This window comes from Triticum dicoccoides, chromosome 7B, assembly GCF_002162155.2.
Source record: "Triticum dicoccoides isolate Atlit2015 ecotype Zavitan chromosome 7B, WEW_v2.0, whole genome shotgun sequence".
Taxonomy (NCBI): Eukaryota; Viridiplantae; Streptophyta; class Magnoliopsida; order Poales; family Poaceae; genus Triticum; species Triticum dicoccoides.
The window spans coordinates 133462807-133534895 of record NC_041393.1 but is presented as its reverse complement, the minus strand read 5'-3'; positions in this window follow the sequence as shown (position 1 = coordinate 133534895).

Genomic DNA, 72089 nt, shown 5'->3' with positions numbered 1-72089 from the left:
CATCGGGCGGCTTTGCTGGTCTTGTTTTACCATTGTCAAAATGTCTTGTAAACCGGGATTCCGAGTCTGATCGGGCCTTCCTGGGAGAAGGTATATCCTTCGTTGATCGCGAGAGCTTATCATGGGCTAAGTTGGGACACCCCTGCAGGGTATAATCTCTCGAAAGCCGCGCCCGCGGTTATGGGTAGATGGGAATTTGTTAATGCCCGTTGTAGATAACTTGACACCAGATCCGAATTAAAACGCATCAACCGCGTGTGTAGCCGTGATGGTCTCTTTTCGGCGGAGTCTGGGAAGTGAACACGATTTTGGGTTATGTTTGACGTAAGTAGGAGTTCAGGATCACTTCTTGATCATTGCTAGCTTCACAACCGTTCCGCTTGCTCTCTTCTCGCTCTTATTTGCGTATGTTAGCCACCATATATGCTTACTCGCTGCTGCAACCTCACCACTTTACCCCTTCCTTACCCCTTTAAGCTTTGCTAGTCTTGATACCCATGGTAATGGGATTGCTGAGTCCTCGTGGCTCACAGATTACTACAACACCAGTTGTAGGTATAGGTTTACGCGATGATCATGACGCGAGAGTGATGTTTGCTTGTTTTGGAGTTCTTCTTCTGCTTCTTCTTCGATCAGGGGATAGGTTCCAGGTCGGCAGCCTGGGCTAGCAGGGTGGATGTCGTTTGAGCTTCTGTTTGTGTTTCATCCGTAGTCGGATGTTGATCTTATGTATGATGATGTTGTATTCGTGTGGCATTGTATGCCTCTTGTATGTATCCCCGTCTATTTTGTAATGTTGATGTAATGATATCCACCTTGCAAAAGCGTTTAATTATGCGGTTCTATCCTTGGTGGGACCTTCGAGTCTCTTTAGGATAGTATCGCATATTGGGCGTGACACTATCGGAAGAAATTTATGATGCAAGGCTCCTCAAATTTTCCCCAGCATGATATGTAAACAATTTCCGGTCCATGATACCCGGTCTTTCTCAACAAGACACCTCAGTAAAAGGCTTCTGACAGACGGAAATGAAATTTTCCCAACAAGCAAACCGAGGAGAAGCTTCTTAAGTACGGAACTCAGGCTTCTCCAGCACAATAATCAGAGCAAGCTTCGTGTGTAAGCTATAGAGCCTTCTTCTGCACGATACCCAAACAAAAGATTTGAGTAGAAGTTAACAAGTCTTCCTCAGCAAGCTACTCGGATGGCTTCTCTCGTACGCCGTTCAGTCTGTGTCAGTACCACAATATTGCACCATCCTCAGAGATTATATGATGAGTTGCAAATGTATGCAGTACCTCTCAAGGACCAGACTTGCAATAATTTTGTCAGAGGTAAAATTCAGTCAAAATATATGCCTACCGCAAGGATCGAGTGTTCGGTGGCATATCCTTCTTATATATGGTGAGCATGCATCCCCAGTCATATCATTCACTCATACGAGATACGACAAAGATCCAACAAATATACCTAAGAAAAGTAAGGATCCCACAACCTCGCGAGTCAGGCAAAGGAAAATAAAAATAAGCAGAGGTACACCTCATGAATTACAAGGAGCGATAATATTTGGAGATGACATCACAGAATCAACAGTCTTGACAATTGTCACCAAAGGCATTATTCCCGCACCAAACAAGGTGATATTATAAAACCTTGTCACCTTCTTGTATGATTGGCCTCAGCAATGAGCTCTATATAGCTACAAACCCCGAAAATATGTCATATGTGTGCGGACACCGGTCAAAAAAACAAGCACAAGGAATAATGTCAAAAATATTGCACTACTCACACCCATGGTCATACGAAGAATCAAGGGCATGTGTGGCCAAGTTATTTCAGTAAGGTATCCTAACAAAACAAATCATGACCGTAAAAAGGATAAGACTGACAGCAAAGGTATGATGATTTTTGCACGACCATCAGGGTCCCGATACCCAAGTCTGTTGGAGGCCATAACTCCATATGGATCCACAAAGGCATACTTTCAGCGACCTACTCTATTTACAAGGATTTTTCATATCCCGCTGACCCGCTTGACATGGTTAGTGTGAAATGTCCATGTCTGTTCTGTCAGATCCAAGATTTCTTTGCAACCTCAGCAGTCTAACCTCAGCGGCAGTGTTAAAGCATATCACCGCCTATTACCACGTATGGGTATAACAATAAAATGATAAAAATCAAAAGCTGAACAATAAGCTCAGACCTGGTATACTCACCGACGGAATCAAGTACACGGTCAGCCTGTCAGGAAAAGCATTTGTCCGTCAGCCCCCTGTCGGGCCAATCTCAGGATGTAAATATTTGAGAAGGCCTGCATTTATTTGAAGCAACCCCATGGCAGAAGTAAAAAAGTTTTTTCATGACCAAAGGAAAAATCTATGCTCAAGTCCATTGGATACCACCGCAGATATGAGAAAATTCACGACAGTAAAAGGATTTGGTATGTGAGCAAAAACCCGTCAGAATTTGGGAAAGGTGAAGCAAACCACCCCAGAGCAACATAAGTGGATGTTATGAAATTCTTGGGGGAACAATAAATAAAGGAAAAAAAGATACCCAAGTTGGAAATGGTGTCCTCAAGTCATACTTGTTCCCTGAACAATCGAATCTCGAGGACGAGATTTCTTTAAGGGGGTAAGAGTTGTAACAGCCTGGATTTTGCCCTTTTCTTTTTTCTTTTGATTTATTTGGTTTTTGCTCTGCTTTTTCTTTTTGGAGTGGTTCTGTGGCCTTGCCACCTGGGAAATCATCCTCATTTCCCCTCCCAAGTGGCTCATCATTCTCAAAACCTTGCCAAGATCATGTCACTTCACTCCTTGACCAAACCCTAACCTCTTTTTCTAGGGAATATTCCTTTTTCATTAAAGGAATAACCCTATCTGCCCTAGGTTGTGAAGCAGCCTATATTTCTGTCCATCCAAAAATCCCCAAATAATTCTGATAATTCCTTTGGGTCATATATAGCTCAAATATGCCAAACATTGCCTTGGCTAGTTCAAAAATATTCCTCAATATTCATTTTTCTATTCTGCCCTGAATGGCACTTTGTGAAGAAACTGTCATTTATATTTTTCCTAGTGGCTCTCAACCTTTTTGGGCATGCTTATATGTCCAAATAATTGCCTCATGAACAAGTTCAACTTTATTTGCCTAGCCAATCTTCCTCAGTGAATTTTCAAAGTTTCTGTCATACAGAAGGCTTTGTGAAGGAAGTACTAGCTAAGAGTATCCAAATGAGTTGAGATTTTGCACACTCCTTAATGTGCTCATATTAGCCCCCTCCACCCATTTGCATCCCCATCCAATCATCTATGTGAGCACAGGAGCAAATCTTTGATTCTGGCAATATTTTTAGGTTGTGAAGCAAGTGTATTTTATATTGCTTCAAAAATCCTGATAAATTACCAGATCATTCTTATACCTATAAAACATCTCTCCACCCAATTTGGCATCATTTATATGAGCCATTTGATCACCAAAATTATTCCAAGTTTCTAGATAGAAATGATGTTTGTGAAGCAAGTGCCCTTTTGGCTTGTCTATTTGGCATGAGCTTTTTACAGCATCATCATATGTCCAAATAATCGAGTGAAAGGATCGATATGGTTGACTAGAGGGGGGGTGAATAGGCAACTAAATTTTTTTAGACTTTTCTTTAACAAATTAAAACTTGCAATGAAATAGGTTGTCTAGATGTGCAACTACGTGGACAACCTATATGATGCAAAGACAATAAGCACACAAGCAAGCAATGGATATAACTCAAGTAAGCTTGCAAAAGTAAAGGGACAAGATAACCAAGAGTGGAGCCTGTGGAGACGAGGACGTGTTACCGAAGTTCCTTCCTTAGGGGAAGTACGTCTCCGTTAGAGCGGTGTGGAGGCACAATGCTCCCCAAGAAGCCACTAGGGCCACCGTAATCTCCTCACGCCCTCACACAATGCGAGATGCCGTGATTCCACTATTGGAGCCCTTGAAGGCGGCAACCGGACCTTTACAAACAAGATTGGGGCAATCTCCACAACACTTGGAGGCTCCCAACAACACCACGAAGCTTCACCACAATGGAGTATGGCTTCGAGGCGACCTCAACCGTCTAGGGTGCTCAACACCCAAGAGTAACAAGATCCGCTAGGGATAAGTGGGGGGAATCAAATTTCTCTTGGTGGAAGTGTAGATCTGGGCCTTCTCAACCAATCCCGAGCAAATCAACAAGTTTGATTGGCTAGGGAGAGAGATCGGGCGAAAATGGAGCTTGGAGCAACAATGGAGCTTTGAGGGAAAGAGGTGAGTCAACTTTGGGGAAGAAGACCCCTTTATATAGTGGGAAGAACAATCCAACCGTTATCCCACTCACCAGCCCCGCACAGAGCGGTACTACCGCTAGGGAAGGGCGATACTACCGCTTCGGGCGGTACTACCGCTCGACCCAGTGGTACTGCCGCGCTGCCTGGGGCCCTGACCCCAGGGCGGTACTACCGCCAGGGAAGAGCCGTACTACCGCTCCGGGCGGTACTACCGCTTCGACCCAGCGGTACTGCCGCGCTGCCCAGGGCCCTGACACCAGGGCGGTACTACCGCTAGGGAAGGGTGGTACTACCGCTTAGAGCGGTACTACTGCCCCTACTACCTCCCTTAGTGCCGCAAAACCCGACACGAAAAATTCGTTCGAGAATCGAGGCGGAAGTAGCCCAGACGCACAGCGGTACTACGGCCGAAAAACCCAAGCGGTACTACCGCTCTGAGAGCGGTACTACCGCTCGGAGCGGTACTACCGCTCTGAGAGCAGTACTACTGCTGTGGAGTTCCGGCGGTACTACCGCTGTGGGCGCGGTACTACCGCTAGGGCAGAGCAGAGCATAGTAAGGGGAAAACGGCAGCTCCAGAGATGCGGAAACACGACGGGTGTGATAAGGATGTGTACGTGTGATTCCACCCAAGTCTTACCAAAACGGATCCCCTCTTGATAGTACGGTGACTCCTACGAAACTAGTCCACCAACAACGAAATGAAGGAGCTACACCGTCTTGAATTACAACACCGAGGGGAGGAAATTGTCTTGTGCCAATGGATGAATCTCTGAAAGAACTAAACGCACACGATTAGTCCGCACAAGCATTGTCATCAATCACCAAAACATATTGGGAATAAATATGCCCTTACAATCTCCCCCTTTTTGGTGGATTGATGACAATACGGGATTTGCACAATATGATAGATATAGGATAAGCGCAAAAGCACAAACGTCCTAAAATGTAGAAGGGCTCCCCCTGGATGTGTGCTACCTAGAAAAGTGCTTTGGACTGCACGGAACAGATGCCAAGATCAATGTGTTCGGTTTCGTAGTAATTTCAAAAGATTTCCTACGCACACACAAGATCATGTGATGCATAGCAACGAGGGGAGAGTATTGTCTACGTACCCAACGCAGACCGACTGCGGAAGCGATGACACAACGTAGAGGAAGTAGTCGTACGTCTTCACGATCCAACCGATCAAGTACCGAAACTACGGTACCTCCGAGTTCGAGCACACGTTCAGCTCGATGACGATCCCCGGACTCCGATCCAGCAAAGTGTCGGGGAAGAGTTCCGTCAGCACGACGGCGTGGTGACGATCTTGATGAACTACAGCAGCAGGGCTTCGCCTAAACTCCGCTACAGTATTATCGAGGAATATGGTGGCAGGGGGCACCGCACACGGCTAAGGAATAGATCACGTGGATCAACTTGTGTCAACTTGTGTGTTTAGAGGTGCCCCTGCCTCCGTATATAAAGGAGGAGAGGAGGGGAGGCTGGCCGGCCAAGGGGGGGAGGCGCAGGAGAGTCCTACTCCCACTGGGAGTAGGATTCCCCCTCCAATCCTAGTCCAACTAGGATTCCTCGGAGGGGAAAAGAGGAGGAGGGGTCGGCCACCTCTCCTAGTCCTAATAGGACTAGGGGAAGGGGGGCGCGCAGCCCATCTAGGGCAGCCCCTTCTCTTTTCCACTAAGGCCCACTATGGCCCAAATAGCTCCCGGGGGGTTCCGGTAACCCTCCCGGTATTCCGGTAAAATCCCGATTTCACCCGGAACACTTCCGATATCCAAATATAGGCTTCCAATATATCAATCTTTACGTCTCGACCATTTCGAGACTCCTCGTCATGTCCGTGATCACATCCGGGACTCCGAAAAACCTTCGGTACATCAAAATGCATAAACTCATAATATAATTGTCATCGTAACCTTAAGTGTGCGGACCCTACGGGTTCGAGAACAATGTAGACATGACCGAGACACGTCTCTGGTCAATAACCAATAGCGGGACCTGGATGTCCATATTGGCTCCTACATATTCTACGAAGATCTTTATCGGTCAGACCGCATAACAACATACGTTGTTCCCTTTGTCATCGGTATGTTACTTGCCCGAGATTCGATCGTCGGTATCCAATACCTAGTTCAATCTCGTTACCGGCAAGTCTCTTTACTCGTTCCGTAATACATCATCTCACAACTAACATATTAGTTGTAATGCTTGCAAGGCTTATGTGATGTGTATTACCGAGAGGGCCCAGAGATACCTCTCCGACAATCGGAGTGACAAATCCTAATCTCGAAATACGCCAACCCAACATCGACCATTGGAGACACCTGTAGTACTCCTTTATAATCACCCAGTTACGTTGTGACGTTTGGTACTACCCAAAGTGTTCCTCCGGTAAACGGGAGTTGCATAATCTCATAGTCATAGGAACATGTATAAGTCATGAAGAAAGCAATAGCAACATACTAAACGATCGGGTGCTAAGCTAATGGAATGGGTCATGTCAATCAGATCATTCTACTAATGATGTGACCTCGTTAATCAAATAACAACTCATTGTTCATGGTTAGGAAACATAACCATCTTTGATTAACGAGCTAGTCAAGTAGAGGCATACTAGTGACACTTTGTTTGTCTATGTATTCACACATGTATTATGTTTCCGGTTAATACAATTCTAGCATGAATAATAAACATTTATCATGAAATAAGGAAATAAATAATAACTTTATTATTGTCTCTAGGGCATATTTCCTTCACCGGCCACCTCTCCTAGTCCTAATAGGACTAGGGGAAGGGGGGGCGCGCAGCCCATCTAGGGCAGCCCCTTCTCTTTTCCACTAAGGCCCACTATGGCCCAAATAGCTCCCGGGGGGTTCCGGTAACCCTCCCGGTATTCCGGTAAAATCCCGATTTCACCCGGAACACTTCCGATATCCAAATATAGGCTTCCAATATATCAATCTTTACGTCTCGACCATTTCGAGACTCCTCGTCATGTCCGTGATCACATCCGGGACTCCGAACAACCTTCGGTACATCAAAATGCATAAACTCATAATATAACTGTCATCGTAACCTTAAGCGTGCGGACCCTACGGGTTCGAGAACAATGTAGACATGACCGAGACACGTCTCTGGTCAATAACCAATAGCGGGACCTGGATGCCCATATTGGCTCCTACATATTCTACGAAGATCTTTATCGGTCAGACCGCATAACAACATACGTTGTTCCCTTTGTCATCGGTATGTTACTTGCCCGAGATTCGATCGTCGGTATCCAATACCTAGTTCAATCTCGTTACCAGCAAGTCTATTTACTCGTTCCGTAATACATCATCTCACAACTAACATATTAGTTGTAATGCTTGCAAGGCTTATGTGATGTGTATTACCGAGAGGGCCCAGAGATACCTCTCCGACAATCAGAGTGACAAATCCTAATCTCGAAATACGCCAACCCAACATCGACCATTGGAGACACCTGTAGTACTCCTTTATAATCACCCAGTTACGTTGTGACGTTTGGTAGTACCCAAAGTGTTCCTCCGGTAAACGGGAGTTGCATAATCTCATAGTCATAGGAACATGTATAAGTCATGAAGAAAGCAATAGCAACATACTAAACGATCGGGTGCTAAGCTAATGGAATGGGTCATGTCAATCAGATCATTCTGCTAATGATGTGACCTCGTTAATCAAATAACAACTCATTGTTCATGGTTAGGAAACATAACCATCTTTGATTAACGAGCTAGTCAAGTAGAGGCATACTAGTGACACTTTGTTTGTCTATGTATTCACACATGTATTATGTTTCCGGTAAATACAATTCTAGCATGAATAATAAACATTTATCATGATTATAAGGAAATAAATAATAACTTTACTATTGCCTCTAGGGCATATTTCCTTCAGTCTCCCACTTGCACTAGAGTCAATAATCTAGATTACACTGTAATGATTCTAACACCCATGGAGCCTTGGTGCTGATCATGTTTTGCTCGTGGAAGAGGCTTAGTCAATGGGTCTGCAACATTCAGATCCGTATGTATCTTGCAAATCTCTATGTCTCCCACCTGGACTAGATCTCGGATGGAGTTGAAGCGTCTCTTGATGTGTTTGGTCCTTTTGTGAAATCTGGATTCCTTTGCCAAGGCAATTGCACCAGTATTGTCACAAAAGATTTTCATTGGACCCGATGCACTAGGTATGACACCTAGATCGGATATGAACTCCTTCATCCAGACTCCTTCATTTGTTGCTTCCGAAGCAGCTATGTATTCCGCTTCACATGTAGATCCCGCTACAACGCTTTGTTTAGAACTGCACCAACTGATAGCTCCACCGTTTAATGTAAACACGTATCCGGTTTGCGATTTAGAATCGTCCGGATCAGTGTCAAAGCTTGCATCAACGTAACCTTTTACGGTGAGCTCTTTGTCACCTCCATATACGAGAAACATATCCTTAGTCCTTTTCAGGTATTTCAGGATGTTCTTGACCGCTGTCCAGTGATCCACTCCTGGATTACTTTGGTACCTCCCTGCTAAACTTATAGCAAGGCATACATCAGGTCTGGTACACAGCATTGCATACATGATAGATCCTATGGCTGATGCATAGGGAACATCTTTCATATTCTCTCTATCTTCTGCAGTGGTCGGGCATTGAGTCTTACTCAACTTCACACCTTGTAATACAGGCAAGTATCCTTTCTTTGCTTGATCCATTTTCAATTTCTTCAAAATCTTGTCAAGGTATGTGCTTTGTGAAAGTCCAATTAAGCGTCTTGATCTATCTCTATAGATCTTAATGCCTAATATGTAAGCAGCTTCACCGAGGTCTTTCATTGAAAAACTTTTATTCAAGTATCCCTTTATGCTATCCAGAAATTCTATATCATTTCCAATCAGTAATATGTCATCCACATATAATATCAGAAATGCTACAGAGCTCCCACTCACTTTCTTGTAAATACAGGCTTCTCCGAAAGTCTGTATAAAACCAAATGCTTTGATCACACTATCAAAACGTTTATTCCAACTCCGAGAGGCTTGCACCAGTCCATAAATGGATCGCTGGAGCTTGCACACTTTGTTAGCTCCCTTTGGATCGACAAAACCTTCTGGTTGCATCATATACAACTCTTCTTCCAGAAATCCATTCAGGAATGCAGTTTTGACATCCATCTGCCAAATTTCATAATCATAAAATGCGGCAATTGCTAACATGATTCGGACGGACTTAAGCATCGCTACGGGTGAGAAGGTCTCATCGTAGTCAATCCCTTGAACTTGCCGAAAACCTTTTGCGACAAGTCGAGCTTTGTAGACAGTAACATTACCATCAACGTCAGTCTTCTTCTTAAAGATCCATTTATTCTCAATTGCTTGCCGATCATCGGGCAAGTCAACCAAAGTCCATACTTTGTTCTCATACATGGATCCCATCTCAGATTTCATGGCTTCAAGCCACTTTGCGGAATCTGGGCTCACCATCGCTTCTTCATAGTTCGTAGGTTCATCATGATCTAGCAGCATGACCTCCAGAACAGGATTACCGTACCACTCTGGTGTGGATCTTACTCTGGTTGATCTACGAGGTTCAGTAGTATCTTGATCTGAAGTTTCATGATCATTATCATTGGCTTCCTCACTAACTGGTGTAGGTGTCACTGAAACAGTTTTCTGTGATGAACTACTTTCCAGTAAGGGAGCAGGTACAGTTACCTCGTCAAGTTCTACTTTCCTTCCACTCACTTCTTTCGAGAGAAACTCCTTCTCTAGAAATGATCCATTCTTAGCAACGAATGTCTTGCCTTCGGTTCTATGATAGAAGGTGTACCCAACAGTTTCCTTTGGGTATCCTATGAAGACACATTTCTCTGATTTGGGTTCGAGCTTATCAGGTTGAAGCTTTTTCACATAAGCATCGCAGCCCCAAACTTTAAGAAACGACAACTTTGGTTTCTTGCCAAACCACAGTTCATAAGGCGTCGTCTCAACGGATTTTGATGGTGCCCTATTTAACGTGAATGCGGCCGTTTCTAAAGCACAACCCCAAAATGATAGCGGTAAATCTGTAAGAGACATCATAGATCGCACCATATCTAGTAAAGTGCGATTACGACATTCGGACACACCATTGCGCTGTGGTGTTCCGGGTGGCGTGAGTTGTGAAACTATTCCACAGTTTTTCAAATGTACACCAAACTCGTAACTCAAATATTCTCCTCCACGATCAGATCGTAGAAACTTTATTTTCTTGTTAGGATGATTTTCAACTTCACTCTGAAATTCTTTGAACTTTTCAAATGTTTCAAACTTATGCTCCATTAAGTAGATATATCCATATCTGCTCAAATCATCTGTGAAGGTGAGAAAATAACGATATCCGCCTCGAGCCTCAATATTCATTGGACCACATACATCGGTATGTATGATTTCCAACAAATCTGTTGCTCTCTCCATAGTACCGGAGAACGGTGTTTTAGTCATCTTGCCCATTAGGCACGGTTCGCAAGTACCAAGTGATTCATAATCAAGTGGTTCCAAAAGTCCATCAGTATGGAGTTTCTTCATGCGCTTTATACCGATATGACCTAAACGACAGTGCCACAAATAAGTTGCACTTTCATTATCAACTCTGCATCTTTTGGCTTCAACATTATGAATATGTGTATTACTACTATCGAGATTCAATAAGAATAGACCATTCTTCAAGGGTGCATGACCATAAAAGATATTACTCATATAAATAGAACAACCATTATTCTCTGATTTAAATGAATAACCGTCTCGCATTAAACAAGATCCAGATATAATGTTCATGCTCAACGCTGGCACCAAATAACAATTATTTAGGTCTAATATTAATCCCGAAGGTAGATGTAGAGGTAGCGTGCCGACCGCGATCACATCGACTTTGGAACCGTTTCCTACGCGCATCGTCACCTCGTCCTTTGCCAGTGCCCGCTTATTCCGTAGTCCCTGTTTCGAGTTGCAAATATTAGCAACAGAACCAGTATCAAATACCCAGGTGCTACTGCGAGCTCTAGTAAGGTACACATCAATAACATGTATATCACATATACCTTTGTTCACCTTGCCATCCTTCTTATCCGCCAAATACTTGGGGCAGTTCCGCTTCCAGTGACCAGTCTGCTTGCAGTAGAAGCACTCAGTTTCAGGCTTAGGTCCAGACTTGGGTTTCTTCTCTTGAGCAGCAACTTGCTTGCCGTTCTTCTTGAAGTTCCCCTTTTTCTTCCCTTTGCCCTTTTTCTTGAAACTAGTGGTCTTGTTAACCATCAACACTTGATGCTCCTTCTTGATTTCTACCTCCGCAACTTTCAGCATTGCGAAGAGCTCGGGAATAGTCTTGTTCATCCCTTGCATATTATAGTTCATCACGAAGCTCTTGTAGCTTGGTGGCAGTGATTGGAGAATTCTGTCAATAACGCAATCATCCGGAAGATTAACTCCCAATTGAATCAAGTGATTATTATACCCAGACATTTTGAGTATATGCTCACTGACAGAACTGTTCTCCTCCATCTTGCAGCTATAGAACTTATTGGAGACTTCATATCTCTCAATTTGGGCATTTGCTTGAAATATTAACTTCAACTCCTGGAACATCTCATATGCTCCATGACGTTCAAAACGTCGTTGAAGTCCCGATTCTAAGCCGTAAAGCATGGCACACTGAACTATCGAGTAGTCATCAGCTTTGCTCTGCCAGACGTTCATAACATCTGGTGTTGCTCCAGCAGCAGGCCTGGCACCCAGCGGTGCTTCCAGGACGTAATTTTTCTGTGCAGCAATGAGGATAATCCTCAAGTTACGGACCCAGTCCGTGTAATTGCTACCATCATCTTTCAACTTTGCTTTCTCAAGGAACGCATTAAAATTCAACGGAACAACAGCACGAGCCATCTATCTACAATCAACATAAACAAGCAAGATACTATCAGGTACTAAGTTCATGATAAATTTAAGTTCAATTAATCATATTATTTAAGAACTCCCACTTAGATAGACATCCGTCTAATCCTCTAAGTGATTACGTGATCCAAATCAACTAAACCATGACCGATCATCACGTGAGATGGAGTAGTTTTCAATGGTGAACATCGTTATGTTGATCATATCTACTATATGATTCACGCTCGACCTTTCGGTCTCCGTGTTCCGAGGCCATATCTGCATATGCTAGGCTCGTCAAGTTTAACCTGAGTATTCTGCGTGTGCAAAACTGGCTTGCACCCGTTGTAGATGGACGTAGAGCTTATCACACCCGATCATCACGTGGTGTCTGGGCACGACGAACTTTGGCAACGGTGCATACTCAGGGAGAACACTTCTTGATAATTTAGTGAGAGATCATCTTATAATGCTACCGTCAATCAAAGCAAGATAAGATGCATAAAAAGATAAACATCACATGCAATCAATATAAGTGATATGATATGGTCATCATCATCTTGTGCTTGTGATCTCCATATCCGAAGCACCGTCATGATCACCATCGTCACCGGCGTGACACCTTGATCTCCATCGTGGCATCGTTGTCGTCTCGCCAATCTTATGCTTTCACGACTATCACTACCGTTTAGTAATAAAGTAAAGCATTACATCGCGATTGCATTGCATACAATAAAGCGACAACCATATGGCTCCTGCCAGTTGCCGATAACTTGGTTACAAAACATGATCATCTCATACAATAAAATTCAGCATCATGCCTTGACCATATCACATCACAACATGCCCTGCAAAAACAAGTTAGACGTCCTCTACTTTGTTGTTGCATGTTTTACGTGGCTGCTACGGGCTTAAGTAAGAACCAATCTCACCTACGCATCAAAACCACAACGATAGTTTGTCAAATAGACTCCGTTTTAACCTTCACAAGGACCGGGCGTAGCCATACTTGGTTCAACTAAAGTTGGAGAGACAGTCGCCCGCAAGCCATCTCTGTGCAAAGCACGTCGAGGGAACCGGTCTCGCGTAAGCGTACGCGTAAGGTTGGTCCGGGTCGTCTCGTCCAACAATACCGCCGAACCAAAGTATGACATGCTGGTAGGCAGTATGACTTGTATCGTCCACAACTCACTTGTGTTCTACTCGTGCATATAACATCAACATAAATAACCTAGGCTCGGATGCCACTGTTCGGTTTCGTAGTAATTTCAAAAAAATTCCTACGCACACGCAAGATCATGTGATGCATAGCAACGAGGGGAGAGTATTGTCTACGTACCCAACGCAGACCGACTGCGGAAGCGATGACACGACGTAGAGGAAGTAGTCGTACGTCTTCACGATCCAACCGATCAAGTACCGAAACTACGGTACCTCCGAGTTCGAGCACACGTTCAGCTCGATGACGATCCCCGGACTCCGATCCAGCAAAGTGTCGGGGAAGAGTTCCGTCAGCACGACAGCGTGGTGACGATCTTGATGAACTACAGCAGCAGGGCTTCGCCTAAACTCCGCTACAGTATTATCGAGGAATATGGTGGCGGGGGGCACCGCACACGGCTAAGGAATAGATCACGTGGATCAACTTGTGTCAACTTGTGTGTTTAGAGGTGCCCCTGCCTCCGTATATAAAGGAGGAGAGGAGGGGAGGCTGGCCGGCCAAGGGGGGGAGGCGCAGGAGAGTCCTACTCCCACTGGGAGTAGGATTCCCCCTCCAATCCTAGTCCAACTAGGATTCCTCAGAGGGGAAAAGAGGAGGAGGGGGGCGGCCACCTCTCCTAGTCCTAATAGGACTAGGGGAAGGGGGGGCGCGCAGCCCATCTAGGGCAGCCCCTTCTCTTTTCCACTAAGGCCCACTATGGCCCAAATAGCTCCCGGGGGGTTCCGGTAACCCTCCCGGTATTCCGGTAAAATCCCGATTTCACCCGGAACACTTCCGATATCCAAATATAGGCTTCCAATATATCAATCTTTACGTCTCGACCATTTCGAGACTCCTCGTCATGTCCGTGATCACATCCGGGACTCCGAACAACCTTCGGTACATCAAAATGCATAAACTCATAATATAACTGTCATCGTAACCTTAAGCGTGCGGACCCTACGGGTTCGAGAACAATGTAGACATGACCAAGACACGTCTCTGGTCAATAACCAATAGCGGGACCTGGATGTCCATATTGGCTCCTACATATTCTACGAAGATCTTTATCGGTCAGACCGCATAACAACATACGTTGTTCCCTTTGTCATCGGTATGTTACTTGCCCGAGATTCGATCGTCGGTATCCAATACCTAGTTCAATCTCGTTACCGGCAAGTCTCTTTACTCGTTCCGTAATACATCATCTCACAACTAACATATTAGTTGTAATGCTTGCAAGGCTTATGTGATGTGTATTACCGAGAGGGCCCAGAGATACCTCTCTGACAATCGGAGTGACAAATCCTAATCTCGAAATACGCCAACCCAACATCGACCATTGGAGACACCTGTAGTACTCCTTTATAATCACCCAGTTACGTTGTGACGTTTGGTAGTACCCAAAGTGTTCCTCCGGTAAACGGGAGTTGCATAATCTCATAGTCATAGGAACATGTATAAGTCATGAAGAAAGCAATAGCAACATACTAAACGATCGGGTGCTAAGCTAATGGAATGGGTCATGTCAATCAGATCATTCTGCTAATGATGTGACCTCATTAATCAAATAACAACTCATTGTTCATGGTTAGGAAACATAACCATCTTTGATTAACGAGCTAGTCAAGTAGAGGCATACTAGTGACACTTTGTTTGTCTATGTATTCACACATGTATTATGTTTCCGGTAAATACAATTCTAGCATGAATAATAAACATTTATCATGATTATAAGGAAATAAATAATAACTTTATTATTGCCTCTAGGGCATATTTCCTTCACAATGCTCCCCCTACATTTTAGAGACCAACTACCTAAGCAAGATATGAGAGCAACATATATATAACAGGATAAGCATGGAACTCATAAGCTAGATAGACATAGATAATGATACGAAGAGATAAGGTAGCATATGTCTCACACCATATGACTCGAGCTTAGGTCTTACTGACAGAACCAGAACTTAGGTCTTACTGACACAAACCAAATAACGCAACAAGCGAAAGCACAAACACAAAAGATGGAAGACACAAAACGCAAATCCCTAAACTCTCTCCCCCTTTGGCGTCGAGACACCAAAAAGGAGAGGGAGTGATGCTATGGCTCCAGCTGAAGGCAAACGATGGACACCCATCAGATCTCAGAGGGATCATCTACGGTGCCATCGTCAGCCGGGAAGTGCTCAGCATCAGAATCAGTCCAGGGGCAGTGCTGCTGAATCCACTCCTCCTCCTCGGTAAGCTGATCCTTAGAACCACTAATCACAATAGCACCCATCTGACGCATGAGCTCCTTGTGGCGACCTGGGGCCTTCTTCTCAGCCACATGAGTCATGTACTGACCGTGGGACTCCATGCAAAACATCTTCTTCACCTTGATTTTGAGCTTCTTGGCCCAAGAGGGCTCTGCCTCAGAAGGCACGTAGTCATCATCTTCATCCTCAGCCTCAGCCCCAAACTCCTCCTCAGTCTCCATGGCAGCAGCAGATGAAGGAACTCCAGTCCTAGGGGCCTGAGTGCCCCAGTTATCCTTCTTCCTCAGACGCTTGACATCGTGAGAAACCAACTCTCCAATCTCCATCACCACCTTGGTATAGACACGATCCCAGGCCTTCTCAATGAGCAGCATAATGAACGGACCATAAATCGGGCACTTGCGCTCGGAGATAGCAGAAACCAGCTCAGACCACATAACATGAGAGATATCCAAGGACTCTCCGGTGCTCTGCCCCTTCTCCCGCTGACAGAAGAGAAGCATGTCCACGAGATAAGAGTGAACCTGGTCCAGATTCCCGATGCAAGGGAAAAGAGTCTCTCTGAAGATACGGTGAAGAATGTCCAGATAGGCAGGCAACTCATAGGTCTCCTTCTTCGTCTCATGGTTGATCCTCAGAGTGCAGTAGGGCCACAGAGCTTGCTTGTGAGTGGCATTGGCGCGACGGTGGGGGCAAAAGCCGACAGAAGACTCAAGTCCAAGATCTTCCACCCCAATCAACTGCATGAAAGCTTTCCACTTGACTGACAGCAACTTGCCATTTGTCATCCAAGTCAGAGTCCTATCTTCATCGGTCCCAAGGTGAACCGTGGCATAGAATTGGGCCACAATATCAGCATCATAGTCCTTGTTGAATTACATGATCCCGAGAATGTTCAGCTGAGTGCACATTTGAAGAGCTTCACCAAAGTAGTCAGGATCATTCTCCATATGCTCGGTGTCGATGGAGTGCACGTTGACATAGAGATTCTTCTTGGCTTTGAGAACATCAAAATAGATGGCAAACTGGAACCTGTTCCAGAACGGACGGTTGACCAAAGTGGGATCTTGGTCAACCTCATACGGGTTGCGGCGGCGCCTTGCCCAGAACTCCTTGGGCGGCATTTCTGGCACGGTTTTGCTTGGCTTTGGCTTGACCCCAGGCTTCTCTGCAGTTGGAGAGGAGGTGGAGCACTAGAAGATCCTCCGGCAGGCTCAGTGGGCTCAGTGGTGCGGTAGCGCTTGGACGAGTCACGACCGGGGTTGACACGACGAGCTTGATGCTCAGGAACCTCATCACCTGGAACCACACACACAAACACGCAAACAACCAGAAAGAACGAGCGTAAGCCACAAACATGAACAAAAAGATCACTGAGAGGTAGGAGGATGATGGAACTGGGTAGAAGGCGGTAGTACCGTGACCCTTGAGCGGTAGTACCGCTCCAAGCGGTAGTGCCGCTCTGGAGAGAGCGGTAGTACCGCTCTCAGCGGTAGTACCGCTCTGGGAGAGCGGTAGTACCGCTCGAGGTGGGGAAACAGCAGTTTCCTACTACCATGGTCAGATCCGGTACTACCGTCCTACCAATTCAAAAATACTCCAACCAACCACTAATCCAAACAGTCTAGAAGCATTCTCCATCCTACTCAAGCCTAGATCTGGACAAAAATCTAGAGATGCAACTGCTATTGCCCCTAGAATTCTAGATTGGAAATCTAGACCAAAGGAAACAGGGAACAGGGGCAATACCGGCATCCATGGCAAGAGGACAAGGTGGGGATCGATTCCACCAAAGGAAACGGAGAGGAGCGTCCCGGAGAGGGAGATCCACCAGAGCCCTCCCGCGGCGCCGGTTGCTGAAGAGAGAGACGAACAGGGCGAAGGGGGTGAGAGAATGGGTATGGGGAGAAGAAACTCCCCTGCCCCCGATATAACCCCCAGCCCGCGTCTCACAGCGGTAGTACCGCTCTAGAGGGTGGTAGTACCGCTGGGAGCGGTAGTACCGCTCTGGAGGGCGGTAGTACCGCTAAGAACGGTACTACCGCTCGCCACCAGCGGTAGTACCGCTTCAGCAACCACACTGCATCTAGACCAACGGCTAACGCTCAAAAAGAAACGGAAAGCAAATCCAAAAGAACGAGAGGACCGACGCGGCAACACACACACACACAACAGACCAGAAACAACTCAAACACAAACAACCACATGAAACAGAGCAAGCTCTGGCCTCTCTCAGGAGAGGGCGGTGGCCGGAGCCACCTATGTTTGAGTCAATTGGTCTGGCACCGCGAAGAATTATCCTTGGGCCCATGACCAAAACTCGTCTTTGAAGCACAAGTACCATCAAAAATGGCTATTGTGAAAGAGTTGATCGTTTTATGCATAATGGGGGGAGGGAAAGTTCATTGAGAGAACAACACTCCCCCTATGTCCATGCCTACATCTAAGCTAGATACCAAGTTGAGTGGGGTGGGGTGTGCAAGGGTTCAAGTCACATTGCTCGAATCAATGATATTTAGCTCATGCCTTAACTCACGAAATCTTGCTTCATCCAAGGGCTTCGTGAAAATATCTGCAAGGTTATCATGAGTGTTGACATACTTGAGCTCGATCTCTCCTTGCCTAATGTGATCCCGGATGAAGTGATACCGAATCTCAATGTGCTTTGTCTTGAAGTGTTGCACCGGGTTGAGAGAAATCTTGATGGCACTTTTGTTGTCACACCAAAGAGGCACTTTGTCACAAATGACACCGTATTCCTTTAAAGTTTGCCTCATCCACAAGAGTTGTGCACAACAACTACCGGCCGCCACATATTCTGCTTCGGTGGACGAGAGAGACACACAACTTTGCTTTTTGGAAGACCAACTCACCAAAGAGCACCCAAGAAACTGGCACCCTCCGGAAGTGGACTTCCTATCCACTTTGTCTCCCGCCCAATCGGAATCCGTAAACCCTTCAAGCTTGAAGTTTGCCCCTCTTGGGTACCATAAGCCAAAGTTTGGGGTATGAGCCAAATATCGAAATATTCGCTTGACCGCCACATAGTGACTTTCCTTCGGTGCAGCTTGAAACCGTGCACACATCCCCACACTCAACATGATATCTGGTCTAGATGCACAAAGGTAAAGCAAGGAGCCAATCATGGAGTGATATACCTTTTGATCCACCGCTTTACCATTGGGATCAATGTCAAGTTGGCACTTGGTGGGCATTGGAGTAGAAGCCGGCTTGACATCACTTAACTTGAATCTCTTGAGCATGTCTTGAGTGTATTTGGCTTGGTTGATGAAGGTACCTTCTCTTCTTTGTTTGATATCAAAACCAAGGAAGAACTTCAACTCTCCCATCAAAGACATCTTGAACTTAGAGGTCATGAGAGCGGCAAATTCTTCATTGAAAGCTTTGTTAGGGGAACCAAAGATAATGTCATCAACATATAGTTGGCATACAAACAACTCCCCTTTGACCTTCTTAGTAAAAAGAGTGGGATCGATTAGCCCCACTTCAAATCCACAATCTTGTAACAACTCGGTAAGGTGGTCATACCACGCACGTGGGGCTTGTTTAAGGCCATAGAGCGCCTTATCGAGTTGATACACATGATCCGGGAAGAAGGGATCCTCGAACCCGGGGGGTTGCTTGACATAGACCAACTCATTAATAGGACCATTAAGAAAAGCACTTTTAACATCCATTTGTTGCAACTTAAAGTTGTGATGGGAAGCATAAGCAATCAACAAACAAATGGATTCAAGACGAGCAACGGGAGCAAAGGTTTCACCATAGTCGATACCCTCGACTTGGGAGTAGCCTTGTGCTACCAATCTTGTGTCACATCCCCAGTTCAGGCCTTGCTTGTTTTTGCTTTAGCATCCATGCATCATGTTTAAATTTTATGAAACTTGAAATGGGGGCTGATAAACCCTAGCAGCTAATGAATTCAACTAGGGTCAAAATAAAATCGTTTTCAATAAACTCAAAATGCCCTCTAAAAATGTTCAACATTTCTGGTTTGAGGTGTAAGCATCTACCAAAAATGGTTTATATTTTTGCAGGACATATTGGGCTCTGAATTAAATCATACTCTATTTGCATTTGGGCATTTAAATGCTATAAAATATTTTAAATGCTCAAATAATCATAAACTAAAATGTTTACTGTTGGATATATTCTAAATAGTAGCCATGATTAGTTTTATGATTTTTGGATCTGTTTAAGTATTTTATATAAAGCCCTAAAGACTACAAAATAATAGAAAACAGAAACAATTTAGAAAAGAGAGAGAGAGAGAGAGAACACCTACCTGGGCCACTTACCTGGCAGGCCTAGCACTGTGCTGGCCCATGCCAGCCAGCTGCTTCTTCCTCACCAGGCAGGCACAGAGGTGACGTCGGAGAGCACGAGCTCACCACGACGCCACCTGCTTGCCGCCCACGCCCCTGGACACCTGGATGATCTCCACGTCGCCGCCCCGACCCCGTGGACACCTCATTCGCCCCCCTGCCTCTCTCCCTCGCTCTCTCGTGCGACGCCCGAGGACCACCGTCGCTGTCGTTCACCTTTGCTGCGGCCACCAGCATCCCCATGCCAAGCCACCTAGCCCACGAGCTCCGCCTCATCTGCCTCTTCCTCCTCGACGATTCTCCCGGCCTCAGACGCGCTGCTTCCTCGTCACCATCGCCGTTTGCGTCGCCGGCCACCGAAGCTCATCGCCGCCGATTCGGGAGCTACCGGACGTCCCCGACCTCGCCCTCGCGCTCGTTGGACTCGCTGTGAGCACCTGCATCTAACCCCCCTAACCCCGCTACCTCTTGCTCGCCGTAGCCGTCGCCCCCTTGCTGCCCGCAGCACGCCGCCGGCCGAGCTCGCCGTCAGCGCAGCTCCGGTGACCATTTGGTCACCCCGGCGACTCCAACACGCCCGTAGCACCCCGTAGAGCAGCCCCAGTGCATCAGTTGGCTCGCTTGCGAGCTGCAGCACCGATCCCGCGACCACCCGAACTCCGGCCGCCGCCTTGGAGCTCACCGTCGTCGGCTCCGGCCACCATAGGTCCGGCCGCCACCACCACTCGACGCGCGCCAGCGAGAGCTCTCCAACGAGCCCAAGAACGGCCCCGTCCGTGCCCTGTGGGTGTTTTCCGAGCCGCGTCGCCGTCTCGGGTCTCGCCGGCGTCGAGTCGCCGGTGGGTTTGACCCCGTCGGCCTGGGTTTGACCCACTTTGACCCCGGTCGGGCCCCACCTGGGTCAATGACATGTGGGGCCGGCACTAGCTGGATTAGTTAGATGCTAGTTAGTGCTAACCACCACTGTTAGGTGCTAATTCCCTCGCTAAACTAAACCTGAGCTACTGACATGTGGGCCCAGCCCTGCTGACACTTTTAGTTAGGATTAAATTAGCATTAACAGTCTCTGTTAATTAGCACAGTCACTGACCAGTGGGTCCCAGCGTCAGGTTTGATCCGGGCCGACACTATTGACCTGATGACGTCTTCCTGACATCAGGCTGACGCAGTAATGCTTTTCTGGATTTTAAATAAATCTATTTGATTTATTTAATTTCAGAAAATATCCAAAACTTCTAAAAATCATAGAAATTCAACCGTAACTCCAAATGAAATAAGTTATATATGAAAAATGATCAAAAAATCCAATCTATCCATCTGTACTGCTTTCATGCATGCTGGAGCAACTTATGGCTGCTGTTTAGGCCAAATCATATAAATGACATTTAAACCTTCACATATGGAGTTTGAATTTGAATCTTGGATTCAAACCAACTTCATTTAACTTCCTGCTAGTTGCATTAGCTCAAACCACATCATATTGCCATGTCATGATCATGCATCATATTGTTGCATAGCATTGATTGTGTTCTTCCTTGTTTGCCGTTATTTGTCCCCTCTCAGTAGACGTTGTTCCGACGACGAGTTCGATGACACCGATGAAGAAACTATATTATCTTCAGAAGTGCCAGGCAAGCAAACCCCCCTTGTTCATTCCAATACAATCCCACTCTCTCGCTCCTGCTCTCTTTTACTGCATTAGGACAACAACGATTCAACTGTTACTGGCTGCGGTAGCTGAACCCCTTTATCCTCTACATGACATGTCATTGCCACAGTAAATAGATGAAACCCACTAGCATGAGTAGGAGTTGTTTGAGCCCTGATGTGCCTACTCATTCATGCTTGTTTCATGCCTGCTATTGCTTAGAGTTGTGTCAGGTCTGATTCATCGGGGATGAATTGGAGGTGTGTGAACATGTCCTACTGTTGAGAGCTAAGTGTGTGAACACGATTTGGTAAAGGTAGCGGTGAGAGGCCATGTAGGAGTACATGGTGGGTTGTCTCATTGAAACCGTCCTCAGGAACTGAATTATATGTTTGTGATCCATGACCAGCTACTACCACGCATTGGAATGCTTAAGTGCCCCTCTCGACTTATTAATCAACTTGATCTCTGTCCAGGAGTTGCAACTAGTTTCTGGTGTTTGTAGGTAGTGTTAGTAGTCTACCAAGTGGCACCCGGTACAGGTGGGCTTGGGACAGACTAGGCACAGTGGCACGGTGTACCAAGTGGCACCCGGATGGTGGGCTTGGGAACCCTGCTCACATCGTTTGGGGCCGTGAGCGACATCCAGGCCGGATCTCCTTGCGTATGGAACCCGAATAGGTGATAAACCTGGACGAGAGACTTGTGTGGTTAGTCAGGTCGTGGCCGACACCCTCGCTGGGCTTCCGCTTGAAGGTTGCCGAGTACATGTCGTGTAAACGGCGGTAAGTGGTGAGAGCGTGTGTGAAGAAGTACACCCATGCAGGGTTAATATGATCTATTTGAATAGCCGTGTCCGCGGTAAAGGACTTCTGGGTTGCCTGTACAGTTCATAGACAAGTGAAAGTGGATACTCTAAAATACGCACGATAAGCGTGAGTGCTATGGATGGCGTTCTCGTAGGGAGACGGGAGCGGATCCATAGTGGTGTATTGATATGGTGAATATGTGGACTCGTGTGCGCCACCTCAAAAGAGTTACTTGCAGTCGTAGTTCAGGATAGCCACTGAGTCAAAGTTGGCTTGCTGTAGTTAAACCCCACCATCCCCTTGTTGATAATGATGCATATGTAGTTAGATCTGATGTAAGTCTTGCTGGGTACATTTGTACTCATGTTGCTTAATTTATGTTTTTTCAGAGAGAAGTCAGTCTCGCTAGTAGTACCGTGTGGACTTCGATGTTTAGCTTGTTACCTCAGCTATGATCTTGTGCCCTCGGCAGGATCTGATAGACAGTCAGGCTTCTCAGCCTTTTTCATTTATAGATGTCTGTACCCAGACATGTTAAGCTTCCGCTTGTGCTTTGACTTGTATGCTCTAAATGTTGGGTCATGAGACCCATGTTTGTAATACCTCGCTCCTCGGAGCCTATTGAATAAAATACTTGAGTTGTAGGGTCATGTTGTGATGCCATGTTGTATTTGCACATATCGAGCATATTGTGTGTATGTTATTGAAATGCTTGGTATGTGTGGGATCTGACTATCTAGTTGTTTATCCTTAGTAGCCTCTCTTACCGGGAAATGTCTCCTAGTGCTTCCACTGAGCCTTGGTAGCTTGCTGCTGCTCCGGAACACTTAGGCTGGCCGGCATGTGTCCTTCTTCGTTCCCGTGTCTGTCCCTTCGAGGAAATGTCACTCGGTGTCTACCGGAGTCCTGTTAGCCTGCTACAGCCCGGTTTACCGGAGTCCTGCTAGCCCAGTTGGTACAGCCCGGATTCACTCGCTGATGAACGACACGTTCGTTGTTGGGTCATGTATGCCTGTCCCTGTAAGTTAGTGCCACTTGGGGTTCACGACTAGCCATGTCAGCCTGCGTTCTTTGTCATATGGATGCTAGCAGCACTATCATATACGTGAGCCAAAAGGCGCAAACGGTCCCGGGCCAGATAAGGTGGCACCCGTGGGAATACCGTGCGTGAGGCCGCAAAGTGATATGATGTTACATGCTAGATCGGTGTGACTTAGGATCGGGGTCCTGACAGTTTTGGTATCAGAGCTTGACTGCCTGTAGGATTACCAAGCCAAACCAGTCAAAGTTGAGTCTAGAAATTCTTTAGTTATATAAGGGAATTGATTGTGGGATGGAACGTAAGGCTCTTTTTACTCCTTTACCTCATGCCCTTCTTATCCGAGTCATCCTATCTTTCCTACGGGGTTAAGGAACTAGGCTTTCTTTTCTTTCTATCAGGATCACGTGTTACTAATCTGTAGACTTAAGGATTGATAGATTTAAGCCTCAGTTCGGTTCCGACTACCTCCATATGTTAACTGTTGATCTCGAAACCTTGATATTGTGCTTCTGAGTGACTCTGCCACCATCTTGTAGCATGTCTCCAATCTTTTTGAGCATTTACAGCCGTTATGCTGTCCGAGTCATCCCAGGTTTCTAAATAGTCTGATGCATTTGCAAATCCCTTCTCACCGTTTGGGTGTTCCTTTGGCCAGATTAACCACACCAACTAGTGTGTTGAGGTACTTCATTGCGTCGGTATATATGTTGGAGCTAGTATTATGACCCTAGGTGTCTTAGAGTACCACCTAGTAAGCTAGACATGATTTGTGTTCCAGTGTGATGATCCTAGCCATCATTCTCGAAAGCATCCCGTGATGCAATTTAGTTAGTAGGTATTCTACTCCTGGGTCTTGAACCCGAAACTCACCCTACTCACTTCATGTTGATAGTGTTTGCTCGTTCCTTTAGGTTATTAGTAACCTTTGTGATAGTCCTCTAGGCTCGTGGTATTTCCTTCTTCCAAATACTATGAACCACTTATGGCAGAAGTTCTTTGAACCAAGGGTCACCACCAGAGTGCTCCTGATGAGTTCTCGATTCTATGATCTGACTCTGCCAGATCTACCTTTCTGCATGGGTTATCCGGAAGAAACCTGTTGAACTTGGTTCGACGTGCTAATCCATGCATCCATAACTCAGAAAATCATATGTTCCTTTGAGTTGTCCCTCTTTAGTTGTATTCTGGCCTTCGTCTATCAGTTGATAGTCAAGAGTATGCGTGCATTCGTTCATCGATGCCTATTACTCTTGTGGTCCGTCAAGCCATTCTATTCCGGAATGACTAGGAGAAACAAACTCCAGTACCTCATCCATATCCAGGATTGGGTCAAAGCAATTGTATCCCGCAGATCAAATGCAATCCAGCCTCTGGTCTGTTCCACCTTGGAGTGTTACCCTCTTTACATCGGGATTGTCATGAGAATTGCACTATCTCTTGTGAATTCTTGACGTAGTGATACTTATCGCCATCATTGTTCATTCCTTGGTTCTCGTGTTGTTGCAACCGGAATGCCGACAAGTGAATTGTGATGTGTGAAATCAATACTCCTAGCAACCTTGTTGCTTGGTAGTTAAAGGACAATAACTTCATTCTTAGCGTGTTGGTTCTTGAATCATCACCATTCTAAGATTGGTCGTGCTATCTAGTCCTTATTTCCGGTGCACCTTTCGATCAATGAGTTGGGGCTATGCCAATCCCTTGCTTATTTGATCATCTCGTCTTGCCCTGAAAAGCAAGGTTGTTCTCGAGCTTAGTAACATATCGGTGGTTTGTGATTTTCCGAATATCTTCTCGGAAGTATTACCAGGTTGTCACCTGACCGCTATGTTGAGTTCGTGATCAAGATGGTTTCTTGTAAACCACCCCTTCCCCAATAATCTGTGTGGCATACCTCTGAGCTAGTTGGTCAAGCTAAACAACAACTTGGAGAGTTGGAAGGTGAAAGCTTGTCTGACTTAGCTCATTCCAAAGGGATATCTTTGTGTGTGTGTGTGTGTGTGTGTTGAAAAAAGATGATATCTTCACCGATTCGTCCTATGATCAGTTAATGGACCTATCATCTTATCCAATCTTTGATTTGAGTGTGGGCTATTTCAGATCAAAATTAGAACCAACGATATTCGTAATGTTGTCTTACTCGTGGTTTTTCCTCGAGCGTACACCATTATATTCTTTGGTCTGACCAATGCTATCACCGTGTTCATTTAACTATAGATTTCCTTTTATATGGAAACCTGGATGAATTGTTGTTGAGCCCATCGACAACATCCTTATCTCCTCCATGATTTTGTTGAACATTAAGCTAGTGTTGGAAACTTGTGTAAGCATTTTCTTCATGCCCCGTTCATGAAGTATGTGTTTGGATGAAAGAAGTGACTTCCTTTGATTCATGTGCAATTGGTGCAAGTTGCCGCCGTGAATTCGAGAAAGTTAGTTTTGCTTCCTCTGGAATCATCCCAAGTCAGTCATGCACGTGCAAAGAATTCTGTGGTCTGTTAGACTGATCATCTTCGTTCCATATGAATTTCGTAGCACACCTAGCCACTGACTGATTTGTTCAAGGAAAATGAGTTGCTGTGCAAATACTAGTTCATGCACAATACTTCGATATCCTCGATGATGATTCCCAACCTGAACTCAGTAGTGTTTTATTGTAAGACTACCATGTGATCATGTTTGTCCGTGACAATGTGTTCACATGTTGTAGCAGAACCAGCTCATGTTTTGGAGCTTCCTATTGTAGTTCATTCCCCGAGAATCTCGCAACGTCATCTCGTCGATTTGTGTTGCAAACTTTCATTTTTCTTCCTAGACTCGATGAGTCTGGATTATTCTGACACCAACCAGATCTGAATCTCAGGCAGATATGATGGTTGGACCTTTTCCCAAGAACTATAATATTGGCCTCTCCGTAACCGATAAGTGGACGTCGTGGCCAACACACCCAGCCGGAAGACCTACTATTGTAGTATCTTGATTGAGAAAGTTGGCCACCTCCCCATAAGGATTTCGTAGGACTTACTCCCTAGTCGTTCCTTATGGATTTTTGTGTTCCCGAAGTCCGACCTCTTACTTGATGTTCTAGATATCAAACCATATCTATGAATGGGTTACACTAGTACATCAAGGAGAACATTAGAAGCGGAGTGCTAAATGTCTCTCGATCGATCTTCCAGATTTTGTTCCCCTTGGCCTCGCTAAGGTGAAATCTGAGAAGGTGTTGTCTTCCTTTGCATCTGCATTGTCCATCACTATTCATCATGGTAGTACGTTGTGTTGCCAGGTTCCTTGACACGGATATTGGTAAAACCTTGATGAATATGGAAATGCTCAAGTTCTTGAGAGCACGCGCAAGCGCTAGGTGTTATCATCGGCACTAACTGAGATTGCTCTCAGTTTCCTCGATTATGCTATAAATTTTCAAATAGTGGACTCACTCTCTTCTATTGAGCTTCTCCCCAGTTACTAAAATCATCCTTTGTGTTGTTTTCAACAAGGTAACCAACATCATCCATTCTAATCCGGGTATGCCATTCTACCGAACCCTTCCAAATGATCGCTCGAGAATTGCCTTAGGTTGGTATAAAAGAGTTTCAATGATCTCTAAATCAAAGGTAATTCTTCTTTCCACTTAAGGTAATAATCTACGAATCACCCTCCTCCAGGATGTTCCGCTGTGGCATCATGGCAACTCAACTCCTCACTATGTTGACAACCCTTCACCACCCTCTTAAGTGTGGAATTGTTGTCTACCTAGTGAACCCATCATCTGTTTCACCCCATCCCTTTGGATGTGTGTTTCGTGTCCCAGCTTGAGAGATGTTGCTATGACTCACTCTGTGAGTTGATCCTAAGTTGATTGATCTTCGAGAAGATCGATTCTTCTGGAGTTGTCCCATTCCTCTTGTTGTCATGTTAGTTGGAGTTCTCACAGGAAGACATCGAGTCAAAGATGGTGACTGAATCAACGCCCCTATGGAAGTGCAACCTGGATCGTGAAGATTGTGTTAGTTTGTGTTCCCCCTTCATCTTACCCTACGCTTGAATCTCGGGACGAGATTTTTGCTTAGTGGGGGTGAGTTGTCACATCCCAAGTTCAGGCCTTGCTTGTTTTTGCTTTAGCATCCATGCATCATGTTTAAATTTTATGAAACTTGAAATGGGGGCTGATAGACCCTAGCAGCTAATGAATTCAACTAGGGTCAAAATAAAAAAAAAATCAATAAACTCAAAATGCCCTCTAAAAATGTTCAACATTTCTGGTTTGAGGTGTAAGCATCTACCAAAAATGGTTTATATTTTTGCAGGACATATTGGGCTCTGAATTAAATCATACTCTATTTGCATTTGGGCATTTAAATGCTATAAAATATTTTAAATGCTCAAATAATCATAAACTAAAATGTTTACTGTTGGATATATTCTAAACAGTAGCCATGATTAGTTTTATGATTTTTGGATCTGTTTAAGTATTTTATATAAAGCCCTAAAGACTACAGAATAATAGAAAACAGAAACAATTTAGAAAAGAGAGAGAGAGAACACCTACCTGGGCCACTTACCTGGCAGGCCCAGCACTGTGCTGGCCCATGCCAGCCAGCTGCTTCTTCCTCACTAGGCAGGCACAGAGGTGACGCCGGAGAGCATGAGCTCGCCACGACGCCACCTGCTTGCCGCCCACGCCCCTGGACACCTGGATGATCTCCACGTCGCCGCCCCGACCCCGTGGACACCTCATTTGCCCCCCTGCCTCTCTCCCTCGCTCTCTCGCGCGACGCCCGAGGACCACTGTCACCGTTGTTCACCTTTGTTGCGGCCACCAGCATCCCCATGCCAAGCCAGCTAGCCCACGAGCTCCGCCTCATCTGCCTCTTCCTCCTCGACGATTCTCCCGGCCTCGGACGCGCTGCTTCCTTGTCACCATCACTGTTTCCGTTGCCGGCTACCGAAGCTCATCGCTGCCGATTCGGGAGCTACCGGACGTCCCCGACCTCGCTCTCGCGCTCGTTGGACTCGCTGTGAGCACCTGCATCTAACCCCCCTAACCCCGCTGCCTCTTGCTCGCCGTAGCCGTCGCCCTCTTGCTGCCCGCAGCACGCCGCCGGCCGAGCTCGCCGTCAACGCAGCTCCGGTGACCATTTGGTCACCCCGGCGACTCCAGCACGCCCGTAGCACCCCGTAGAGCAGCCCCAGTACATCAGTTGGCTCGCTTTCAAGCTGCAGCACCGATCCTGCGACCACCCGAACTCCGGCCGCCGCCTTGGAGCTCGCCGTCGTCGGCTCCGGCCACCATAGGTCCGGCCGCCACCACCACCCGATGCGCGCCAGCGAGAGCTCTCCAACGAGCCCAAGAACGGCCTCGTCCGTGCCCTGTGGGCGTTTTCCGAGCCGCGCCGCCGTCTCGGGTCTCGCCGGCTTCGAGTCGCCGGTGGGTTTGACCCCGCCGGCCTGGGTTTGACCCACTTTGACCCCGGTCGGGCCCCACCTGGGTCAATGACATGTGGGGCCAGCACTAGCTGGATTAGTTAGATGCTAGTTAGTGCTAACCACCACTGTTAGGTGCTAATTCCCTCGCTAAACTAAACCTGAGCTACTGACATGTGGGCCCAGCCCTGCTGACACTTTTAGTTAGGATTAAATTAGCACTAACAGTCTCTGTTAATTAGCACAGTCACTGACCAGTGGGTCCTAGCGTCAGGTTTGACCTGGGCCGACACTGTTGACCTGATGACGTCTTCCTGACATCAGGCTGACGCAGTAATGCTTTTCTGGATTTTAAATAAATCTATTTGATTTATTTAATTTCAGAAAATATCCAAAACTTCTAAAAATCATAGAAATTCAACCGTAACTCCAAATGAAATAAGTTATATATGAAAAATGATCAGAAAAATCCAATCTATCCATTTGTACTGCTTTCATGCATGCTGGAGCAACTTATGGCTGCTGTTTAGGCCAAATCATATAAATGACATTTAAACCTTCACATATGGAGTTTGAATTTGAATCTTGGATTCAAACCAACTTCATTTAACTTCCTGCTAGTTGCATTAGCTCAAACCACATCATATTGCCATGTCATGATCATGCATCATATTGTTGCATAGCATTGATTGTGTTCTTCCTTGTTTGCCGGTATTTGTCCCCTCTCAGTAGACGTTGTTCCGACGACGAGTTCCATGACGCCGATGAAGAAACTATATTATCTTCAGAAGTGCCAGGCAAGCAAACCTCCCTTGTTCATTCCAATACAATCCCACTCTCTCGCTCCTGCTCTCTTTTACTGCATTAGGACAACAACGATTCAACTGTTACTGGCTGCGGTAGTTGAACCCCTTTATCCTCTGCATGACCTGTCATTGCCACAGTAAATAGATGAAACCCACTAGCATGAGTAGGAGTTGTTTGAGCCCTGATGTGCCTACTCATTCATGCTTGTTGTCATGCCTGCTATTGCTTAGAGTTGTGTTAGGTCTGATTCACCAGGGATGAATTGGAGGTGTGTGAACATGTCCTACTGTTGAGAGCTAAGTGTGTGAACACGATTTGGTAAGGGTAGCGGTGAGAGGCCATGTAGGAGTACATGGTGGGTTGTCTCATTGAAACCGTCATCAGGAACTGAGTTCTGTGTTTGTGATCCATGACCAGCTACAACCATGCATTGGAATTCTTAAGTGCCCCTCTCGACTTATTAATCAACTTGATCTCTGTCTAGGAGTTGCAACTAGTTTCTGGTGTTTGTAGGTAGTGTTAGTAGTCTACCAAGTGGCACCCGGTACAGGTGGGCTTGGGACAGACTAGGCACAGTGGCACGGTGTACCAAGTGGCACCCGGATGGTGGGCTTGGGAACCCTGCTCACATCGTTTGGGGCCGTGCGCGACATCCAGGCCGGATCTCCTTGCGGATGGAACCCGAATAGGCGATAAACCTGGACGAGAGACTTGTGTGGTTAGTCAGGTCGTGGCCGACACCCTCGCTGGGCTTCCGCTTGAAGGTTGCCGAGTACATGTCGTGTAAACGGCGGTAAGTGGTGAGAGAGTGTGTGAAGAAGTACACCCATGCAGGGTTAATATGATCTATTCGAATAGCCGTGTCCGCGGTAAAGGACTTCTGGGTTGCCTGTACAGTTCATAGACAAGTGAAAGTGGATACTCTAAAATACGCAAGATAAGCGTGAGTGCTATGGATGGCGTTCTCGTAGGGAGACGGGAGCGGATCCATAGTGGTGTATTGATATGGTGAATATGTGGACTCGTGTGCGCCACCTCAAAAGAGTTACTTGCAGTCGTAGTTCAGGATAGCCACTGAGTCAAAGTTGGCTTGCTGTAGTTAAACCCCACCATCCCCTTGTTGATAATGATGCATATGTAGTTAGATCTGATGTAAGTCTTGCTGGGTACATTTGTACTCATGTTGCTTAATTTATGTTTTTTCAGAGAGAAGTCAGTCTTGCTAGTAGTACCGCGTGGACTTCGATGTTTAGCTTGTTACCTCAGCTACGATCTTGTGCCCTCGGCAGGATCTGATAGACAGTCAGGCTTCTCAGCCTTTTTCATTTATAGATGTCTGTACCCAGACATGTTAAGCTTCTGCTTGTGCTTTGACTTGTATGCTCTAAATGTTGGGTCATGAGACCCATGTTTGTAATACCTCGCTCCTCGGAGCCTATTGAATAAAATACTTGAGTTGTAGGGTCATGTTGTGATGCCATGTTGTATTTGCACATATCGAGCATATTGTGTGTATGTTATTGAAATGCTTGGTATGTGTGGGATCTGACTATCTAGTTGTTTATCCTTAGTAGCCTCTCTTACCGGGAAATGTCTCCTAGTGCTTCCACTGAGCCTTGGTAGCTTGCTGCTGCTCCGGAACACTTAGGCTGGCCGGCATGTGTCCTTCTTTGTTCCCATGTCTGTCCCTTCGAGGAAATGTCACTCGGTGTCTACCGGAGTCCTGTTAGCCTGCTACAGCCCAGTTTACCGGAGTCCTGCTAGCCCAGTTGGTACAGCCCGGATTCACTCGCTGATGAACGACACGTTCGTTGTTGGGTCATGTATGCCTGTCCCTGTAAGTTAGTGCCACTTGGGGTTCATGACTAGCCATGTCAGCCTGGGTTCTTTGTCATATGGATGCTAGCGGCACTATCATATACGTGAGCCAAAAGGCGCAAATGGTCCCGGGCCAGATAAGGTGGCACCCGTGGGAATACCGTGCGTGAGGCCGCAAAGTGATATGATGTTACATGCTAGATCGGTGTGACTTAGGATCGGGGTCCTGACAGCTTTGGTATCAGAGCTTGACTGCCTGTAGGATTACCAAGCCAAACCGGTCAAAGTTGAGTCTAGAAATTCTTTAGTTATATAAGGGAATTGATTGTGGGATGGAACGTAAGGCTCTTTTTACTCCTTTACCTCATGCCCTTCTTATCCGAGTCATCCTATCTTTCCTACGGGGTTAAGGAACTAGGCTTTCTTTTCTTTCTATCAGGATCACGTGTTACTAATCTGTAGACTTAAGGATTGATAGATTTAAGCCTCAGTTCGGTTCCGACTACCTCCATATGTTAACTGTTGATCTCGAAACCTTGATATTGTGCTTCTGAGTGACTCTGCCACCATCTTGTAGCATGTCTCCAATCTTTTTGAGCATTTACAGCCGTTATGCTGTCCGAGTCATCCCAGGTTTCTAAATAGTCTGATGCATTTGCAAATCCCTTCTTACCGTTTGGGTGTTCCTTTGGCCAGATTAACCACACCAACTAGTGTGTTGAGGTACTTCATTGCGTCGGTATATATGTTCGAGCTAGTATTATGACCCTAGGTGTCTTAGAGTACCACCTAGTAAGCTAGACATGATTTGTGTTCCAGTGTGATGATCCTAGCCATCATTCTCGAAAGCATCCCGTGATGCAATTTAGTTAGTAGGTATTCTACTCCTGGGTCTTGAACCCGAAACTCACCCTACTCACTTCATGTTGATAGTGTTTGCTCGTTCCTTTAGGTTATTAGTAACCTTTGTGATAGTCCTCGAGGCTCGTGGTATTTCCTTCTTCCAAATACTATGAACCACTTATGGCAGAAGTTCTTTGAACCAAGGGTCACCACCAGAGTGCTCCTGATGAGTTCTCGATTCTATGATCTGACTCTGCCAGATCTACCTTTCTGCATGGGTTATCCGGAAGAAACCTGTTGAACTTGGTTCGACGTGCTAATCCATGCATCCATAACTCAGAAAATCATATGTTCCTTTGAGTTGTCCCTCTTTAGTTGTATTCTGGCCTTCGTCTATCAGTTGATAGTCAAGAGTATGCGTGCATTCGTTCATCGATGCCTATTACTCTTGTGGTCCGTCAAGCCATTCTATTCCGGAATGACTAGGAGAAACAAACTCCAGTACCTCATCCATATCCAGGATTGGGTCAAAGCAGTTGTATCCCGCAGATTAAATGCAATCCAGCCTCTGGTCTGTTCCACCTTGGAGTGTTACCCTCTTTACGTCGGGATTGTCATGAGAATTGCACTATCTCTTGTGAATTCTTGACGTAGTGATACTTCTCGACATCATTGTTCATTCCTCGGTTCCTCTGTTGTTGCAACCGGAATGCCGACAAGTGAATCGTGATGTGTGAAATCAATACTCCTAGCAACCTTGTTGCTTGGTAGTTAAAGGACAATAACTTCATTCTTAGCGTGTTGGTTCTTGAATCATCACCATTCTAAGATTGGTCGTGCTATCTAGTCCTTATTTCTGGTGCACCTTTCGATCAATGAGTTGGGGCTATGTCAATCCCTTGCTTATTTGATCATCTCATCTTGCCCTGAAAAGCAAGGTTGTTCTCGAGCTTAGTAACATATCGGTGGTTTGTGATTTTCCGAATATCTTCTCGGAAGTATTACCAGGTTGTCACCTGACCGCTATGTTGAGTTCGTGATCAAGATGGTTTCTTGTAAACCACCCCTTCCCCAATAATCTGTGTGGGATACCCCTGAGCTAGTTGGTCAAGCTAAACAACAACTTGGAGAGTTGGAAGGTGAAAGCTTGTCTGACTTAGCTCATTCCAAAGGGATATCTTTGTGTGTGTGTTGAAAAAAGATGATATCTTCACCGATTGGTCCTGTGATCAGTTAATGGACCTATCATCTTATCCAATCTTTGATTTGAGTGTGGGCTATTCTCAGATCAAAATTAGAACCAACGATATTCGTAATGTTGTCTTACTCGTGGTTTTTCCTCGAGCATACACCATTATATTCTTTGGTCTGACCAATGCTATCACCGTGTTCATTTAACTATAGATTTCCTTTTATATGGAAACCTGGATGAATTGTTATTGAGCCCATCGACAACATCCTTATCTCCTCCATGATTTTGTTGAACATTAAGCTAGTGTTGGAAACTTGTGTAAGCATTTTCTTCATGCCCCGTTCATGAAGTATATGTTTGGATGAAAGAAGTGACTTCCTTTGATTCATGTGCAATGGGTGCAAGTTGCCGCCGTGAATTCGAGAAAGTTAGTTTTGCTTCCTCTGGAATCATCCCAAGTCAGTCATGCACGTGCAAAGAATTCTGTGGTCTGTTACACTGATCATCTTTGTTCCATATGAATTTTGTAGCACACCTAGCCACTGACTAATTTGTTCAAGGAAAAGGAGTTGCTGTGCAAATACTAGTTCATGCACAATACTTCGATATCCTCGATGATGATTCCCAACCTGAACTCGGTAGTGTTTTATTGTAAGACTACCATGTGATCATGTTTGTCCGGGACAATGTGTTCACATGTTGTAGCAGAACCAGCTCATGTTTTGGAGCTTGCTATTGTAGTTCATTCCCCGAGAATCTCGCAACGTCATCTCGTCGATTTGTGTTGCAAACTTTCATTTTTCTTCCTAGACTCGATGAGTCTGGATTATTCTGACACCAACCAGATCTGAATCTCACGCAGATATGATGGTTGGACCTTTTCCCAAGAACTATAATATTGGCCTCTCCGTAACCGGTAAGTGGACGTCGTGGCCAACACACCCAGCTGGAAGACCTACTATTGTAGTATCTTGATTGAGAAAGTTGGCCACCTCCCCATAAGGATTTCGTAGGACTTACTCCCTAGTCGTTCCTTATGGATTTTTGTGTTCCCGAAGTCCGACCTCTTACTTGATGTTCGAGATATCAAACCATATCTATGAATGGGTTACACTAGTACATCAAGGAGAACATTAGAAGCGGAGTGCTAAATGTCTCTCGATCGATCTTCCAGATTTTGTTCGCCTTGGCCTCGCTAAGGTGAAATCTGAGAAGGTGTTGTCTTCCTTTGCATCTGCATTGTCCATCACTATTCATCATGGTAGTACGTTGTGTTGCCAGGTTCCTTGACACGGATATTGGTAAAACCTTGATGAATATGGAAATGCTCAAGTTCTTGAGAGCACGCGCAAGCGCTAGGTGTTATCATCGGCACTAACTAAGATTGCTCTCAGTTTCCTCGATTATGCTATAACTTTTCAAACAGTGGACTCACTCTCTTCTATTGAGCTTCTCCCCAGTTACTAAAATCATCCTTTGTGTTGTTTTCAACAAGGTAACCAACATCATCCATTCTAATCCGGGTATGCCATTCTATCGAACCCTTCCAAACGATCGCTCGAGAATTGCCTTAGGTTGGTATAAAAGAGTTTCAATGATCTCTGAATCAAAGGTAATTCTTTTTGCCACTTAAGGTAATAATCTACGAATCACCCTCCTCCAGGATGTTCTGCTGTGGCATCATGGCAACTCAACTCCTCGCTACGTTGACAACCCTTCACCACCCTCTTAAGTGTGGAATTGTTGTCTACCTAGTGAACCCTCATCATCTGTTTCACCCCATCCCTTTGGATGTGTGTTTCGTGTCCCAGCTCGAGAGATGTTGCTATGACTCACTCTGTGAGTTGATCCTAAGTTGATTGATCTTCGAGAAGATCGATTCTTCTGGAGTTGTCCCATTCCTCTCGTTGTCATGTTAGTTGGAGTTCTCACAGGAAGACATCGAGTCAAAGATGGTGACTGAATCAACGCCCCTATGGAAGTGCAACCTGGATCGTGAAGATTGTGTTAGTTTGCGTTCCCCCTTCATCTTACCCTACGCTTGAATCTCGGGACGAGATTTTTGCTTAGTGGGGGTGAGTTGTCACATCCCCAGTTCAGGCCTTGCTTGTTTTTGCTTTAGCATCCATGCATCATATTTAAATTTTATGAAACTTGAAATGGAGGCTGATAAACCCTAGCAGATAATGAATTCAACTAGGGTCAAAATAAAATCTTTTTCAATAAACTCAAAATGCCCTCTAAAAATGTTCAACATTTCTGGTTTGAGGTGTAAGCATCTACCAAAAATGGTTTACATTTTTGCAAGACATATTGGGCTCTGAATTAAATCATACTCTATTTGCATTCGGGCATTTAAATGCTATAAAATATTTTAAATGCTCAAATAATCATAAACTAAAATGTTTACTGTTGGATATATTCTAAACAGTAGCCATGATTAGTTTTATGATTTTTGGATCTGTTTAAGTATTTTATATAAAGCCCTAAAGACTACCGAATAATAGAAAACAGAAACAATTTCGAAAAGAGAGAGAGAGAACACCTACCTGGGCCACTTACCTGGCAGGCCCAACACTGTGCTGGCCCATGCCAACTAGCTGCTTCTTCCTCACCAGGCAGGCACAGTGGTGACGCCAGAGAGCACGAGCTCGCCACGACGCCACCTGCTTGCCGCCCACGCCCCTGGACACCTGGATATCTCCACGTCGCCGCCCCGACCCCGTGGACACCTCATTTGCCCCCCTGCCTCTCTCCCTCGCTCTCTCATGCGACGCCCGAGGACCACCGTCGTCGTCGTTCACCTTTTGCTGCGGCCACCAGCATCCCCATGCCAAGCCAGCTAGCCCACGAGCTCCGCCTCATCTGCCTCTTCCTCCTCGACGATTCTCCCGGCCTCGGACGTGCTGCTTCCTCGTCACCATCGCCGTTTCCGTCGCCGGCCACCGAAGCTCATCGCCGCCGATACGGGAGCTACCAGATGTCCCCGACCTCGCCCTCGCGCTCGTTGGACTCGCTGTGAGCACCTGCATCTAACCCCCCTAACCCCGCGGCCTCTTGCTCGTCGTAGCCGTCGCCCCCTTGCTGCCCGCAGCACGCCGCCGGCCGAGCTCGCTGTCAACGCAGCTCCGGTGACCATTTGGTCACCCCGGCGACTCCAACACGCCCGTAGCACCCCGTAGTGCAGCCCCAGTGCATCAGTTGGCTCGCTTGCGAGCTGCAGCACCAATCCCGCGACCACCCGAACTCCGGCCGCCGCCTTGGAGCTCGTCGTCGTCGGCTCCGGCCACCATAGGTCCGGCCGCCACCACCACTCGATGCGCGCCAGCGAGAACTCTCCAACGAGCCCAAGAACGGCCTTGTCCGTGCCCTGTGGGCATTTTCCGAGCCGCGCCGCCGTCTCGGGTCTCGCCGGCATGGAGTCGCCGGTGGGTTTGACCCCGCCGGCCTGGGTTTGACCCACTTTAACCCCGGTCGGGCCCCACCTGGGTCAATGACATGTGGGGCCGGCACTAGCTGGATTAGTTAGATGCTAGTTAGTGCTAACCACCACTGTTAGGTGCTAATTCCCTTGCTAAACTAAACCTGAGCTACTGACATGTGGGCCCAGCCCTGCTGACACTTTTAGTTAGGATTAAATTAGCACTAACAGTCTCTGTTAATTAGCACAGTCACTGACCAGTGGGTCCTAGCGTCAGGTTTGACCTGGGCCGACACTGTTGACCTGATGACGTCTTCCTGACATCAGGCTGACGCAGTAATGCTTTTCTGGATTTTAAATAAATCTATTTGATTTATTTAATTTCAGAAAATATCCAAAACTTCTAAAAATCATAGAAATTCAACCGTAACTCCAAATGAAATAAGTTATATATGAAAAATGATCAGAAAAATCCAATCTATCCATCTGTACTGTTTTCGTGCATGCTGGAGCAACTTATGGCTGCTGTTTAGGCCAAATCATATAAATGACATTTAAACCTTCACATATGGAGTTTGAATTTGAATCTTGGATTCAAACCAACTTCATTTAACTTCCTGCTAGTTGCATTAGCTCAAACCACATCATATTGCCATGTCATGATCATGCATCATATTGTTGCATAGCATTGATTCTGTTCTTCCTTATTTGCCGGTATTTGTCCCCTCTCAGTAGACGTTGTTCCGACGACGAGTTCGATGACACCGATGAAGAAACTATATGATCTTCAGAAGTGCCAGGCAAGCAAACCCCCCTTGTTCATTCCAATACAATCCCACTCTCTCGCTCCTGCTCTCTTTTACTGCATTAGGACAACAACGATTCAACTGTTACTGGCTGCGGTAGTTGAACCCCTTTATCCTCTGCATGACCTGTCATTGCCATAGTAAATAGATGAAACCCACTAGCATGAGTAGGAGTTGTTTGAGCCCTGATGTGCCTACTCATTCATGCTTGTTGTCATGCCTGCTATTGCTTAGAGTTGTGTCAGGTCTAATTCATCGGGGATGAATTGGAGGTGTGTGAACATGTCCTACTGTTGAGAGCTAAGTGTGTGAACACGATTTGTTAGGTAGCGGTGAGAGGCCATGTAGGAGTACATGGTGGGTTGTCTCATTGAAACCGGCCTCAGGAACTGAGTTCTGTGTTTGTGATCCATGACCAGCTACTACCATGCATTGGAATGCTTAAGTGCCCCTCTCGACTTATTAATCAACTTGATCTCTATCCAGGAGTTGCAACTAGTTTCTGGTGTTTGTAGGTAGTGTTAGTAGTCTACCAAGTGGCACCCAGTACAGGTGGGCTTGGGACAGACTAGGCACAGTGGCACGGTGTACCAAGTGGCACCCGGATGGTGGGCTTGGGAACCCTGCTCACATCGTTTGGGGCCGTGAGCGACACCCCGGCCGGATCTCCTTGCGGATGGAACCCGGATAGGCGATAAACCTGGACGAGAGACTTGTGTGGTTAGTCAGGTCGTGGCCGACACCCTCGCTGGGCTTCCGCTTGAAGGTTGCCGAGTACATGTCGTGTAAACGGCGGTAAGTGGTGAGAGCGTGTGTGAAGAAGTACACCCCTGCAGGGTTAATATGATCTATTCGAATAGCCGTGTCCGCGGTAAAGGACTTCTGGGTTGCCTGTACAGTTCATAGACAAGTGAAAGTGGATACTCTAAAATACGCAAGATAAGCGTGAGTGCTATGGATGGCGTTCTCGTAGGGAGACGGGAGCGGATCCATAGTGGTGTATTGATATGGTGAATATGTGGACTCGTGTGCGCCACCTCAAAAGAGTTACTTGCAGTCGTAGTTCAGGATAGCCACCGAGTCAAAGTTGGCTTGCTGCAGTTAAACCCCACCATCCCCTTGTTGATAATGATGCATATGTAGTTAGATCTGATGTAAGTCTTGCTGGGTACATTTGTACTCACGTTGCTTAATTTATGTTTTTGCAGAGAGACGTCAGTCTTGCTAGTAGTACCGCGTGGACTTCGACGTTTAGCTTGTTACCTCATCTACGATCTTGTGCCCTCGGCAGGATCTGATAGACAGTCAGGCTTCTCAGCCTTTTTCATTTATAGATGTCTGTACCCAGACATGTTAAGCTTCCGCTTGTGCTTTGACCTGTATGCTCTGAATGTTGGGTCATGAGACCCATGTTTGTAATATCTCGCTCCTCGGAGCCTATTGAATAAAATACTTGAGTTGTAGGGTCATGTTGTGATGCCATGTTGTAGTTGCACATATCGAGCATATTGTGTGTATGTTATTGAAATGCTTGGTATGTGTGGGATCTGACTATCTAGTTGTTTATCCTTAGTAGCCTCTCTTACTGGGAAATGTCTCCTAGTGCTTCCACTGAGCCTTGGTAGCTTGCTACTGCTCCGGAACACTTAGGCTGGCCGGCATGTGTCCTTCTTTGTTCCTGTGTCTGTCCCTTCGGGGAAATGTCACTCGGTGTCTACCGGAGTCCTGTTAGCCTGCTACAGCCCGGTTTACCGGAGTCCTGCTAGCCCAGTTGCTACAGCCCGGATTCACTCGCTGATGACCGAAACGTTCGTTGTTGGGTCATGTATGCCTGTCCCTGTAAGTTAGTGCCACTTGGGGTTCACGACTAGCCATGTCAGCCTGGGTTCTTTGTCATATGGATGCTAGCGGCACTATCATATACGTGAGCCAAAAGGCGCAAACGGTCCCGGGCCAGATAAGGTGGCACCCGTGGGAATACCGTGTGTGAGGCCGCAAAGTGGTATGATGTGTTACATGCTAGATCCGTGTGACTTAGGATCGGGGTCCTGACATCTTGCCTTGTTGCGAATGATGTTTCCATGAGCATCTTGCTTGTTCTTGAAGATCCACTTGGTTCCAATGATGTTATGGTTCCCGGAAGGCCTTGGCACCAATCTCCGCACCTTGTTGTACTCAAAGTTGTTGAGTTCTTCATGCATGGCATTGAGCCAATCCGAGTCTTCGAGCGCCTCATATACCTGATGGGGTTCAACACAAGAGACAAACGCATGATGTTCACAATAGTTTGCTAACTGTCTATGAGTGCTTACCCCCTTTCTTAGGCTTCCAACCACATTCTCCATGAGATGACCTTTGGTGGTGAGTTTGGAAGCAATCTTCGCGGCACGACGCTCCAATTCCTCCTCAGATGTCGAAGGAGGAGGGTTCACTTGATCATCTTGAGCGTCGTCATGAGCTTGTTCTTGATCTTGAGCTTGCTCATGATCTTGAACTTGCTCGAGGGGAAGAACTTGACCTTGGGAATCATGTGGAGGTTCATCACCATCTTGTGATTGATCTTGCCCTTGGTCTTGTTCCTTAGGTTGAGGGCCTTCACTTTGTTCTTCGGAAGCGTGTGGGTCTTGAGTAGGTGAAGGCTCCATTGAGGTGGAGCATTGTCCTTCTCCTTCGGCCACAAGGGGTTCCTCAATGGGTAGGATATGACCAATACCCATTCTTCTTATGGCTTGGGGAGGAATTTCATCACCTACATCACAAGTACCACTTTGCTCCACTTGGGAGCCGTTATTTTCATCAAACTCTATGTTACACGTCTCCTCAATGAGCCCGTTGGACTTGTTAAGAACACGGTAAGCATGAGAGTTTGTACCATAACCAACAAATATGCCCTCATGAGCTCTAGCCTCGAATTTAGACAAACGAACACCTTTCTTGAGAATGAAACACTTACACCCGAACACCCGGAAGTACTTGAGATTGGGCTTGTTCTCGGTGAGTATCTCATACGGAGTTTTGTTCAAGCCTTTGTGGAGATAGAGCCGATTGGATGCATGACAAGTTGTGTTAATGGCCTCGGCCCAAAAGTTGTATGGAGACTTGAACTCCGCCATCATGGTTCTTGCCACATCCATCAACATCCGGTTCTTCCTCTCTGCAACACCATTTTGTTGAGGGGTATATGGTGCAGAATATTGATGCTTAATCCCTTCATCACTAAGAAACTCATCCAAGGTGTAGTTCTTGAACTCGGTGCCGTTGTCACTTCTTATTGTCAAATCTTTGCATTGTGTTGATGTTGAGCTTCATTTGCAAAGTCGATGACGGTTTGTTGAGTCTCACTCTTCCTCTTGAAGAAGTATACCCAAGTGTATCTTGAATAATCATCCACTATCACCAAGCAATACTTTCTACCCCCAAGACTATCAAAGGATGGGGGCCCAAAGAGGTCCATGTGGAGGAGCTCCAAGGGTCTCTTCAAGTAGATGATAGTCGTGGGAGGGTGAGCCGTCTCATGAAGCTTTCCTTTGATACAAGCACTGCAAACACGATCTTTGGCAAAACTAACATTCGTTAGTCCATGAACATGGTCCCCCTTGAGAAGACTTTGCAAAGATCTCATATTGACGTGGGCTAAACGGCGATGCCAAAGCCATCCCACATCAACTTTAGCCATTAGGCATGTCGCGGTCTTAGTGGGTTGCTCCGAGAAGTTAACCACATAGAGACCGTTCTCGACATGCCCAACAAAGGCTACTTTAAGAGTCTTCCTCCACAAGAGGGCCACGGTATCAATATCAAAGAAGGTGGCAAAACCCATGAGTGCAAGTTGACGAACAGAAAGTAAATTGAACGCAAGGGACTCAACAAGCATGACTTTCTCGATCGTTAGATCATGAGAAATGACAACCTTGCCAAGACCCAATACCTTAGAATGTGAGGCATCACCCCATTCGACATTGGTGGGCATAGATGGGATCTTGTGCACGTCCACCACCAAGTCCTTGCTCCCGGTCATATGATTTGTTGCTCCACTATCGAGCAACCATGATCCCCCACCGGAAGCAAACACCTACAAGAGATCAATGCTTGGTTTTAGGTACCCATTGAGTAATGGGTCCTTTAATGTTAGTAACAAGGGTCTTAGGAACCCAAATAGACCATTCAATGTACTCATAAGGAGAACCAACAAATTTAGCATAAACATGCCCGTCACTAGCACGGCATAACACATAAGATGGGTTAAAGTCGCCGGCTTTGTTGGGAGAGATAGCTTTGCGCTCTTTGGCATCACCACTCTTCCCATTGTTCTTCTTCTCCTTAGGAGCGCCTTCTCCCACCCTCACAAAGGTTTGCATGAGCGAAGGAGGTCGATCGGTCTTGCTCTTCTTATCCTTGTTCTTCTTCTTGTTCTTGGATTTGGGTGAGAACCCAACTCCCTCCTTGCCCACAACTTCCTTTTGATTGCTCAAAAGGTCATTTAGGTTCTTCTCGCCTTGTATGCATGACACAAGACCTTTCTCGAGTTGTTCCTTCAACTTGGCATTCTCCTCCACAAGATGCACATGCTCACAACAAGGGTTAGTAGCATTTGCATTATCAATTAAGACCATGTGAGGAAATGTGGCCTTTTCCTTGGTTAGCTTAACTTGGAGTTGAGCATGAGACTCCTTGAGGGTAGCATGAGCACCTTTCAAGACCTTGTGGGCCTTGTCAAGTACATCAAACTCCTCCGTGAGTCTAACATGATCAACCCCAAGCTTAGCCTTCTCGGAAGCTAGAACACGAGACACAACAAGAGCATGATCAAGATCTTTCTTTAGTTTAGCATGACCATCGTTGTGTGACTCCTCAAGAGCCAAACGATGCTCACGCTCTTCCTCAAGAGCATTAGAGAGATCCGATATCTCATCGGCATAGTCACGACTATGACTTTCCATCTTAGAGATGGTTTCTTCTTGAGCCTCGATCATGTCATTGGCTTCACCAAGTTGTTCCAAGAGAGCAACGAAGTGCTTCTTGGATTTGCCCTTGAGCTTACTCATGAAGGACTCAAATTCATTGACCTCCTCATTAGACCCCTTAACATTATCAAAATCATCCGTTGAAGGAGGGTTAGGAATAATGGTGGTTTTGATGTTGGAGGTTACCTTGTTGGTGGCCTTAGACATGAGGTACTTGGCGGTGATGTTCTCGTTAGGTGCATCGAAGAGAGACACCCGGGGAGTTGTGACAATGGCAACAGATGCCATGGCCATTGTTTCACCATCTTCATCATCATCGTCATCCTCGCGGTTTCTTCTTGAACCACCAACCCGCGAGACGGAGTCTTCTTGGTGAAGTTGTTCTTGTTTGGGAAGGACTTGGCTTTGTCTTTTCGGATGAACTTGCCACCATTGTCTTCCCGCTTCTCGTAGGGACAATCCGCAACGAAATGGCTAACATTGCCACAGTTGAAACAGGTTCTAACTCGTTGCTTCCCTTTGAGGCCACTTGAGTTGTTCTTGTTGAAATTGGGTCTTGTATTCTTCTTACTCCAAAACTGTCTTGAGGCAAGAGCCATGTGCTCATGATAATCATACTTCGTGTCCTCGGGGTTGCTCTCCTCATCTTCCTCTTCTTCTTCTTCTTCCACACTAGCCTTGGCCTTCAAGGCAAGATTGGGCTTCTTTGCCCTTTGGGAACGGAGCACTGCATTGTCGGCGGTCTTGTCCAAGATGCTCATTGCAACAAACTCATCCAACACTTCACTAGAGGTCATGGAGTGGAAGTCCGGTCTTTGGCGAATGACGGAGGACATGGCCTTGTTGTAGGGCATCATGGCCTTGAGGAACTTGCACTTGATCTAGTTGTCATCCGTGTCCTTGCTTCCATGATCTCGGAGTGCGACCGCGAGTTTGGTCACTCTTCGAAAGAGCTCACGAGGTTCTTCATCCTCCTTCATTGCAAACTCATCGGCTTCATCTTGCACCACTTCATAGTTGGAGCGTTGAATGCTAGCACTTCCTCGATAGAGATGCTCGACACATTTCCATGCTTCTTTAGCCATGGCATGAGGTCGAAGATGAGGGAGATCTTCGGGGAGGATTGCATCTTGGATGATGAAGAGAGCACTTTCATTGAATTGATTGTCCACTTCTTCTCGAGGGGTGAAGTTGCTTGGATCATGAGGATAGAAACCTTCTTCAATAATTCTCCAAAGGTTAGTGTTCACATGTTTTAAGTGATGCTTGAAGTGATAGAGCCAAGCATCAAAATCTTCATTTTTCACATATTTAGGAGGAGGACCGGCATGATTCAAATGAGTAGAGGGGATCGGTCCTCTATACACCGGGGGTTCCACATGGGCAAAGATGCCGGTGCCATTTCTACCACTAGTAGATGGACTCTTTTCATTGTTAGCTTCCCCCTTATCGGAGTTAGCATCCGTCACCTTGTTAGTGGGATCATCCACTTTCATTGGTGAGGTAGATAATTTAAGTCCCTCTAGAAATTCAGTAAACATGCTTTTAACCTCGGCCGTCATGGAGGTTTTCAATGTGTCTAAAGCCACATTGAATTCCTCACGTGAGACCGAGGTTCCCCCTTCGGCCGAAGACGAGATGGGATTCACACCGGAGTGTTCCTCCGCACCGTCGTTGACGTCAACCATACTCTTCGGACGGCAAAGTCCTTAATAAAGAGACGAGGCTCTGATACCAATTGAAAGGATCGATATGGTTGACTAGAGGGGGGGGTGAATAGGCAACTAACAATTTTTAGACTTTTCTTTAACAAATTGAAACTTGCAATGAAATAGGTTGTCTAGATGTGCAACTACGTGGACAACCTATATGATGCAAAGACAATAAGCACACAAGCAAGCAATGGATATAACTCAAGTAAGCTTGCAAAAGTAAAGGGACAAGATAACCAAGAGTGGAGCCGGTGGAGACGAGGATGTGTTATCGAAGTTCCTTCCTTTTAAGGGGAAGTACGTCTCCGTTAGAGCGGTGTGGAGGCACAATGCTCCCCAAGAAGCCACTAGGGCCACCGTAATCTCCTCACGCCCTCACACAATGCGAGATGTCGTGATTCCACTATTGGAGCCCTTGAAGGCGGCAACCGGACCTTTACAAACAAGATTGGGACAATCTCCACAACACTTGGAGGCTCCCAACAACACCACGAAGCTTCACCACAATGGAGTATGGCTTCGAGGTGACCTCAACCGTCTAGGGTGCTCAATACCCAAGAGTAACAAGATCCGCTAGGGATAAGTGGGGGGAATCAAATTTCTCTTGGTGGAAGTGTAGATTTGGGCCTTCTCAACCAATCCCGAGCAAATCAACAAGTTTGATTGGCTAGGGAGAGAGATCGGCGAAAATGGAGCTTGGAGCAACAATGGAGCTTTGGGGGAAAGAGGTGAGTCAACTTTGGGGAAGAAGACCCCTTTATATAGTGGGAAGAACAATCCAACCGTTATCCCACTCACCAGCCCCGCACAGAGCGGTACTACCGCTAGGGAAGGGCGGTACTACCGCTCCGGGTGGTACTACCGCTCGACCCAGCGGTACTGCCGCGCTGCCTGGGTCCCTGACCCTAGGGCGGTACTACCGCCAGGGAAGAGCCGTACTACCGCTCCGGGCGGTACTACCGCTTCAACCCAGTGGTACTGCCGCGCTGCCCAGGGCCCTGACACCAGGGCGGTACTACCGCTAGGGAAGGGCGGTACTACCGCTTAGAGCGGTACTACCGCCCCTACTACCTCCCTTAGTGCCGCAAAACCCGACACGAAAAATTCGTTCGAGAATCGAGGCGGAAGTAGCCCAGACGCACAGCGGTACTACAGCCGAAAAACCCAAGCGGTACTACCGCTGTGGAGTTTCAGCGGTACTACTGCTGTGGACGCGGTACTACCTCTAGGGCAGAGCAGAGCATAGTAAGGGGAAAACGGCAGCTCCAGAGATGCGGAAGGAAAGATGACGGGTGTGATAAGGATGTGTACGTGTGATTCCACCCAAGTCTTACCAAAACGGATCCCCTCTTGATAGTACGGTGACTCCTACGAAACTAGTCCACCAACAACGAAACGAAGGACTACACCGTCTTGAATTACAACACCGAGGGAAGGAAATCGTCTCATGCCAATGGATGAATCTCTGAAAGAACTAAACGCACATGATTAGTCCGCACAAGCATTGTCATCAATCACCAAAACATATTGGGAATAAATATGCCCTTACATCAAGCTCTGCCCAATCTTAGCCCAAGTTGACACTCCAAGTGAGAGCATCATCATGATCTTCATTTCTGGACTAAATATGCAGTTGTGAAGCAACTATGATTAATCTTTATCCAAATCTTCTCAAAGTTACCAGGATGAAAGCCCTTCTTTACCTCAACCTTGTAGACAACTCCATTGCTCCCAAAACCTTTCCTGTTGATCACCAGTGCTCACCCAAGTTTACTGCAGTAAACTTTAGAGGGTGATAAACTTTTAGCCAGAGCATGTTTAACCAAGTTACCACCATAGTTGACCTCCTCTGTATGGACTACGCCCTAGACAACATTGGCCAGCCATTTGGCTCTTGTTGATGCCAGTCTGTGTGGTGGCCACCGCTTTGGCATGCAATGGCCGCGTCCAGAATGGTTTCTTGCTCGGGCCCCTCCTCCTCTCGTCGTCTTTGCGCTCGTGAGCGTGTCCACCAGCTGGCCCGTGTCATAGCCGTCCTCTTGGACTCATCTCCCTCTCCCGAAGCCTCCTCGTTGGCGCTCGTCGCCGCTCGCCCACGAGAGCTCTGTGGCCGACAACGCATTGATGGCGCCCGGCCTCTTCCTCTGCCCCTCCCTTGACCGTCTCTTCCCCGTGAGCTCTCCCCTGTGCCCTCCCCGTCGTTTACCCCTGAGCTCGAGCGCACGAGCACGCGTCCGTGGCACCGGACACGCGTCAACGGCGGTGCTAGCTCGGCCTCCTTGCCCCGCGCCTATATAAGGGCTCCCCCGAGCCCTCTGAGCTCTCCATCGACTTCCCCATCCTCCTCTGGTCCTGCCTAGCCATTTGCCAAGCCCCGGAGTGCCTCCTCACCGCTAACCATCGCCATGGCCGCCGCGAAGCTCGGCTTAAATTCGAGCTCTCCGGTCCCCTTCTCCACCCACTGACCTCACCCGAGTCCTCCACGTGCCCCGGCGAACCTTCCCAAGCCCTCCACTCATCGCCGGAGCAGCCCGCGTCGTCGGTCTTCACCTCTGCCCACCGCCCTCTGCCTCCTCCTGTCTTCGCCCCCCCTCCCCCCCACCGCCGTTGCTCCGGGCCTCCCCGAAGGCCGTTCTCCCTGAGGATGGAGGCGGCAGGACGAGCCGCGCCCGCCGGTGGCTTTGCCTCGACCGGGGAGCGCCTGAGCTGGTCGGGCCCTCGCCGGCAGCGCTCTGCCGCGCCTTGCCTCTGTTCTCGATCGGGAGGAAGAAGAAGACAGGCGGGAGGAGGGCGTTGACCAGGCGCGTGGACCCCACGGCCCCACCTGGCAGTGAAATAAGCCCCGGCCCCGCCTTGCCACGTCAGTTAGGTGGAAGCACATTTCCGAGAATACGCTTTCAGTTTTTCTGTCCAGGCCCCTGCTTGAAAATATTTTTCTTGCAGATAGGTCCCTGGCAGAAAACACCTCCTAACTTTTTATCCATAGCTCCAAATGAGGTGAATCCAAAGCCCACTTTTTTGTTTCGTCGTGCCCGTTCTGTTGGTTTCACTTTCACCATGTTTTGACATTGTGATAATGACCATTTTGCCCCTGCCCTTATTCAGCCCCCTTCGAGAGAGTATGATTTCCGGCGATTCTTTTTGCGAGTTTCCCGCACTTCTTCCCTGGTGATTTCATCCACCCCAGGCAAGCAGCACCCTTCATTTGCATCACTGTAATGCAGTGACATGGTTTAATCTATTTTAACTTGTTTAAAATATTGATTTAGCTACATGACTCTATGCATGGCATTTTCTCGGAGTTTTATTTTGATCTTGTGGATGCCATGCTATTGTTTGGATTACTAGGAGTTATGTTTGTAGCTGATGAGTATCATGTTGCCATTGAGGTATTAGTGGCTGGTATTATGATTATTTCCATGATGATATCTCTAATTATGTTTTGGAGTATTACTTTGGTTGTCGTGCTACCTTTGGATTATTAGTGGTTAGTATGATTATTTTCATGATGCTAGTTGATGTTCTGTTGCTTGGAGTAATATTTTCGGAGATGGTGTTTACATGTGGATCTTAGCTGGATAGCTTTATTCTTGTTATTGGAGTAGTAGTATTACTGTTGTCAGGTTCATCCTGATAGTAGTGTTGTGCTACCCTTGGAGTATTTTGAGATGATGATATTATGCTCAGATTATTTGTTGGATATTGCTGTGACTGAGATTATAGTTTGATAGTTGATATCGGAGTATCAGTTATCACAGTTATATTTTTGGGGATATATTCCGTCATTAAGTTGGTCAGGTGCCGCCGAACCGGGCTTTTCCAATGCAACCATATTTGCCGGTATGGGACGGCCCTAATACGGTCTATTGTCGTGCCTCTGGTCGGTGCCTCCAACTAGGGAAGGTTATGGGTGCGCACTACCCTGATCAGTAGGCGGACATAAGCCTTGTGTGCCCGTAGTTGTTATAGCCGGTGGGTCCCCGTGTGGGATCGTGGCCACGACGGTGGTCGCTGTGTCTTTGGTAGACATGGGGCCACCCATGACTTAGCCCAGAGGGGAGTGAGTCGGAGTGGCCGGGAGAGTGTCTGGCAGTAGATCGGTATTGTCGGAACGTTGTTGGTCCACCCGAATGGGAGTGCGAGGCCATGGGTTATGTGGTGCGGGTAAAGTGCGCTACCACTGCAGAGTGTGTTTTTTAAACTATCGATAGCCGCGTCCTCGGTCATGTGCATGGGTTCATACTAGGTCACACTGTTCGATCAACACTCACATGACGGAATGACTTATAGGTGATTTAGATGTGGATATTTTGAGCAGTACAGAGTGGTTGTGATCGCCGTAAGGATCACGGGCCAAGTATTGGTCATGGTTGTGATTGTCGTAAGGATCATGGGCCAAATATTGGTCGTGGTTGTGATCGCCGTAAGGATCACGGGCCAATTATTGGTCCTAGTTGTGATTGTCGTAAGGATCATGGGCCAAATATTGGTCGTGGTTGTGATTGTCATAAGGATCACGGGCCAATTATTGGTCGTGGTTGTGATCGCCATAAGGATCACGATTTGAGGCCAAGTGTTGGTCGTGGTTGTGATCGCCGTAAGTATCACGGTTTGAGATATGGTGATTTATCAGTATTGTAGTAGTTTCATTTCATGCTTAGTAGTTGCTGTTGTATCATGCTAGTTGTTAATTTAATTAACCTGCTTAATGTTATGTTGTTGGCTTGCCTTGATGTTTTTGGTTGTTGTGAGCTTGCAAGTACATTCAATGTACTGACCTGGCGTGTCATGCCAGATTGCAGGTGATGTCGTGATTGCTTGATTGCTTGTCGTGGTTTCCGTTCGTGCGCGCTAGATCGTGTCCCAGCCAAAGTCCCTGCAGAGTGGAGTTCACTACCTTCGTCGTTGTTCCGCTGCTAGAAAATTTTCGCTGCTTCGAGTTGTTCTGCTGCTAGCATAGAGCAAGTGTAGTATCGCAGGCGTGGTGTCGCCATGCTGATGTGAAACTTTGTAACATCGGACCTTTGTATTTATTCTTGTAATAAGAGTTGATTAGCAGTGCCATATTCCAGAGACTTCTCCTCGATCTCTGGGCTGGAATACGGGGCGTTCTGGTTTCTCTGAGCCGGGGTGCCACACGGCATGAGCCAGTCAGCTGTTCGAGAGGTTATAAATCTTTTGTGATTTTTATGCAGTATGTGATGAATCGGTTTTTATCGGATCAGGTGTTTATATCACCCCAAGTTCGGACTTACGAATACTAGGGGTTGCGCCTAAATTTCTATTGTCAAACTCCTATGGCTAAGTGAGGGTGATAAAGCCGTATAGTTCGATTGCCTGGTTCGTTGCACTAAACACCTCCTTCAAGGACCAAACCTTTGGATCAAGAGTGTTTAGATTCCATCCCGAACACCCCCGTACTAACTATGTGGGGGTTGAAGCCGACGACTCGCCAACTCTCAGATTCAATGAAAACGGCCGCACAGGAGGTAAAATTTTAAATAAAAAACAAGCATTATATTACATCATGACCTTTTTTCATAGTACAGGACAGGATAACATGAATGTATTCATTCAAAGATAATATCCTTAGCACATTGCTCCGCCACAATGCGGGGTCCCTCCAGGACATCGTCAAAATACCGCTCGGGCATGCGGTGCTCCTTGCCAGCGGACGGTCCTTCGGTCGCAAGCTTGACGGCATTCATCTTCGCCCACTGAACTTTGACATGGGCGAAGGCCATCCGCACACCTTCGATGCAGACCGGCCGCTTGAGGACGTCAAGCCGGGGGCAGGCATTGACCAGCCGCTTCACGAGCCCGAAGTAGCTGCTGGGTATGGCTTTGGCAGGCCGCAACCGGACTATCAAATCCTTCATGGCCAGTTTGGCCACCCTATGCAGTTCGACCAGCTATTTTAGCTGATCGCTAAAGGGCACCGGATGTTCTGGCGCAAGGTATTATGACCAAAGCAGCTTCTCCATCGAGCTCCCCTCTTCGGCTCGGAAGAACTCTGCAGCGTTGAAAACACTGTGCGGCGGATCCGCAAACGCCCCTGGAGAACTCCAAATCCGGGTTAGTAAAAAATACCTTTTCTTCACATATTTGCTTTGCATAATGAAGGCCTTACCCGCCGTAATTTTCTTGGCCTCTTGGATTTCCTGGAGGGCGCCCTGGGCTTCCACCCGGGCATCTTGCGTGCTCTGGCGAGCCTCGGCGAGTTCAGTCCCTCGATCCGCAATATCGCGCTCCAAGGACATACATTTCTTAACGGCGTCCTGGAGCTCTTGCTAGACCTCATTAACCCTGGCCTCGTGTTTTTCACGGGCGGCTTGCTCCTTTGCTGCTTTCTTTTTAGCCTCGGCCAGCTCCTTTTTGAGAGCCTCCACCTCGGTCGCTGCTCCTACAAATAAGATGGCACTACGGTCATTACAAATCATCTATCCTTTCTGATATACAGAAGGTCATTGCATACCTTGTTTATCCTCTAGCTGCTTTTTCACGCAGCCGAGCTCTTCCTCGGCCCGATCCAGACTCTGCTTCAGTCCGGAAACCTCAGCAGTATGAGAGGTTGCAGCCAGTAACGAAGCCTGCTTGTTCACATTGACTCATCTGGTTAGTCTCCTGCGAACTTATTCGATCCTTTGTCTGGCTTTTCTTTTCGAACACCGGACAGTGTCTCAGGGGCTACTGTCTACATTGTGACATTCTTTTTACATAATTGCGTTGCTTAACTCAAAGCCTGTTAGAAGGCTTGTGCAGGCTTCGGTCAGTTCGCTCTTCATGGACTGAATCCTCTCAACCACCGTACCCATAAGGGTACGCTGTTCCTCAACAATGGAAGCACTTCGCAGCGCTTCCATTAGAGTGTCCGGCGCCTCTGTCTGGACAGAGGTCACCAACGGAATTGGCGCACCTCCTCCTTTTGAAGGAGGCTGCTTGCTAGGTTCCGGAGCCGCATAGGTCTCTGGGACAGTATTCGGCTGGGGGCCGAACTGAATATGGCCCCCATCGCCAGTCTCCATGGGTATTTGCTCCCCCATGTGTCCGGCGGCTGAGGTTTCACCCTCCGGCGCCGCCCTAATGGCCTCTTGAGTCTCTCCCTGGCCTACGATCCTTCGGGACAACACCTCGGTGTCATCCATGGCCTTGGGAGAGGAGGCCGCCGGAAGGGACCCGCTGTCCATCCCCTTCGGGTCTAGCGAATCCCCCGAAGATGAGGATCGCTCGAGGTCGGACCGAGCCGGAATGCAAATGCATGATTCAACATGTTAATACTATGAAGTAGAGAGGCTGGATATATGAATGCGTCTGGGTTTTTGAGTACTCACGATTCGGCCAAGGGCTTGTCTTGAGGGTGCCGCTCTGGGCTGCTATCGATGTACCACGTGGAGTTATCCGCGAGGGAACCCTTCCCCCTCTTGGACGCCTCTGCATCCAGATTTATGGAGCCCATCCTCTTCTTCCTCCCCCCCTCAGGGGGAGATTTGCTTTCCTCCTCCTCTTCATCCCCGTCGGCGGAGGAGTGAGTCTTGGTGTCTTCGGACGTCATGTCCGAAGCACCCTTGCGACGGAGACCGCTTCTGGTCTCCTTGGCCTTCCCATTGGCCTTCTTCTCCGGCACCTGGTAGGGCACCGGAACCAGCATCTTCGTCAGAAGCGGGATGGCTGGTTCCTCGAGCAGCAGAGCAGGACACTTGATCCGCTCTACTTTCTTTATCCAGCCCTGCAAAAATAAATAGGAGGCTCAGGCATCTTCCATGAATAAGTAAGTAACGGATTCACCTTGAAATGCGAAAAACTTACCGGATTGGCGGGATGGGTCAGGTTGTACCCATGGTCTTCGGTTTCCTTCGGCCACGTCTCATTGGCCTTGAAGAGCACCTTCCAAACGCCTTCGTGCGTGACGCCGAAGAAATGTTGCAGGGTCTGGTGCTCGGTCGGATCGAACTCCCACAAATTACAGGTCCGGCTTTGGCATGGAAGGATCCGGCGAACTAGCATCACCTGGATAATGTTGACAAGCTTGATGTTCTTGTCCACCATGCTCTGGATGCGCATCTGCAGTGCTGTCAGCTCGTCCGACGCAGCCCAGTTCAGGCCCTTCTCCAGCCAGGAGGTGATCCCCATTGGGGCTCCGGACTTGAATTCAGGAGCCTCGGCCCAGGTGGGGTCGCAGGGTTCTGTGGAACCACGATTGTTGACACCCTTTGACGGTCTCCATGAAGGAGCCTTCGGGCCATGTGAAGTTGGGCATCTTGCTCACCATGGCGCCTCCGCACTCTGCGTGTTGGCCACCCACCACCTTCGGCTTCACATTGAAGATCGTTAACCACAATCTGAAGTGGGGTGGGATGCGGAGGAAAGCCTCGCACACGAGAATGAATGCCGAGATGTTGAGGAAAGAATTTGGGGCTAGACCATGGAAATCTAGCCCGTAGTAGAACATGAGTCCGCTGACGAATGGGTGGAGAGGAAATCCCAGCCCGCGGACGAAGTTGGGGATGAACACCACCCTCTCATGGGGCTCCGGAGTGGGGATGATCTTCCCCTCGGCCGGGAGCCAGTGGGCGATTTCTTTGGCCAAATACCCCACCTTCTGAAGCTATCCAATTGCCCTGCGCTCCGGATTCGGACATGGTTGGAGTGCTTTCTTGGGGCGGAAAACATGAGAACTTGGGTGCTGGAGCTCGAGAATGGGGGAGGCAGAGAGAGAGAAGGTGTGGGTGAAAGGGGTGAATCCTTATCTCCTTATAAAGGCAGTGAATATCAAGCGCCTCCGCACTCGCCCGAAAAACTCTCCTGTTCCCAAGGGCCGTGCGGACGATACGGTGGGATTACCCATGCCCGTATTGATGAGAATCCCGCTATAATGGGACACGATCTCTGCTTTGACAAGACGTGCCAATGAAACCGCATCTCGAAATATGGAGCGGCAGGCTAAAAACGGTTCGAAATAATGGTCGGGCAGCGAGGTGATGTCATGCTACAAAAAGTTGTGTGTGGAATTGGACTCGTGAAATATTATACTCTCTGCGGTTGTGTGTGGAATTTGTTTTGCAGAGCCGGACACGATTCTTGTGTTCAAAGACTATTTTGGAGTATTCGGAGAAGGAACCCGCCTTGCAATGCCGAAGACAATTCGCGCACCGGACACCTCGTTATTGTAGCCTGGTTCAGGGGCTACTGAGGGAGTCCTGGATTAAGGGGTCCTCGAGCATCCTGCCTATTGACATGGGCCGAGCTGATGGGCTTTGAAGATACAAGACCAAAGACTCTCACCTGTGTCCAGATGGGACTCTCCTTGGCGTGGAAGGCAAGCCTGGCGCCCGGATATAAAGATTCCTTTCTCTGTAACCGACTTTGTACAACCCTAGTCCCCTTCGGTGTCTATATAAACCGGAGGCTTAGTCCATAGAGGCAATCTTAATCATACAGGCTAGACTTATAGGGTTTTAGCCATTACGATCTCATGGTATATCTACTCTTGTAATACTCATATTCATCAAGATCAATCAAGCAGGAAGTAGGGTATTAGCTCCATAGAGAGGGCCCGAACCTGGGTAAACATCGTGGCCCCCGCCTCTTGTTACCATCAACCTTAGACGCACAGTTCGGGACCCCCTACACGAGATCCGCCGGTTTTGACACCGACAATCATATCTATGAATTCCATCCAAAGCGTTTGGCAATCCCTCCCCCCCCCCCCCCCCTGGCGGGAGAGATGGTGGTGACCCTCGATCATTTCGTTGGCGGGCACTACTTCGACCTTTCAATCTTCCTGGAGGAGCTACTCAACATATACCAGATAAAGTTGGTAAATCGGATGCCTCCTTCTATATCGTCATGTTTGGTTTCATCCACATGTATGAGGTGTTCCTCGACTGCCCGACATAGCTTGATGCTTTTTCGCCATTTCTTCGATATATGTCGAGCAGGGCGGAGCGGGTTCGAGCCCTGTTGATGCTTCTTTTATCCTCGTCCCAACGTCTCTGAATGGCTCCCATCGTGTCCTTTTTGCCAAACTTGTGACAAGGGCGACACGTGGTGGTTCTATGGGTCATCATATGTGCGGTCCCATCATTCCATCACAAAGTCACTACCGATACGAGGGACTGGAGGGTGCCTCCTACCTTTAACTAGTTGATTTATTTGATGGCGAAGATTTCTACTTGGCCACACCAGTAGACTTTTCCTCTCATCATTGAAGACTTTGTGATAAATTGCTTATCTCCCCTCAAGCTCAGTAGTCACTTGCTTCAATGGACCACCGAGGCTACCCATTTGATTGGAGATCAAGTGAGGGCTAGATTGTCTGAATTGATCCTGGTCGTAATATAACAAGAAATAATAATCTACACTAGAAAATTGTAGCACGGGTAGCTGATAAGTATAGTTGTCTCATGTTGATAACAATAGCAAGGGAAGTTGGGCACTACATAGTTGACATGTTGATAACTATAGCATCAGTAGCTAGTAACTATACTTTATGTCAGGTTGGTACTATAGCATATGTAGTTCGGCAACTATATCATATGCGGCTTGGTAACTATAAAATAATGATGTAAGCAACTACGCATCAACAACCTGGAACTATAGTTGTGTCATGTTGGTAACAATAGCATGGATAACTTGATAACTATAGTCGAGTCATGTTGGTAACTATAGCATCAGCAACCTAGTAACTTCAAGATGAGGAGCTGGTAACTATAACATATGTAGCTCAATGACTACATAATAACCATGTTGGTAGCTATATCATATGCAGCTCAATAACTAGATAATAGTTATAGCATGGACAACCTCACTAGTAGAAAATAGGGTTATCGTTCGGGCCTGGCTAGCCCATTAGTCCCGGTTCCTCATGAACCGGGACCCATGGGGGGTATTAGTCCCGGTTCATGAGCCCAAGGGGCCGGCCGGGGCCTCGAGGGCATTGGTCCCGGTTCGTCTGGATCCATTTGTCCCGGTTTTAGGCATGAACCGGGACCAATGGGCCACGCTCCTGGCCCACAGCCATTGGTACCAGTTCATGCCTTGAACCGGCATAGAAGGGGTGTCTTTAGACCCGGTTTGTCGGGAATATACCCCGCGGTGTAAACCAGCCGGAAGTATAACCCGGCCGAACTTGGCGACTCACTAATGACCCGCCCTGACTGGACGACACACTAAGTGACCCGCCCGATCCTGGCGACTTATGGGTGACCTGGCAAGCGGATCAGAGGAGCGACAAGGCCCGGGGGCCCAGGAGGCTCAAGGCCCAGAAGGCCGGCTTACGTTATGATAGGCTGGCTTAAGAGGAAAGGCGTGAGGACTATCTCCCTTACAAGGAATCAAGACAAGACACGGACTTGAATCCGGCTTGTAGTACAAGATAGGCTAGTCCTACTAGGACTCCACATGTAACCCGCCCCTCTAACTTATATGAGGAGGGGCAGGGCTCCCCAAAGAGGGACAGGCAACAAGAAACAATATCTAGGGCTAGACACAAAGAGCCGGTTTACCGGCGACTCTCTCATGATCATAATGAGACCTAGCCACAAACAACATGTAGGGTTATTACCAGATGATGTTTCCCGGGGCCCGAAGCTGTCTAAATCCTTGTCTTGCGTGTTGTGTCTCTCGTCCCGATCAACCCCTCTCAAGATACCACATAGATGTGTTGGCCTCATGACTAAGTCCTGACACTAAGGACATCTGACGTGTTAATTCCACGGCAGTTGGCGTCCACCGTGGGGCTCGCGCACGGTGGTGTTGAGTTCTTGGAGGGATTCTTCCCAGGGTTTCGAGAAGCTCGTGATCGTTCAGATGAAGAAGAGTTAGCACAGGATCGACTCCGAGTTCATCGGACGAGGTTAAAAAGAAGGAAAAAATCCAGCACAACAATAAGTTGTCTTTCCAAGTTTGTTGCTACAGATGGAAAATTCTACGGCGAGACCTGGATAAGGTTTTGTTCAGATCTGCTATCGGTGTGGCTGCTACCCATCGCTGAGTCAGACAAGAATTCCTACACCACCGTATGCCACGTAGTACCAATCCGTATCAATGCGTGCGTGAGTGGGCTAGAATCAAGTCACGAGGTCAACCTCGACCCGGAAGAGGATAGGATCATGGGCACGGACTCCGTTGCTGCGCCTGGCCGGCTTTCACCTCACACCTCTGCCTCCGGCCGGTCGCTGGTCCAGGTCGGCTTTCGCGTCTCCGTGCCTTGAGTGTTTCCCTCGGCCTCTCCGCCTGCTGCTGGTGCGTGCCTCTGAGCTGCTGCCTCTATTACTATGGTGCGGCCGCCCTTTCAAATTCTTATTCTGTACGAGTAAGAGACCCGGCCACACCTCGTGCACCCTTGTGCCTGCTAATGAAGGTATGAGTAAAAGAGATTAGTATGGCCGGTTGGAAGAAAAGTCAGAAGATCTGGGTGTTTCTTGTTTAAAAAAAAGGGGTGCCATGACAGCGTATCTAGCTGCATGTACCATGAGCGGCCACTAGGCCAATGAAAACTGCTGTCACTACTGTCGTTGCTGCATCCCACACAAGGCCAAGTACTGGTAGTATTTTTCTCTGTTCAAAGGTTAAAAATCGCAGTACAAGACATCCTGGACAGATTCTAGCAGACATTTTATGTCTGTTATTCAAATACATCAGGTGATATCTACCCATTTAAGTTTATTTTATTAAACATATTGTTTATATCAAAGAACAATTACACTGGTCTATGGTATTTTTTTACAGGACCATTATTTATTACAAAGGTGTCACAAAAGAGCGTGCGCCAATATTATTTTTGCGCTAGCATGTTCGTGCCGTGTTCTGGACGGATGCGTGAGCAAGTCGCCGCCCTCGCTACATCAACACACGCAACGAACTCATCGTCTGCGCCCGTGGCCGACTCACTCGCGTCCTTGCCGTTTCCAACACGGCGTCCGACTCGCCCGCGTCCTTGTCGTTTCCACCGCTGCGGCCGACTCTTTTGTCTGCGCCGGCTTACAAGTCCGGTGCCGACCTTCCCCGGACGCACCAGCTTATAAAAACTGCGGCCGGTTCACCCGTGAGTGATTTCAGTTTCACCATAAGATGTCATCAACTCCATGGAGGATTATTTCCAGCCTAACGTATCAGGTGATATCCATCTAAGATTATTTTATTAGCGCACATTGTTTTTGTCAAAAAACAATCATGTACACCTTTATGTGCAGGACAATGATTCATCATAAAGATGGTGTAATGCCATATTCATGGAGGGTGCGGTAGCATAATCATGCAACGGCATCGGCGACCGCTTATTGTTCAACAGGTGGGTGCAAGCCGCCGCCCTTGCGGTCTGATCTACATCAACGTGCCAGCCGATTCACACGTCTGTGCCGGCTTACAATGTGACGGGCGACTTACCCGTCCACCCCTGTGGCCGACTCGGCGTCCGAGTGGCTTACTGCTCCTGCGGTTGACTTGCTCGTCCGCACCGGCTTACAACACCGCGGCTGACTCATCTATCCGCTCCCGTGGCCGACTCACCCGTCATTGATTTCAACCTTACCGCAGTGATCATCAATTCTGCGACGGATTAATTCCGGCTCAACACATCAGGTGAAATCCATCCAGTATATTTTATATTATATATTGCTTTCTTTAAAAGAGAAATTACTCTGGCTTGCAAGTTCTCCAGTGCAAGACAAGGTATGTCATGAGATGTTAATAACTCATACCGGTTTATATCACGGTCAAATATGGAGAGTCTCAAGCCAATTCCTCGAGTAGTCTTAAAACTCGGGGGCTACAGTGACATGACTCGGGAACTCCGGGTCATGGGAGGGATGATAACCCGGTTCCGGAGGACACTACCATACTGATGAAAATTCCGGTTTAAAATCCGGTTCAAGAGACATCTTTCTCCCACAAAGCTTTGAAGTTTTCAAAGCCGGTTCAACATCGGGATCAAGGTAAATTTGTCCCTTACAAAGCTTGGAGGATCTCAATATCCGGTTTAAGAAATTCCGGTTCAAAACATGGGTATCCTGCTTTACGACTTATTTTATTATGGTCACTTGGGGGCTTCCTGCTCATCGGGCATAGCTATCAGTACCCTCTTGATCGGCGCAATGCCAAAATTTATACGGTCATTTGGGGGCTTCCTGTTCAAACATAGGTCATATTCGAACCAAAGAGAACATAGCTGTGATACCCTTTTGATTAGCAAACTGTTGAACCTACTTGGGGGCTTCTTGATCGTATCCGAATCATAGCTCAACCCCTTTGGGAATCGACGTGGATCGTATTTGAATCAGCGTCGTTAAACAACTATTATGGTCACTTGGGGGCTTCCTGTTCAAACATAGGTTGTATTCGAACCAAAGAGAACATAGCTGTCAATACCCACTTGATCGGCATCGCCAAGCCACTGGGGGTTATATGATCATATTCGAATCTTAGCTTAACCCCTTTGGAACGATTTACTGATCGTATCCGAATCAGAAGCCTCAAAAAGTTTTATTCTATTTCTGGTAAAGTTTATTGTAGCTACAATTACTTAACTTGAGACCTTTTGGGGATTATACCTCAAATGTATATAAGTGTTTTATGATTAATCCGGCTTGACTTTTGACTATAAGTCGCCAGCTTATGACAACCATCATTTATATGGAAGCATTGGCTTCTAAGGATTGGGTTATCACCCTTATTACACTGATCATGTAAACCGGCAGTACAAATTCAATATCACAGTGGTCATTTGGGGGTTTTCCTGTTCAAACATAGGTCGTATTCGAACCAAAGGGAACATAGCTGTCGATACCCACTTTGATCAGCATAGCCAACACCACTGGGGGCTATATGATCGTATTCAAATCTTAGCTTAACCCCTTTGGGACGGTTTATTGATCGTATTCAAATCAGAAGCCTCAAAATTGTTATCTATTTTTATACAATCACAAGTATTTGAGTTGTCACAAATATCTTATGTGCCGGCTTTTACAGAGTTGAGTTATCAACTTCACTGTCCGGGTCACATAAGCCGACGGTATCATTCAAAGGATCATAGGGATCTTGTGATCTACTTGTGTGCAGGATAAGACTACATTTGGGTGGTTACCCGCCCTGGCTTTTGACGTTAAGTCGCCAGGGCGTATGTTGTTTAAACTCTGTACAGGATTTGCAGAACTATGACTTATATAAATTCTTCAGTCCAAGCTCATAACTGAAATTGGTGTCTCAAAAGGGTTATCAATTATTGATTTTCTCAAGGGCTATAGGCCACCGGGTTACAAAAATTCCGGCTTACAATGAATGCGCATTAAGTCGTCATCGGCCAAGAGCCGCCAGGTATTTAAACTCTGGATTTACTTGTCAACCGATGAGGTATTTACATCTTTAATAGCCAAAACTGGCTGGATTTTCATGATGATATTGAATGATTGAGGTTTTCATGTCGGATTATATTGATCAAATCTTAAATAGCCAACATGGAACCTGGATGCTCATATTGGCTCCTACATATTCTACGAAGATCTTTATCGGTCAAACTGCACAACAACATACATTGTTCCCTTTGTCATCGGTATGTTACTTGCCCGAGATTCAATCGTCGGTATCTCAATACCTAGTTCAATCTCGTCACCGGCAAGTCTCTTTACTCGTTAGTAATGCATCATCCCGCAACTAACTCATTAGTCACATTGCTTGCAAGGCTTTATAGTGATGTGCATTACCGAGAGGGCCCAGAGATACGTCTCCGACAATCGGAGTGACAAATCCTAATCTCGAAATACGCCAACCCAATATGTACCTTTGGAGACACCTGTAGAGCTCCTTTATAAACACCCAGTTACGTTGTGATGTTTGGTAGCACACAAAGTGTTCCTCCGGTAAACGGGAGTTGCATAATCTCATAGTTGTAGGAACATGTATAAGTAATAAAGAAAGCAATAGCAACATACTAAACGATCAAGTGCTAAGCTAACAGAATGGGTCAAGTCAATCACATCATTCTCCTAATGATGTGATCCCGTTAATCAAATGATAACTCATGTCTATGGTTAGGAAACTTAACCATCTTTGATTAACGAGCTAGTCAAGTAGAGGCATACTAGTGACACTATGTTTGTCTATGTATTCACACATGTATTATGTTTCTGGTTCATACAATTCTAGCATGAATAATAAACATTTATCATGAAATAAGAAAATAAATAATAACTTTATTATTGCCTCTAGGGCATATTTCCTTCAGTCTCCCACTTGCACTAGAGTCAATAATCTAGTTCACATCGTCATGTGATTTAACACCAATATTCATATCTGTATATGATTAACACCCATAGTTCACATCGTCATGTGACCAACACCCAAAGGGTTTACTAGAGTCGATAATCTAGTTCACATCGCTATGTGATTAACACCCAAAGAGTACTAAGGTGTGATCATGTTTTGCTTGTGAGAGAAGCTTAGTCAACGGGTCTGTAACATTCAGAGTTGTATGTATTTTGCAAATATTCTATGTCTACAATGCTCTGCATGGAGCTACTCTAGCTAATTGTTCCCACTTTCAATATGTATCTAGATTGAGACTTAGAGTCATCTGGATCGGTGTAAAAGCTTGCACCGATGTAACTCTTTACAACGGGATCTTTTATCACCTCCATAATCGAGAAATATTTCCTTAGTCCTTACTAAGTATATTCTTGGCCAATGTCCAGTGATCTACTCCTAGATCACTATTGTATTCCCTTACCAAATTCAGAGCAAGGTATACAATAGGTCTGGTACACAGCATAGCATACTTTATAGAACCTATGGCTAAGGCATAGGGAATGATTTTTCATTCTATTTCTATTTTCTGCCATGGTCGGGTTTTGAGTCTTACTCAACTTTACACCTTGTAATACAGACAAGAATTCCTTCTTTGACTGATCCATTTTGAACTATTTCAAAACTTGCCAAGGTATATACTCATTGAAAAATCTTATCAAGCGTCTTGATCTATCTTATAGATCTTGATGCCCAATATGTAAGCATCTTCACCGAGGTCTTTCATTGAAAAACTTTTATTCAAGTATCCTTTTATGCTATCCAGAAATTCTATATCATTTCCAATCAACAATATGTCGTCTACATATAATATCAGAAATGCTACAGAGCTCCCACTCACTTTCTTGTAAATACAGGCTTCTCCAAAAGTCTGTATAAAACCATATGCTTTGATCACACAATCAAAGCATTTATTCCAACTCCGAGATGCTTGCACCAGTCCATAGATGGATTGCTGGAGCTTGCACATTTTGTTAGCACCTTTAGGATTGACAAAAACCTTCTGGTTGCATCATATACAACTCTTCTTTTAAGAAAACCATTAAGGAATGCAGTTTTGACATCCATTTGCCAGATTTCATAAAATGTGGCAATTGCTAACATGATTCAGACAGACTTTAAGCATCGCTATAGTTGAGAAAATCTCATTGTAGTCAACACCTTGAACTTGTCGAAAACCTTTTTGTGACAAGTCGAGCTTTGTAGATAGTAACACTACTATCAATGTCCGTCTTCCTCTTGAAGATCCATTTATTTTCTATGGCTTGCCGATCATCGGGCAAGTCAATCAAAGTCCACACTTTGTTCTCATATATGGATCCCATCTCAGATTTCATGGCCTTCAAGCCATTTCGCGGAATCTGGGCTCATCATCGCTTCCTCATAGTTTGTAGGTTCATCATGGTCTAGTAACATGACTTCCAGAATAGGATTACCGTACCTCTCTGGTGCAGATCTTACTCTGTTTGACCTACGAGGTTCGGTAGTAACTTGATCTGAAGTTTTATGATCAATATCATTAGCTTCGTCACTAATTGGTGTAGGAATCACTGGAACTGATTTCTATGATAAACTACTTTCCAATTCGGCAGAAGGTACAATTACCTTATCAAGCTCTACTTTCCTCCCACTCACTTCTTTCGAGAGAAACTCCTCTAGAAAGGATCCATTCTTAGCAACGAATGTTTTGCCTTCGGATCTGTGATAGAAGGTGCACCCAACAGTTTCCTTTGGGTATTCTATGAAGATGCACTTCTCCGATTTGGGTTCAAGCTTATCAGGTTGAAAACCTTTTTCATATAAGCATCGCAACTCCAAACTTTAAGAAACGACAGCTTAGGTTTACTGCTAAACCATAGTTCATACAGTGTCGTCTCAACGGATTTAGATGGTGCCCTATTAAACGTGAATGCAGCTATCTCTAATGCATAACCCCAAAACGATAGTGGTAAACCGATAAGAGACATCATAGATCACATCATATCTAATAAAGTACGATTACGACGTTCGGACACACCATTACATTGTGGTGTTCCAGGTGGCGTGAGTTGCGAAACTATTTCACATTGTTTCAAATGAAGACCAAACTCGTAACTCAAATATTCGTCTCCATGATCAGATCGTAGAAACTTTATTTTTCTTGTTACGATGATTTTCCACTTCACTCTGAAATTCTTTGAACTTTTCAAATGTTTCAGACATATGTTTAATCAAATAGATATACTCATATCTGCTCAAATCATTTGTGAAGGTCAGAAAATAACGATACTCGCCACGAGCATCAACACTCATTGGACCGCATACATCGGTATGTATTATTTCCAACAAGTCAGTAGCTCGTTCCATTGTTCCGGAGAACGGAGTTTTAGTCATCTTGCAAAAAAGGCACGATTCACAAGCATCAAATGATTCATAACCAAGTGATTCCGAAAATCCATCTTTATGGAGTTTCTTCATGCGCTTTACACCGATATGACCTAAACGGCAGTGCCACAAATAAGTTGCACTATCTTTATTAACTTTGCATCTTTCGGCATTAATATTATTAATATGTGTATCACTACGATCGAGATCCAACAAACTATTTTCATTGGGTGTATGACCGTTGAAGGTCTTATTCATGTAAACAGAATAACAATTATTCTCTGACTTTAAATGAATAACCGTATTGCAATAAATCATATTCATGCTCAAAGAAAACGCCAAATAACATTTATTTAGGTTTAACACTAATCCCGAAAGTATAGGGAGTGTTCGATGATGACCATATCAATTGGAACCACTTCCAACACACATCGTTACTTCACCCTCAACTAGTCTCTGTTTATTCTGTAACTCCTGTTTCGAGTCACTAATTTTTAGCAACCGAACAAGTATCAAATATTCAGGAGATACTATAAACACTAGTATGGTACACATCAATAACCTGTATATCAAATATACCCTTGTTCACTCTGCCATCCTTCTTATCCACCAAATATTCAGGGTATTTCCATTTCCAGTGACCATTTCCTTTGAAGTGTAAGCACTCAGTTTCAGGCTTTGGTTCAGCTTTGGGCTTCTTCGTGGGAGTGACAACTTGCTTGTCATTCTACTTGAAGTTCCCCTTTCTTTCCCTTTGCCCTTTTCTTGAAACTAGTGATCTTTTCAACCATCAACACTTGATGCTCTTTCTTGATTTCTACATTCGTCGATTTCAACATCACGAAGAGCTCGGGAATCGTTTTCGTCATCCCTTGCATACTATAGTTCATCACAAAGTTCTACTAACTTGGTGATGGTGACTAGAGAACTCTTTCAATCACTATCTTATCTGGAAGATTAACTCCCACTTGATTCAAGCGATTGTAGTGCCCAGACAATCTGAGCACATGCTCACTAGTTGAGCGATTCTCCTCCATCTTTTAGCCACAGAACTTGTTGGAGACTTCATATCTCTCAACTCGGGTATTTGCTTGAAATATTAACTTCAACTCCTGGAACATCTCATATGGTCCATGACGTTCAAAACATCTTTGAAGTCCCGATTCTAAGCCGTCAAGCATGGTGCACTAAACTATCAAGTAGTCATATTGAGCTAGCCAAACATTCATAACGTCTGCATCTGCTCCTGCAATAGGTCTGTCACCTAGCGGTGCAGTAAGGACATAATTCTTCTGTGCAGCAATGAGGATAAACCTCTGATCACGGATCCAATCCGCATCATTGCTACGAACATTTTTCAACACAATTTTCTCTAGGAACATATCAAAACAAACATATGAAAGCAACAACGCAAGCTATCGATCTACAACATAATTTGCAAAATACTACCAGGACTAAGTTCATGATAAATTTAAGTTCAATTAATCATATTACTTAAGAAATCCCACTTAGACAGACATCTCTCTGGTCATCTAAGTGATCACGTGATCCAAATCAACTAAACCATGTTCGATCATCACGTGAGATGGAGTAGTTTTCAATGGTGAACATCACTATGTTGATCATATCTACTATATGATTCACGCTCGACCTTTCGGTCTCCGTGTTCCGAGGCCATATCTGTATATGCTAGGCTCATCAAGTTTAACCTGAGTATTACGCGTGTGCAACTGTTTTGCACCCGTTGTATTTGAACGTAGAGCCTATCACACCCGATCATCACGTGGTGTCTCAGCACGAAGAACTTTCAAAACGGTGCATACTCAGGGAGAACACTTCTTGATAATTAGTGAGAGATCATCTTAAAATGCTACCGTCAATCAAAGCAAGATAAGATGCATAAAGGATAAACATCACATGCAATCAACATAAGTGATATGATATGGCCATCATCATCTTGTGCTTGTGATCTCCATCTCCGAAGCACCGTTGTGATCACCATCGTCACCGGCGCGACACCTTGATCTCCATTGTAGCATTGTTGTCGTTACGCCATCTATTCCTTCTACGACTACGCTACCGCTTAATGATAAAGTAAAGAAATTACAGGGCGTTTGTATTTCATACAATAAAGCGACAACCATATGGCTCCTGCCAGTTGCCGATAACTTCGGTTACAAAACATGATCATCTCATACAATAAGATATAGCATCACGTATTGACCATATCACATCACAACATGCCTTGCAAAAACAAGTTAGACTTCCTCTACTTTGTTGTTGCAAGTTTTACGTGGCTGCTACGGGCTGAGCAAGAACCATTCTTATCTACGCATCAAAACCACAACGATAGTTCGTCAAGTTAGTGATGTTTTAACCTTCTCAAGGACCGGGCGTAGCCACACTCGGTTCAACTAAAGTTGGAGAAACTGACACCTGCCAGCCACCTGTATGCAAAGCACGTCGGTACAACCAGTCTCGCGTCAGCATACACGTAATGTCGGTCCGGGCCGCTTCATCCAACAATACCGCTGAACCAAAGTATGAAATGCTGGTAAGCAGTATGACTTGTATCGCCCATAACTCACTTGTGTTCTACTCGTGCATATAAAATCTACGCATAAAACCAGGCTCTGATACCACTGTTGGGGAACGTAGTAATTTCAAAAAAATTCCTACGCACACGCAAGATCATGGTGATGCATAGCAACGAGAGGGGAGAGTGTGTCCACGTACCCTCGCAGACCGAAAGCGGAAGCGTTAGCACAACACAGTTGATGTAGTCGTACGTCTTCATGGCCCGACCGATCAAGCACCGAAACTATGGCACCTCCAAGTTCTAGCACACGTTCAGCTCGACGATGTCCCTCGAACTCCGATCCAGCCGAGTGTCGAGGGAGAGTTCCGTCAACACGACGGCGTGGTGACGATCTTGATGTTCTACCATCGCAGAGCTTCGCCTAAGCACTGCTACGATATTATCGAGGTGGACTATGGTGGAGGGGGGCACCGCACACGGCTAAAAGATCCAAGGGATCAATTGTTGTTGTGCCTAGAGGTGCCCCCCTGCCCTCGTATATAAAGGATCAAGGGGGAGGGGTCGGCCGGCCAGGAGGAGGCGCGCCAGGGAGGAGTCCTACTCCCACTGGGAGTAGGACTCCCTCCTTTCCTAATCCAAGTAGGAGAGGGGAAGGAAGGGGAGGAGGAGGAGAAGGAAGGAGAGGGAGGAAAAAGAGGAAAGGGGGACCGGCCCCCTAGTCCAATTCGGTTTGGGCTAGGGGGCCGCCGCCCTGCCTCCTCTCTTCCACCACTTGGCCCATGAGGCCCATTACTTCTTCCTTGTATTCCCGTAACTCCCCTGTACCCCAAAAAATACCCGAATCACTCGGAACCTTTCCGAAGTCCGAATATAGTCGTCCAATATAGCGATCTTTACGTCTCGACCATTTCGAGACTCATAGTCATGTCCCCGATCTCATGCGGGACTCCGAACTCCTTCGGTACATCAAAACTCATAAACTCATAATAAAACTACCATCAAAACCTTAAGCGTGCGGACCCTACGGGTTCAAGAACTATGTAGACATGACCGAGAACCGTTTCCGGTCAATAACCAATAGCGGTACCTGGATGCTCATATTGGCTCCTACATATTCTACGAAGATCTTTATCGGTCAAACCGCACAACAACATACGTTGTTCCCTTTGTCATCGGTATGTTACTTGCCCGAGATTCGATCGTCGGTATCTCAATACCTAGTTCAATCTCATTACCGGCAAGTCTCTTTACTCGTTACGTAATGCATCATCCCGCAACTAACTCATTAGTCACATTGCTTGCAAGGCTTTATAGTGATGTGCATTACCGAGAGGGCCCAGAGATACCTCTCCGACAATCGGAGTGACAAATCCTAATCTCGAAATACGCCAACCCAACATGTACCTTCGGAGACACCTGTAGAGCTCCTTTATAATCACCCAGTTACGTTGTGACGTTTGGTAGCACACAAAGCGTTCCTTCGGTAAGCAGGAGTTGCATAATCTCATAGTTGTAGGAACATGTATAAGTCATGAAGAAAGCAATAGCAAAATACTAAATGATCAAGTGCTAAGCTAACACAATGGGTCAAGTCAATCACATCATTCTCCTAATGATGTGATCCCGTTAATCAAATGATAACTCATGTCTATGGTTAGGAAACTTAACCATTTTTGATTAACGAGCTAGTCAAGTAGAGGCATACTAGTGACACTATGTTTGTCTATGTATTCACACATGTATTATGTTTCCGGTTAATACAATTCTAGCATGAATAATAAACATTTATCATGAAATAAGGAAATAAATAATAACTTTATTATTGCCTCTAGGGCATATTTCTTTCAGTTGCCATACGAGTGGACCGTGGAGGTAAACACGTAGATCGTGCAAGCCGAAGTGAATAACTTCTTTGAAGGGGTGGAAGCAAAGATACATCCACCTCCGGAGGAGAAGATAGATCTGGTAAAAGTGAAGCGTACTCTGGCTGCCCTGAAGAAACCACCAAAGTCTCCGGCGAAAGGCAACTATGAGTGCATTCTTACAAAGTCATTTGTGGAAGCGTCGCGGTCGGGAAGTACTATCAGTGGTCAACGACGAGCTGGGAAAAAAGTTCCCCAGCTCGGCGAACAAGCGAACCAATCGTCCCTCCCCCCCGCTCCAGGTGTCTAGCGATATCGTCGCTAATGTTCCGGGCGGGATGGTGCCCGGTTATAACATTCTTGAAGATTACCTGCCCGACGATGTACATTATGATTTCTTGGAGGTGGACAAACACAAATACGTGTATGTGAAGCCCTCGTCAAAGATGAAAGATCTCTACCAACGATGATGTTCAGATTCCATGATTGGTACATGAAAACCTGCAGAGAGTCTGAGGGGATGAATATTTTGACGCTGAGAGTCAGAGAGGAGCATGGCCTCGTTGGAATTGAACTGTTGAATGTTCCATTTGAGGAGTTCTTCGCGTTTTTCAATCTAAAGGCCCTCGATAAATTAATGATCACTTGCTACTGCCTGTAAGTACAATACTACTTCTGTCATTAAGTCTCTATATATAGGTCAGCTCTTTCATTGCATGTATTTTTAATTATCCTCACTGTATTGTGCAGATTGAAGATTGCCGAATTGAAGAAATGACAAATCGGTGATATTGGATTCATCAACACAAATCTCATAGATGCGTATATGGTTAAATTTCAGGCCAAAGATACAGAGGCCAAGCTGCTACAATCGTTTGTATTAAATCAAAACAAAGCTATAATACTCTTCCCTTATGAATTCAAGTGAGTGTTACTGTCTTGTGCATATTCGGTTTCCCTTATTAGTCGAGGTTATAGTAATGTAATTGATGAGTTATGCATGCGTGCGCAGGTTCCACTATATTCTCCTAGAGATTAAGCTTGAGTAGGGACTAGTAACCGTCTTAGACTCGAGACGAAAAGATCCCAAGGAGTATGCGGACATGACTGAAATTCTAGAGAAGTGAGTTAATTCGATCATTATTGCACCATATCGGCAATCGTTCATTTCCTGATATCAAGTAATTGTTTTATTTGTCTGGCAGGGTTTGGAAAAAATTCACCTCAAAAACTCCGGGACTGCCGAAGAAGCTGCAATTTAGACACCCAAAAGTAAGTACTATAGTAGCATGTTCCACGCATCTCCGAGTGATTCAAGCGCTAGTTTCATCAATATCGTACCATTTAGCATGCTTGCTAATTATTAGTTTGATTGATCTCTATTTCTTGTAAAGTGGTTGTGGCAGGAACAAGGGAATGATTACTGTGGATACTACATTTGCGAGTCCATCCTCAAGATGGCAACGGGGCCCCGAAACCCGCGTCCCCGCGGGTTTTTACCCTATTAGGGGACGGGGATGGGTGTCTTTTCATCCCCGCGGGGCTGTCGTTGGGCACATTATATAACCCGACATATTTCATGGGTTTGCACCCGTCTAGGTAGTCCCCGAACCCGAAACCCGACAAACCCAGCAAAATATATATTTTTTTATCAAGTAGTGCTCCGGTGCGTTGCGGCCCAGCCCAAGTGCCCAACCCAAAAACTACCGAGCCTGGAAGCCTGAGAGCGACCGAGCCCCCCCACCCCATAGTGTCGCAGACTCGCAGGCCAAACCAACCCCTCGCTCGCTCCTTTCCCCCTTGCAGCCTCGCTCGCTCCTTTCCCCCTCCATCTAACCCTAAACCTATGACTGCAGTCGCCGCCTGCTCGATCCCTTCTCGCAAGATCTGCCGACCAATCTGCGCCGGTGAGCCTTTTCCCTCCATGTCTTCTCCACCACCGCCGGTCTTATCTGGAGAAAGGGCATCGCCACCGGTGAACCCCATGGTGGCCTCTTCCCGTCCCAAGTCTGGTGAAAGGGCGCCGCTGCCGGTGCCGCCGGCGAAGTCTGCAGCCACTCGCCGCCTTCCTCTCTCTACTACAACTACGCGCGGCGGTGGTGGAAGGGCAGCAGGTCGTGGCCTTCGTGGAAGAGGAGGCAGAGGGCTTTCAAATCCGATTCCTGAGCCTCCATCCAACTTCAACGTCCGCAAGAAGTTAAAAACGAGGTGAGTAACCCCAATCTCTCACAATCTTAGATGGATGGTGCTAGGGTTTGTGATGGATGATGTTAATTTTCTGTGAGTCCATGGATTAGATTTGCTAGGGTTTGGTTTAGACTGTGGTATATGGTCTTTTTCATGAAAGTTTCAGAAGTTAAGTTGAAACTATTACACTTCTGCAGGAAAGAAACAAAATAGATTTGGTCATCATATTGCTACTGTTTTTAGTAGACTTGCAAGAAATATATATAGTTTCTGGTCATCATATTGCAGGCTACATGTACAAATTGCTACTGTTTTTAGTAGACTTGCAAGAAATATATATAGTAGAGTCCAGATTGCTACTGCCACTATGTACACCGAAGCTAATAATTCTGTTTTTATTCTTTTGATAGGTTAATTGATTCATTGACGACACCGTCAACAGAAACTGCAATTGTACATTCAGTTACAGGTAGTGTGCCTGAATCTGAGGATGTGGACGAAGAATTTGATGAATCCGTCGATTATGATGCAATGTTTGTTGGAGAGCATGTTGAAATTACGGATGAAGAGGAAGCTGCGGATGAAGGAGATGAAGAGGAAGATGATGATGAGGATGAGGATGGAGAGGAAGACGGGGACGAGGATGAAGAGGAAGATGTGGCTGAGGAAGGACATGATGTTGGTTCCAAGAGAAAGCTCACATCAGTTGTTTGGGTTGATTTCAAGAAAGTGAGGGTCCGTGGGAGATGGAAGGCACAATGTCTCCATTGTAAGAAGAAACTTGGAGGGGAATCAAAGAATGGGAGAAAGCATCTTCATGTTCATTTGGCGTCTTGTACTATGAAGAAGGTCCATAGCAATGGTAAAACATTGAGCCAATCTTCTTTGAGGTTCAGTTCTAGTAGCCAAGGAAAAGTTTCGGTGGAGAATTATACTTTTAACCAAGTTTTTGCTAGAAAGATGCTTGCTTCCATGATTGTGCTGCATGAGTACCCCTTATCCATAGTTGATCATACGGGGTTTCGAAGATTTGTTAGTGCATTGCAACCCTTGTTTACTATGGTGACAAGAAACACTATTAGGTATGTCTTATGCAACTGTGAATTGTTCTACTAATATGCTATGTTTTGTTTAATATCTTAAATGTCTGATTTTCACCTCTTTATTCATAGGAAGGATATTCTAGACACTTACAAAGTTGAAAGGAAGAAGGCTATCGAGTACATGGCTGCAAATCGATCAAGAGTGGCTATCACTACTGATTTATGGACGGCTGACAATCAAAAGAAAGGATACATCGCAATCACAGGCCATTTCATTGATGACTCTTGGAAACTTAGGAGTGTTATCATGAGGTATATGATGCTATAGTACATTGTTTGCTGTTGTAGTTCTTTGTTTTGTGTTGTTTGTATCGATAGTTGCTGTTGTAGTAAATTGTTTGGTGTTGTTTTTATCAATATATGCTGCTGTAGTACATTGTTTGGTGTTGTTTTTATCAACATTTGCTGCTGTAGTAAATTGTTTGGTGTTGTTTTTATCAATATATGCTGCTGTAGTACATTGTTTGGTGTTGTTTTTATCAACATTTGCTGCTGTAGTAAATTGTTTGGTGTTGTTTTTATCAATATATGTTGATGTAGTAAATTGTTTGGTGTTGTTTTTATCAATATATGCTGTTGTAGTACATTGTTTGGTGTTGTTTTTATCAACATTTGCTGCTGTAGTAAATTGTTTGGTGTTGTTTTTATCAATATATGCTGCTGTAGTACATTGTTTGGTGTTGTTTTTATCAACATTTGCTGCTGTAGTAAATTGCTTGGTGTTGTTTTTGTAGGTTTATTTATGTGCCAGCTCCTCACACCGCTGAAGTTATAGCCGAAGAACTTCATGAATCATTGATATCTTGGAATCTTGATGAGAAGCTATCAACGGCGACTGTTGGCAATTGTTCTTTAAATGACAAGACAATTGACTTGTTGGTGAAGAGGATAGGGAAGGACAAACTCATGTTGCAAGGTACCTTGACTCACATGCGTTGTTGTGCCCACATTCTAAATTTAATTGTCAAAGATGGCTTAGATGCTATGAAACCAACAATTGAAAAGATTAGAGATAGTGTAGCTTTTTGGATTGCCTCACCAAAACAAATAGAGAAGTTTGAGGAAATTGCTAAGTTTCAAAAGGTCAAAATAACAAGAAAATTAATACTTGATTGTAAGACTAGGTGGAATTCAACTTTCACAATGCTTAGTGCGGCTCTACCATATAAGGTTGTATTTGAGCGATTAAAGAAGGTTGAGAAGCAATA